At 35.3% G+C, this 72,089-nt stretch overlaps 1 long non-coding RNA gene across 1 annotated transcript; it reads left to right on the top strand.

Moving 5' to 3' along the window:
- Positions 1–22,479: 22,479 nt before the first annotated feature.
- Positions 22,480–49,028, top strand: LOC141370209 (uncharacterized). Its single transcript, XR_012374076.1, has 3 exons — positions 22,480–22,585; positions 34,500–34,571; positions 48,896–49,028. It is a non-coding gene; the product is annotated as an uncharacterized lncRNA (long non-coding RNA).
- The last annotated feature ends 23,061 nt before the right edge of the window (positions 49,029–72,089 follow it).

The raw sequence follows: 72,089 nt of genomic DNA, 5'->3' as shown, positions 1-72,089 counted from the left end.
CAGTAGTGTTTCAATACAATAACAACAAAGCTTCTTGAAAAAGAATGATCCCATTTATAATAACAGCAAAAACAATAAAATATACAGGAATAAATTTAACTAAGGAGGTAAATGATCTCTATGCTAAAAACTATAAGACATCAATGAAATAAAAGAAGACACAAGTAAATGAAAAGCTATCCTGTGTTCATGTATTGAAAGAATACTGTTAAAATGTCAGTATTATTGAAAGCCATCTAAGATTCAATGTAATAACAGATTCCAATGGCCTTTTTAACAGAAGTAAAAAAACAAACAAAAACACTCCTAAAATATATATGGAGCACCAAAAGTCCCCAAATAGCCAAAGAAATCCTCAGAAAGAAGAACAAAGCAGGAGGTATCATACTTCCTGGTTTCAAGCTATACTGTAAAGATAGAGTCATCAAAACAGTAAGGTAGTGGTATAAAAACAGATAAATAGACCAACAGAACAGAATCAAGAGCCCAGAGATAAACCCAGGCATATACAGTCAACTACTATTTGAGAAAAGATCCAAGAATACTCAAGAGAAGAAAGTGCCTTCAATAAATGGTGATGGGAAAATTGGATATTCCCATGCAAAAGAATGAAACTGGACCCACAGCTTAGGACACCCACAAAAAATCAACTCAAAATGGTTTAAAGACTTAAATGTAAGATCTGAAACCTTGAATTTTAAAAAAAAGGAAAGAAACAAGATTAGACTTGTGGTTACCAGAGGCAGGGAGTGGGGAGAGAGGGAATTGGAGGAAAGTGGTCAAAAGATCCAAACTTCCAAATACAAGATAAATCAAGTACGAGGAATATGATCTATGACATGATGATTACAGATAACACTGCTGTATAATACATAGGAAAGCTGTCAAGAGAGTAAATTTTCAGAGTTCTCCACCACAAGGAGAAAAATACTTTTTTTCCTTTTTCATTTTTTGGTATCTCTATCAGAAAATGGATGCTAGCTGAATCTACTGTGGTAATCCTTTCACAACATATGTAAATCGAAGTATTATGCTGTATGCCTTAAACTTATACAGTAATGTTTGTCAATTATTCCTTAATAAAACTGGAAAAAAGGTTCTTTTTTTTTTTTAAAGATCTTTTATTTTTTATTTGACAGAGAGAGAGAGCACAAGCAGGGGGAAGGGCAGAGGGAGAGGGAGAAGCAGGCTCCCCACTCAGCAGGGAGCCCGATGTGGGGCTCGATCCCAGGACCCCAGAATCATGATCTGAGCTGAAGGCAGACGCTCAACCGTCTGAGCCACCCAGGCACCCCATAAAAATGTTCTCTGTCATTATCAAAGCAGCTTAAGAGCCACAATTTTCGTGATTCTCTAATTTGATGAAATTAGTAGTGAACAATGTTGTGATTCCATTTCTGCTGTTTGCAAGTCTTGCGACGTTAGTCTGGGTCTCGGGCTGGTTAGCCAGAAAATTACAGGGATGAATTAGATGATGTGGTAAACAGTCCCAGTGCTGGCAAATATTTCTGCCTTTGGCCCCGTTCTGAAATACAATCATGTCTCCCTTGAAGTCGAGAGTGACCTGAGGACCTCTCTGAGTAGTGATCCAAGAGATAAAGTGACATGTATCAATTCTGGTCCATGCCAAAGAGACATTTATCAAATTTGGTCCATTTCCCTCCCACAAGGATGTGGAAGCACATATTGAGGGAGAGGTGTCACAAGATTGAAGGTACCTGCAATGCTAAACCACCTCATGGGGGCAGTGTGCTGGGGAATTACCTAGGCTTCCCTTCAATGATGAACTTTCACTGTGTTAAGCAATGAGGTTCTTTTGTAATTTGTTACAATAGCATTACCTAAATATTCTGATTACTATAGATGATTTCTAGATTGTCTTTCAGTTCGATGAATTTGTGAGCCACGATAAAATATGCTTGTCTGGGGGCGCCTGAGTGGCTCAGTTGGTTAAGCGGCTGCCTTCGGCTCAGGTCATGATCCTGGAGTCCGAGGATCCAGTCCCGCATTGGGCTTCCTGCTCAGCAGGGAGTCTGCTTCTCCCTCTGACCCTCTTCCCTCTCGTGCTCTCTATCTCTCATTCTCTCTCTCTCTCAAATAAATAAATAAAATCTTTAAAAAAAATATGCTTGTCTGAAAGTGCAACAAAATAAATAAGGAAAACCACTGACTCGTGAGTCTGGGAATTTGTTTTTGTACTTTTCAGAGATTTATTTATGTATTTGAGAGAGAGAGCAGGGGTGAGGGACAGAGATAGCAGGAGGGAGTCTTAAGCAGACTCCGAGCTGAGTGCAGAGCCAGTCAGGGCTTGACCTCATGACCCTTAGATCATGACCTGAGCTGAAACCAAGAGTCCGTCACTTAACCTATTGCACCACCCAGGCACCCCAAGGCCGATAATTTGAAACAAATGTCATTAGATACACAATTTGGGATACTTCAGAAATAGCAGTTACATCTACTATAAGTCTTCTAATGATACATCTTAGAAGTCTGCCAATAGATTTTATATCTTGCAATTATTTTACAATATTTTTTTCTCTAGTAAAGTTACTTGATTTAGAACAAACTTAAAATGGATAAACAGTGTTCAACAAATTTAGTGTGGATGATCGGATTCAGTCAAGCTTGAATAATTCTTGACACATAATGACAGTATTCATTTGCAGCAATGGATTTGGTTTTGGCCTTATGAAAGATGGATATGATATAGGATGGAGAAGGTTGTTAGCTTCATGGTGGAAATGAAATGTCAGCTATCTGTTTTGTTGTCCATCAACAGTTCAGGGATGCCAGCCATTTTAGGCCAGGTCATATTTCATTCAAAATCAAGTTGGATGAAAATAATCTAGTTCAGGTTATTATTAAGTTAATAAATTAGTCTTTGAAGCTATCTGACTACTTATTAGGGTTTTAATCTTATATTTATATAAGTACTGCACCTTGATCCATAGATTTTTTTAATATGACACACCTTCTACTTTTGCAATAAATTCTTCATTTTTAGAGTTTTTGAGCTGAAACTTTTTGCCAATAAATGAAAAATACCAGTGTTTAAATATATTGATCTATTTAGTATTTATTGCACTCTGAGAATTTCCTTTTCTTTCTTGAGATGCTAGTGGACTATATATCTCATTATGTCTTTCCAACGAACACATTCATATGAATTCAGAATATATATGAAAACTCCAAAAGTAAAAATCTTTCATAATAAAATCTTTTATTTTTTGCTCAAGTGCTATTTCACTTCAATGGAAATGAAATTAACCATCAACAATATAAAGAAATAGAAGTAATCTTAATGCTCTATCAGTCTCTCTGCTGTCTTATACTTCCTTCATAGTAATTCCTTGGATAATTGTTAATGCCAAATTACTAATCATTTTTTATGTATAAAAATCATGACAGCAAGCTTCAAATATTTACTGAATGTTTATTCGGCTTCAAAAATATCTACCTTATTATTATCCTAATTATTATTGTCTTTCTCTTATCAAATGCCAATTATGTCAATTCAATTTATTTAATAAGCCCTTCTTTCCCTGCTAATTGCTAAATGTTTCCTCTATCATACATAAAGTTCTCCTTTAAGTTTGGGTTTATAGCTGCGTTTTAAAATTTTTATTTCCCAGTATGATCAGTTTATTGATGAAAAAACTGAGTTAGAGATGACTGAATACTTTTTCCACATTCATACAGTTTATAAGTAGACCAAGGGCTATTAGAAAACACAGCTGGAACACAAATTATCCTTGAGTGTCTCCATTCAAACATCCATGCAAAAGCAAGAAACTGTCAGAGTTGAAGCTACCTTGTTGGACATAAATGAAAGGGTCAGCTAATTGCTGAAGGAAAAATACGTTTAGTCCTTTTAAGTCAGAGCAGGTAGTTACAACTCTTCCAGCAACAAAGACTGGGGTTGAGGAGGGAGACAGACTCAGGACAGATTGTTCCTATTTTGTCCATCTCAGTGAACGAGTAAGGAGAAAACGACAGTCATCTTTGGCCTTAGTCAAAGAGTACAGACAGACTTTCTCGTGAAAAATGTTAAATATTTAATGAAAAGAGGATTGAACATAAGCCATGGGTTAAAGGTTGATAGTCTCAAAATCAGTTTTATTTGCTAGGCATGTTTCCCAGTCCCCTTGTGCTCAGAAAGCTGGTTGTCAATGTACAATGTGTGCAGCAGTGTATCACACACTGAGCTAAAGGTACTGGCAGGACTAGAAGTAATTGGCCTGTTATAAATTACAGGACAAACATATGATTTGTCATCCCAGAAGGAGAGGCCTGAGAGAATCATGCCAGGTGCATAGCATAGATCAGTGTCAATATTCATGATTATACCTGTGAGTAAACCTATTTCATTTTTCTGTACATCCAATAAATTGTATATCTAGACAGAAGATTTATCCGCCATTAGGTAATGATGGCTGGTACAGAAGTAATTTTTCTCTGTATTTTTTCAGTGATGCTTGCTACCTTTCCAGTAACAAAGATCAAGGAAAAAAAATGTTGGAAGCCTACATTTAACATGCTGGGTGTAGCTTTATTCAAATTTCATCATATTTTAGATTAGTAGACAAAATGAATAGGATGATATTATGAGATGAAAAGGCACATGAGACTTATTCCTATCTTTTTCTTTGTCATCTTTAAGGGATTTATGCCCCACTAGTTCGGGATATTTTTCTCTCTATATCTGGAACCATCTGCTGCCACTTTTTCATTTCAGGTTGCTGCTTCATTTTATATTTTGAGAGGCAATAAACTCAGTCATCTACTTTTTTCAGCCTTCACAATCCGTACCGTAGAATAACTATCTTCTAGAGGGTTTCAAACAATTTTTGGGCCTAAAAAACATTTTCTCTATTTTCTCTCCATAATTTCCATTTTTTAGGCCATATTTATTGTCCAATGAATCGTCCCTCCTTCAACTAATTGTTGTATGTGCTCTATTATTGTATATATCTGGAAACAAGTAAGACATGTTATTTTACTATTACATATAGTTCAGATGGCCCTATTATACAATAATTAAGTGGACGACCTTGTTGTCATTGTTCACAGCTCTTTAATTTAAAGCTCCCTAAAAAATTTAAGACAAGGCATGAATTTTCTAAATGCTGCCCACGGGGGCTCCATGATTCTATGTACATAACCATCCACGGGCACATTTATAATATGGTTATGTAGTATGAAGTTTGATCATGATTTTGTTAATTGTTTAAATCTGATCACTAATTTTTTAATCAGTCAAGTGATTTTTTTTTTTAAATGTGAGTGCTGTCTCAGGAGTTGATCTCCTCAAGATAAATTCCTAGGTCAATCTACTCAAGAGTTAGAGAAAAGGAAAACAGATTCCTATAGGGCATATTGAAATTTTTCTTTAGGTGTCAGATAGGGACTTGTGTAGACAAGAACAGTCATTGTTGCTGTCTATTGGCGTGATTTGTAGAGTCTGTCCTGTCTGACTTCTATAGACTTGAATGTTTGTGTCCCCCCAAAGTTCATATGTTGAAACCTAATCCCTGATGTGATAGTATTTGGTGAACAGATCATGGGAGCAGAGCTCTTATGAATGGGATTAGTGCCCTTATAAGAGTGAGCCTCCTTGAGCCGTCTGCTATGTAAGGACACTGAGGAGATGGCTGTCCGTGAGCCAAGGAGGAGGCCCCACTGGATGCAGAATCTGCCAACACCTCGATCTTAGATGTCCCATCCTCCAGAACTGTGAGAAATAAACTTCTGTTGTTTACGTGCTACCCAATCTACAGTATCCTATTATAAGAGGACAACCTAAGGCACTGACCATGCAAAAAGAGCTGTTTTATTTTATTTTTAAATTGTAATAATGAAGCTGGTTTGTAGGTACAGGGATAGAACAAGAAGTCATAGAAGATCCTAAGGGTGATACTACCATAATATTAGTTCTTCAGAATTGAAACATTAAAGTCCTTTGATTTCTACCTTTCATGCCTCCTGTTCTCATCCCTACAGCTAATGGACTAGGTTCTACCGAGCCTTCAATATTTCCATTGCTCTCATCACGGAGCGGAAGTGTTTATTTCATTCCTAGATACTCCTTTCGATAGTCTCCTAGCTGGGCTCTTTCTGTTCAGCTCGTCCTGGTGACAACGTCACTCCTATCAGGTCACTCCTCTCCTTAAAATCCTTCATTGCCGTCCCAGACTCTACTATAGAAAGCCCAGACTCTTCATCCTTCTATGCATTCCCAGTCATCTTTCACTGTTACTTTTACTTTTTTTCCCTGCTCTTTCTTACCTTTAGGCCTCTGCTCATGTCTTTCCCCCTATTTGGAATGTGCTAGCTCTATATCTGATCATTTAAGGCATACTTCCTCCAAAGGCCAGCTGACAAACCAGCTCTTCTGAAAACTTTCTGATCATCCCAGCGAGAAAATATCTTCCTTCTCTGAACTCCTGAACCTTTTGTACAACTCGATGCTTTTAACATCTGCTGATGAATTCTAAGTGCCTTGAGTTCTTGGACTATGGACGCTATACATTTTTTATTCCTTATGTTGTCTAAAAGATAGTTTGATACATGTGTGCATTTAATAGATATTGTTACATATATGAATTAATGTTCCTATGGTTTAAGATCAGCTCTGTGCTTTGCTGAATAATTTCATTTCTTTTTTTTTTTAAAGATTTTATTTATTGTTTTGAGAGAGAGAGAGAGAGAGCATGAGAGGGGGGAGGGTCAGAGGGAGAAGCAGACTCCCTGCTGAGCAGGGAGCCGGATGCGGGACTGATCATGACCTGAGCCGAAGGCAGTCGCTTAACCAACTGAGCCACCCAGGTGCCCTTGCTGAATAATTTCTAATAGGTTTTTTTTTTTCATAGTTACTTCCCCTAAGGAATCTTTCTAGACATGATTTTCCTAATTATCCTTCCATGAAATAATAATACCACAGATATACCGTATATCTATCTATGCAGGTATAGTTATAGCTTATGCATTAAAAAAAAAGCGCAAGATTTTTGTTACTTGTCAAGAACCAAATTTTGCTCTTTGGAGGGTAATACTGCTTCCTTTGAGAATACATGATTTAGTTTTTTTTTCTTGAAAGCTGTTATCATTTGCACATAGAAAATCTTGCATGCATTATGATATTGCAGAGGAATATGCTCAGGAAAAAAGGAGAGAAGGACGGATTATTTACTAAGCATCCAACAATTTGCCAAACACCATGCTAGATATTTTGCATATATTATTTTATTAAATCTCCTAAAAAAGCCTACAAGGTAAGTTGCACTGTTCCGCTCAACTTGCCACAAAGAATCCATTTTCTCCTATAATTTCTCGCTCTGTTGATATTAACTATATATGATTTTCCTTTCAAGATTTCTTAGTATCTTCTTGAGTAGTGAGTTTTAGTATGATAGTGTACTGTACGGCCCATGCAGCATCTACAACAAATCCTTCTTCCTTCAAACTACTGACACTTGTATATATGAACTATATTTGTAGGATGCATATTATTGTTTTGTGGAAATGAGTCTTACTTCTTTAACAAAATTTGAAAACTGCTGTTTTGGTATAATTCCCCTTTACTTGATTTGATAGATGAAAATCTGAGTCTGAGAGGTTAGATCGCCTCTGGTTACAAATTAACTTAGTTGCACAATGGAGGTAGATTCCAACTTCTTACCCAGGGGACAAATTAATTACCTAAAGAGAGTTTACATTTGCTCTAAGGTATTTTGTTAACTCCAGTTAGATCTTATGGTAATTGTTTATTTAACAGATAATGTCTTTGCATTCTGATGACAAAAAATCATTTGACTAATCTTCTATAGTCTTTTGATTAGTAAGATAACAGTATTTACTCCAAACTGAAATATACTACTCGATTCATTGTGGTAAGAATTGTTTTTCCTTAGCATGAGAAAGTCACCCAGCTAATGACGATGTTTTAAGTGGAACATAATCTAAATAAACTACTATTTTGATATCTTTATGACACACTTGTATTTGTCAAAACACTATTGCTAAAATTAAGTGATGCTGAATGAAATTATTTTTAATTATATTTCATATACGTTTGTGTTAGATATAGGGTCTTAAAGATTATTTTATATTTGTTAGAATCTGGTTTCTATGGGAACTGCTTCCCCCCCCCCCTTTTTAGAAGATCAGGTAAAATGATAGTGTGAATCAATGATACTTACATTTTTATTTTTTAAAGTCCGTCATTAACAATGTGAGGTATACTTTTAAAATAGCACATCAAATGCAGTGCTATCCTATTTTTCAAGAACTAATAAGTTGAATGAATTGCTGGTTTACAAGAAGGGTGAATAAAGATGGATTTTCTTTTTTTTATGATTCAGGTTAGACTTTTTTTTTAAATTTTATTTTATTATGTTATGTTAATCCCCATACATTACATCATTAGTTTTTGATGCAGTGTTCCATGATTCATTATTTGCATATAACACCCAGTGCTCCATGTAGTACGTGCCCTCTTTAATACCCACGCTTTACTTCTCTATCTGCCTAAGTCCCACTATTGCACCACTCACAAACCTGAGTCATCACTCCCTCCTCTGAATGCTGGGAAGAGCATTTTACTTATTGTCTTTCATGGCACACATATCTTTCTCCCTTGTTCTCCAGTTGTCTGTGTACCTGTTTGATCTCCGCCATAGATTACCAGCCCTCCAAAAACCGGAGCCTGCAACTGCTTCATTTTTCTGGGCCTTCTTTCTCTCCTGACTACGGCATGTAGCCCAAGATTTGATAAATTCATGACTGGATGCAGGCACAGTGACGTGGTTTTCTTCATTTTGTGGCCTTCTATTGCTCTCAGAATGCAAAATGGCACTTTTCAATTTCCTCATTTTTCTCCAACTGGTTAGGCTGAGAGAATGAAAGGATGTCATTTTGACCCAAAATTCTGCCAATGCTGCTAAGACGGTACCGATTAATTCTAATTGCAGTGGCAGGTTTTAGGGTGTTGGCTTTTCTTTATTAAGATTATAACCAGCAACTTAATTCACCATCGGTCACAATGTAGCTGTCAAATGGCAGCAACTTTTAATCAATATCCACCTCGACTGGATTCAACCTGGTGACCTAGAGGTAAGTATTAATCCCTTGAGTTATCACTTCCTTAAGAAAAGAACATTTATTTTCTTCCTTACTCAGGCATTTATGATTGCTCTTAAAACCCCCTCAGTGCCAACATGTTTGAGAAGTGAAATTTCATATACAAATGTTCAGTTTCACTTTACAAAGGTTTATTGATATGTTTAGAGGCATATAATGTGTATTTTCTTTCACAGAGCATATCTTAGTAGTAGAAATATTCTTCGTTATTGTATATGCTGATCTAAATGCAAACTTTCAAGACAGAATTAAAAGATGTGTCAGTGTCAGTTGGAATATTTTAAAGTGCTAAAGAAATAGAATCAAACTTTTTCACAATGAAATATAATCTCTTCAGTAGGTCTCCTTCAGTAATTGTTTTAAATCAGGAAAGTTTGACTAGAATACATGGATCATGTTGAGCAAAAATGAATAATCATGGTAGCTATTCTATGTTTGACTTTACTGAAAATAGGATGGAGCACAAAGTTACAGTTTTAACTGTTAATGGGATTACACTTTATTACAGAAATGAAACTATTTTTCTAATTTTGCACAATACACATTGAGAAAAAAATATTCCTAATATTTGTTAGGTGCACTCATAAATATGTTAAGGGGTTTTCCTAAAGCATGGCTTTTCTATTCAGCTACATATATGCCTGGCTACAGGAAATTCATTCAAAGTATGAATAAGTGCCAGATCTTTCCACTGTAATAACATTTGTCATGCTAGTATCCAACTGCCTCTACTACGACTTGTAACTATCATCAGTCTAACCAGATTCTAAATTCCAGCCACATGGGAGACTAGCAGGACATGGGGCAGGGAAGCCTGTAATGGGAAGTCTGAGGAGGCAGCCTCACTGAGTTCTAGGACAGATGTACTCCTTTAAGGAGACCCAAAACTTTCGGGATAAATTCGCTGGACTCATAGACACAAACTCAGTAGATCTAGAAAATAAGGATAATGTCTTGATATTTAAAAGAACAGTTTTTTCTTAAAACAAACATTTTTAAGAAGGAATTAGTACTATATTTGTGATAAATCTTTGCTGTTTTCAAACAACAAGGCCTGATTGAATTCACACCCTTCCAAAGCACTGATTTCTCTTGGAGCTATGGTGCCTTAATCGGGATTGAAGTAAAAATATAAACTGATTTAGAAAACATTAAGTATCCAGAGTTTAAAGATATGGATGTGTCTTAGGTTATTTGATGTGTTTACTGGAATTGAGCTAGGGAAGCTGAAGGACTCCATTTTAGAAAGATTCCACCTCTGCTGTTTTTCTGGTAGGCCCCATTTACTCATGTTCTATATTTTGTTTCTGAGTAAGCCAAAGAAGCTATGTTCCCACTTCAACAGAGAAGCAAGAAAGTTAATCATTCTCTGAGTTTTGTCCTAGGCCCAAACACTTCATAACACCCAAGAAGAGCCAGATCCCAAAAATCAGCTTCAAAAAACCTCAGCCAAGGCTGGCTTCAACATCCCCTACTTTGGTAATTTACGGAATAACATCTATTGTTCACCTGACACTCACCTTTGATTGGACCCCACCCTGGATTCCTGAAGGAACACATATCCTAGACCCCCTTCCAATATAAACCCCTAACCCCGAGCAATGATGAGACCCATTCTCCATTCCTTTCTGACTCTCCCAGACACTCTCTCTGCTATTCTGTTTCTGTCACTCATGCTATTCAATAAACTCTGCTTTCATTTTCTCTGGCTCACATTTGATTTCTATCCTATGTGAAGCCAAAAACTCTTGTGGCTGGTCCTATGGCAGCCTCCCCTGGGTCCTCTGACCCAGCCTGCCTGCATCAGAATCATTATTAGGGCACAAATAGTTTGCTGTTGTTACTGTTGTTTGCTTATTTGTTTTTAATAGAGAACTTGAGAAAATGACACAACATTTCAGGTAGAAGAATACATAGAGAATCTTGAGAAAAAAACATATAAGTCCTAGTTGTCCTATTAGATATTTTACGTAATTCAAAGATATGAGAATTAAAAGAACATGATACTAGTACAGAGATAGATTATAGGAATAGAAGAGAGTGAAGAGACCCAAGGATATTTGTGAATTTAGTATATAATAGATGTTGACAATTCAAATCAATGGGGAAAATGATTTATTCACTAAATATTGTTAAAACAAATGTCCCTACACCACTGAAGAAAAACAACAACAACAACCGCCATTAACTAATGCGCGGTAAAGGATTCAGTTCTTTTTACCTCTATTTTAATTATTTTTTTTTTAAAGTAATCTCTACACCCAACATAGGGCTCAAACTCACCACCATGAGATCAAGAGTTGCACGCTCAGGGTGCCTGGGCAGTGCAGTGGGTTGAATGCCTGACTCTTGGTTTCAGCTCATGTGCGGTCTCAGGGTCATGGGATCGATCCCTGCGTTGGGCTCCGTGCTCAGTGCAGAGTCTAAGACTCTCTCCCTCTCCCCTGTGCACGTTCTCTCTCTCTCTTTCAAATAAATAAATAAAATCTTAAAAAAAAAAAAGAGTTGCAAGCCTACCAACTGAGCTACCCAGGCACCCCTACTTCTTTACTTTAAAGATTCCCAGATTAAATAAAGATTAACTCCAAAAATGAAATAAAAGATGCAAGAGGAGAACATGAAAGGTATGTTATTAATCCTGAGTCCAGGATGAGATAATTGCAGTACAAAATTCAGAATCCAGAGTTTAAAAAAAAATATTTGACTACATATAAATTAAAACATCAATTGAATAATGAAGAAAGAAAAAATTCAAGAACAAACTGGGAAATATATTCACAAAGTAGAAGATTAGAAAGCTAATGTTTCCTATATTAACAGCTCTTAGCCATCAGTAAGAAAAGACCCCACAGAACTGAGTAAAAACATCATGAAGCAATTCAGAAAAGAAAAAAAAAATCAACACAAATAGTCATACAATAGTATGTGTCATCCCATATAAAATCAGTAAACTAAATTGTTTTACCTACCAATTATTTCAAGGACAACAAAGTTTTATGTGGAATTTCTTAATTTTGAAATATTACTCAATTTATAAAAAACTGTGTTGGCCAAACAAAACAAATTTGGCCTCTGGCCATGGGTTTGAGAGTACTACCTACCAGGCATAATTTAAGAATTACGAGATTCCTTTTTCAGACATCTAAGGATGTCTGCTCCACAGCATTGAGCAATGTCTGCAGAACTTGGGAGGGAATGATTCACGAGGATGGCAGTCACCATCTACTATCTACTTTATTTACACTGACATTAAAGAACACCACCTATCTGTGGCATTATTCCACAATTAATGGTAACACAGAATTTTCTGGGAAGCTTGAGATTAGAACAATTTACATACTGAACAGAGTGGAATTCTGGGTAACTACTAAAGGTAGCTAAATTTCTTACTATTCCCATGCCTATCCAGCTTAAGTTATTTTTCAGAAGAAAAGTATGAAGAGTTCAAGAATTGTTTGTTTTTTATCAGCTTTACTAAGGTCTGATTTGCAAATGTTAAAATGAACTATTTAATAAGTTTTGAAAAATCTATATGCTTATACATCACAAAAAGTATCGTAACATTTTCATCATTCTAAAAAGTTTCCTTCTGTACCTCTTTGGTCAGGCTTTTCTTGCACCCCTATCCTCTGACAACCACTGACCTGTACTCTGTCACTATCATTTTGCCTTTTTTGAATTTCATATAAATGGAATCATATATTATGTGCTCCTCTGTCTTCATTATTTCATTTAAGATAATGATTTTGAGCATCATACATGTTTGTAATGTGTTTTATTCTTTTTATTAAAGACTAGCATTCCACTGTACGCTTATACCTAGAATACCATTGTATGGTATTCCATTATATGTTTATTCATCAAATGATGGGCATTGGGTTGTTTCTAGTGTTTACCTATTATGAATAAAATAGCTATAAAACAACAACAACAACAACAACACACAAGTCTTTGTGTGGCCATATGTTTCCATTTCTCTTGGGAAAATACCTAAGAGTGGAATTTCTGGGCTGTATGCTGTATGTGAATTTTTAACTTTATAAAAAAACTGCTGAACAGTTACCAAAGTAACCATACATTTTTGCATTCCTGTCAGAAATGCATGAGACTTTGAATTGCTCTACATCCTCACCATCATTTGGTTTGGTCAATCTTTTAAATTTTAGCCATTTTAGTTGTGTGTATATTATATTCAGCCAAGTACCAGCCCCCCCAAATATAACAACTGTCATTTTATATTTAATATTCTCATAAGTTATGCTATTGTGAACATTTTCTTAATTGTGATAAAACCTTATATTTGCTTAAAAACTTGTTTTGTGAAGATATTAACTTAAGAGGAACCCCTTCTAAAAATTGGGCACCTGGGTGGCACAGTCGGTTAAAGTGTCTGACTCTTGGTTTCAGCTCAGGTTGTGATCTCAGGGTCCTGAAATTGAGCCCCACATGGGGCTCTGCACTCAAAGTGGAGTCTGCTTGAGATTCTCTCTCCCTCTTCGCCTTCCCCTCCCTCTCGTGTGCGCTCTTTCAAAGAAATAAATAAATAAATCTGAAAAAAAAAATACCGGACACCACACTATTTCTCCAGAAGAAATATATAGATGGTTAATAAACACATCAGAAAATGTTCAACATCACTAATCGTTAGGGAAATGCAAGTCCAGTTTACTATTTTATACCAATTAATATTATCAAAATAACAACAGAACACTGAAAATAACAAGTATTGCTGAGAATGTAGAGAAACTGGAATCTTTGTGCATTGCTGGTGGTATAAAATGATGCAGCTGCTGTGGATACAGAATGGTGGTTCCTCAAAAAATTAAATACAGAATTAACCTATGATCCAGCGATGCCACTTCTGAGTATACACTCAAAAGAACTGAAAGCAGGATCTTGAGCAGATATTTGTACACTTGTGTTCACAGAAGCATTACTTCCCAAAATCAAAGGTGGAAAGAACCAAGTGCCCATCAACAGATGAATGGAGAAACAAATGTGTTACATAGAAACTTTTAAAATTTATATAATTTCTGACATAACAGTTGTATTTTTAGGGGTCTGTACTATAGAAATAATCACACAGGAATGCAAATATATAGGTATATATTCAGATAGATAAACAGACACAAAGAATTCTTATAATACTAAAAACATAAATAGTCTAAAGTTAATAAAGAGAAGACTGTTAAATCTTGGCATATTTGTATGGTAAAGAGACACTGATTAGCTTTCAACTTACATTTTAATATATGCTTTCAAAAAACTTTTTAGAAAACCACTAAAAAAAAAAAAGGGCAAACAAATGTATAAATTCCAAACCAATAGAAAAAAAAGAAAGAGAATTTTAAAGATAATAATTTCACAAAAGGCAGGACAAAGAAAACTGTCAGTTGCAAACACAAAATAATATTCTAAAAATACATCCAAATATATTAGTAATTTTAATAATTTAACAATTGAACTAAAAATGAACAATGTACAAATATTCTTGGATTTTAAGACCAATAAAAATATTATGCAACAATATGAGTGTAACTATGTTGGAGGAGAAATATCTGGAATTACTTAAAGGCTAGCTATGCCATTTACCATCAAACTATGTGTCCTTACGTATATCTCTTTGCCTTTCAGAGACTGCTTTTCTTACCCCAAGTGTATATATACTTTACAGGTGTCTGTGATGATTATTTATAGTGAACAAAATGTGGCTAGCAAAAACCCAATCCACAGAGACTAGGAATACTTTTTAAAAATTACTACTGAAATTTATTCTTGGCATATGAATATGTCCTAAATTAATGAGTTGATGATTAGGGTTGTCCAATTTTTAGATGGTACTCTTAGTTCTTTTTAAAAGTATATCATGCATTAAAAAAAAATAAAAGTGTATCATGCATTTTCAAATACTGTCTTCATTTTTGTAATAAGAGAAAAGGTTAGTACTACTTGGGTGAATATGAGATGTATTATCTTTAGCAATTAAACTCACAGGATTCTTTGCTACTGGTGTCATTTCTTGGAAATAATTAAGGTGATAAAACACCCAATTGGATGTACTAGTAATAAGTTGGGAGAATTAGATATATAGCTGAGCTGGGGTTAGGGGGTTTTATCTCATTTTGTGTATATTATAGTACCTAGCATATTTTTGATACTGAATGAATATTAATAATGAGAGCAGTAATAATTTCAATTTAGTTTTCTATGTAGAATACAGATGTAGCAGAAATTTCTGCTGAACTTTTTCTCCTAATGCAAATTCTCAGTATTACTCCGAATTTATACCTGCTATTGACTAAATCTATGTTCTCCTGCAAATTATTTAATATCTTTGTATCTATGATTCCATCTATAAAATGGGGATAATAATACAGATCTATTTAATTATTTAGTTCTTCAGAATGCTGAGATGCTTTATTCAAGTTAATTATACGAAAGGTACTTCAAGTTCAGACTATTATTAAACATATTTATATGATTTAGTACAATATGACCTATCAATTACACATGGCACTACATGGAATGTGGAGGATTAAAATAAAAACAAAAACAAAATATCAGAATTACTTTAGCAGGTTAGCAATAGGTGTAAGTTATTTAATATAATAGAGAGATTTTTCAAAGCTGTTTGATGTGATCTTTTAAATGTGAAAGAATTATCTCAAAACTATTACTCTCCCCTTGTTATATAGTTTAAAACTAGCTGAGATAAAAATGAAATGCTCTGTTTTAAAATTTATGTGCTTTACAAGTATATCGATATTTATGATTTTTAATATATAAGAATATTTATTAGAATTAATGTCAATAATTTATGATGATGCACTGATGTTTATATTTATGTTTCACCTAAAAATACTAAAGTGTCTACCATGAATTAAAAAACACATTATAAAAACAATAAAGTGGTTTTTGTTTTTAAAATAGAAATTAATTAAAATGACAACTGAATTAATATTGAATATATATCAGACAGTTTGGGCAGCTTAGACACATTATTGATAATCCTTAGAAGAAATGCTATGAAGTAGGAATTAGTAATTTAAATAAATAATTTGCCTAAGTCACATAGACAATGATGGAATCCATGTTTTTGGATATTTGTGAATCCATAGTCTAGGCTCCTTTTTAGTAATTCTCTTAAATTAATAAATATCATTTTTACCTCTATTATTTTAGCTAATGGATATATTTACTGATAGATTCTCTCTCTCTCCTTCTTTCTCTTATTGATAGACATTCATTTCCTAATGGGAACATCTTTTACAGTATGCCCAGTATCATTCCACATTGCTGTTTGCGATTCTTCACAGTCTCTCTCTCTTTTTCTAGTATGTGTGGTACCTACAGCTAGTTTTGTCCCAATATCCATTCTTCTCTTTTTCTTTGATAATAGAACCTCTAAACTGAGCTGAACACATGGTCACCAAAGACTTTTATTTCTCAGTTTCCTTTGCAGTGGTTGTGCTTTTAGGACTACATTCTGATTTACAAAAGAAAGCAGGAGAATCATGGGGCATCTTTCTTGAGCTCACCCAAAGAGAAAGCATTATGTGCTCTTTGCCTTCATCTGTTTTGCCATTTTGTGTCCTGCAAAATGGATGCTGTGTCCTGGACCATCACAGTTGAGGCCATAAGTGATGGAGCAACGGGATAGAAGGAATCTGGGTGCTAACACTGCCAAGTACCATGTCCATGCTGGCAGGGCTGGCTACATAATTTGTGGGGTTCTATGAAAAATGAAAATGTGGGACCCTAGCTTTAAAAAGTAAGAAAAATGCCATTAAAATACCAAAATATAATGTTTTTTTCCCCTTTTCGTCACTCTGTCTCTAGACTTGTCATGATGTCTTTATTTGGTATTAATATTATTCTAAGTAAGAAAAAAATGTTAAATTATTACCATGAATTTTAACATTCATCTTTCTATTGTTTATAATGAGAGGTTTTTTTTTTTTTAAAGATTTGTATTTATTTATTTGACAGAGAGAGAGACAGCGAGAGAGGGTACACAGGCAGGGGGAGTGGGAAAGGGAGAAGCAGACTTCCTGCCGAGCAGGGAGCCCTATGCGGGGCTTGATCCCAGGACCCTGAGACCAGGACCTGAGCTGAAGGCAGTCGTTTAACCAATGGAGCCACCTATAGGTGGCTATATATTATTATAGGTGCCCCTATAATGAGAGTTTTAAATGAAAATATAAGAGCATTTAACTTGTATGCATAATTAATGAAATAATACAGTATGCATTTTGTATCTCATATATGTTCATATCACAATTGTGGAAATGCTGAACAAAACTAACTCAACTATTTTTATTTCATTTCATGAAAAATGTGCATTCTATTGATGCTATCTACCTTTGGTTTGCTGATGAGTAAGAAAGGAAAAGGAAATATGGTTGCCCCATCTTTCCCTTTTCTTCCGTATCACTGCAGGACATGGGCAAATACCAGCAAGTAGAACGAGTGAAAACCGATACAATAGGGTTCCTCGATGATTTGCATTTCTTAAAGTGCCACTGTTTTTTTTTTCCCCCTGCATTTGCAGCAAGTTCTAATTTAACCAGAAGGCATGGGCTCTCTTGGGCTGATCAGTGCTCCCACTTATTTAGTCTCAGAGATAACATACTTATATTGCACTCTGAGTCTCACTAATCTCAAATACATTCTAGATTCACTTGGATTCTGTACTTACTGGGCATCACAAAAGTTCTATAGGAATGGGGTGGGAAGGGGTGGCAGCGTGTATTTTTCTGCTCAGACATATGCTCCATTTTCCCATTGACTTTCACTAACCAAACATCAGTTTAAAGATAAAATTATTCAGTTTCAGCATGGCTCCTGAAGAGCATTCAATCTAGGAGGCGTAGAGTGCCTGCATGGGTTGCATGCCTGTTAAGCTGGTCCTGACCCTGGTCTACTTCCAGAGCCTTGTAAATTTCAGATTCTTATTTAAGGCTCTGCTGTTTGGGGTCTTCTGTCAAACCCAGCTAAAAGTCTTTAGTTAGATAAAGCACCTACGTTAAAGTCTGGCATACAATAAAAACTTAATAATAGTCATAGTTATTATTAGTAGTATTCTGTCATGAATATCATTGTCTATAGCTATTCTAGTATTGTCAGTTATTTCAACTACATACCCAGCTCACACACCAAAGTTTCATATGTATAACCCTACTTCTTGAACATGGGTAGGCTGACTCTAACAAAATCCAGCCCAAGACAAATGCATTTTCTTTGTGATATTTAGCCTAAAACTTAAACACAAAATCCTATGTTCTGAATCCTTGTGATAGGAAAAAAAGGAAAAAAAACAACAACAAATTTTTGTAGTTTTTGTGTTCATCAGTCTGAATTATCTCTGCCAGACTGAGATTGGGAAAAAGGGATATAGCTATTTACTGATGATATTAAATTTGGTTTAAAAAAATGGTAGCTTCTTAGCTCAGGATTAAGTTACAAAGCCTCAATGGATTTGCTTCGTTAGAATACTGGCTACAAGACAGGGAGCCAAGTTTTCCAGAGGCCTGGTAAGAGGAGGATAGAGGTTAAAAGGAGTCACAAGGTCTCATTCACCCTAAGATAAAAGTAGTGAATGTATAACTATAGAATTAAGTCACTGGTACTGAATAGACTAGCAGAAATTCAGAAAGGAGAAGAGAGTTAATCCAAACTGTAGAGGTCACTTTCTTAGACTTTAAAATAAATGCTAATAAATTATACCCCTCTCCCATTGTTTGAGTCCTTCAAGAGCGGGAAACAAGTCTTATGATTATCGTCCCCCAGTGCTTAGCACGGTGACTTGCACCCAGTTGACACTCCTTAGATGTTTGTTTTATTCTTTCCACAGCAACACACAAGACAAGCTCAGACAAAAAAACGAAATGAATTGAGAACATACTGACACCTTCAAATAGCTGTCAAGAATTTAGAGGCCATGTCTTAAATGGTTTGGACATCTGGTGAAGTAACACAAAAATAGAAACCCCAGTAGGATTTTTCAAAACTGAAGTAGGAAGAAAGAGATCTAGAAGCAGCCCTTGAAATCCCTATAGGAACATAATAAAGAAAAGACTTTAAATAGAAGCCTTGAACAGAAAACTTCATATGCTACAGGGGTTTAAAAAGGTGGAAGGAGTTCGTGTCTCTGATAATACGATGAAGGTCTTTATTCTATGCAGATATAAAGAATGTTGATATTACAAGACTCACTAGAATAAGGACTCACTTGCAAATATATAGTCAAATCCTAACCATTTAGAAATTATTTCCTGTATTTCCCCGACAATATATTTTTCATCTGTCTATGGATGAAACTATCTGCTAGGGTAATACCTAGAATATTCGTATCTTTACGCATTTCAGAAATTAAGAACTTATTGGAAAAAATACCTACTTAAAATATAAATAATATACATTAACTTGCAATCTGTATTGCATAGATACAAATTAATTCACAAAAATATAATTATAGCAATATCTGAGTCAAGTTCTCTAACTGACAACTTTGTCTAGGAACATAACATGGTGATAAGATTTATTAAGTCTTGGTCCTAATCTACCTGTCTGCATTACATTCATCAGTTTGGCAGTTCTTCAAGATTCTGAAAGATATAGTTGGCTATATTTTAATGCACCAAGGTCACAGAATTTAAATGCCATCTCCAGCCACTTAAAACATGATGTGATTTCAGTGATGAGAATTAGCAAACGTGTTTTGTTTGCCTTCCTTACCCTGTGTAGAGGAATGCAAATCATAATAGTAAGCAAGCAAATAAGCAAAACAAACCTGAACTGTCAACAAATAAAATAAATGCAGAGAAAGTCTGAAATTCACTGACCCATCCAGAACACACCTACTAATTCTGTTGTCTTTCTATTTTAGAAGTCTTTCTTGTTTGTGTTTTCAGTCACATTTTTTGTATCTTTGAGCTTCCAATACCTCTCAGGCAGTGAGATGGGAATCTTGGAAGAGTATTGAACATGGACCACTGAACCGAAAAAAGACAAGTTTTACTGTTTTCTCCTGTGATGACATCCTCTTGTTTCAGTGACTTTTGTGGTGTCTCTACATAGTTTCCCTACCCCTAACCCCTGGCTTAAGTATAATTGACAAATAAAATTATAATCTATCTAAAGTATACATCACGATAATTTGATACACATATACATTGTGAAAGATTCCTCCCATTTAGTTAATTAACACATCCATGGATGTGTTAATTATATATATATATGTGTGTATATATATAATACATATTGTGTGTGTATATATATATATAGTGTGTGTGTGTGTGTGTGTGTGTGTGTGTGTGTGTGTCTGAGAGAGAGAGAGAGACAGAGAGAACATGTAAGTTCTATTCTCTTAGCAGATTTCAATTCTACAATATAGTCTTCTCAATTGTGGTCACCATGTCACATGTTGGATCCTCTAATCTGCTTCTTAAGGCTGAAAGCTTGTACCTTTTACCAACCTCTCCTATTTGCCCTACCACCTAGGCCCTGGCCATCACCTTTCTACTCTGTTTCTATGGGTTTGACTTTTTTTTAAGATTCAACATGTAAGTGATACCATACAATACTGTCTTTCTCTGACTTTCTTACTTCACTCACGTAGGGTTTTGAGCAATGTACCTTTTGAGTACATGGACTCCATGTACTTTATCAGCCATCTAACCACCCAGGAGTGTGTACATATAAAGCAGGGCTGGCTTATGAGTTTGTGATCAAGCTCCCTGAGCTGGAGAGTGACTGTAAGAGTTTTTTGTTTTACATTCATTTATTCATCTTTGTCAATTCTGTAAATTTGTGGGAAATGTGAGAGGAAAAGTGCCCAGCTACAGAAGAAGAGGGACCATACATCTTTTTTTTTTTTAATAAAAAAGGCTTATTTTAATACCTCAGATATTGGAGCTAGAAAGTAATTAATATATTATCTGGTTTTTAGGATAGTACTTTTATTTTTGATCACGTGGTCATGCTCAGAAAAAAGGGAAAAAAGAATCCATTTTACTTTATTTTTTTTTATTTTAGAGAGTGAGAGAGAGCGAGCAGGGGGAGGAGCAGAAGGAGAGGGTCAAGGAGACTCCACACTGAGCTCAGAGCCCAACGCGGGGCTTGATCCCATGACCCTGAGATCATGACCTGAGCCAAAATCAAGAGTCAGATGCTCAACCAACTGAACCACTTCCCTTATTTTTTATATTTTTGGATATTCCTAAAATAACCATTCAAATATTTAAATCTCTATTTTGGGAAATAAATTAAGGGAAAATGTCATTTAATTTTTTCAGAATGAATATATACAACACATACTTACTATATATTTATTATGTGCAAGGGTTGTTGCTGGGTACTCTGAGGGAAGACAGATCAATTAATGCTAATTCTCTTAAGGAGTTTATGATCAATTGGAAAAAAGAAGGAGCCATAAAAATTTAATATACAGTATAAAAGTTCATTAAAATATACAGTATAATGTTCCATACAATTGGAACAACATTTCAGGAGAAGAGGAAATTCTTGGAAATTTTAATTTTACAACTTCAAATACTTCACTTAAAAAAGGAACATGGCTTTCATTTGACTGGATGGGTAGGTAAGCATGTCAGATTCCCAGAGAGATGAGTAGTGAGAGATAAGAATTCTGGGATGGGAAGGATATTTACTAGAACACAATAACAATGTGACACTGATTATTGTACAAGAAAATAAACTGTTCTCCTTTTATTATGCTTCATTATGTGAAAGCACTGTACTAGAAAATACTTGTGTTACCAATGCATGCAAGATTCAGTTCCTGCCCTCAAACTGCACCTTTTATGGTATAAAAATCTTGGATTTTTGGCATAAATTATTTGGCATTAAAATCTTAGGACTCTCTGAGGATGTTACCAAATTAAAAACAGAAAGGATTACAGGATAGATGGTAAGCCCCATGTGGTAATATGAAGTTCAGTCATCCAAGACCTCCTCAAAAAGTAGTATTGGTTTAGGCTCACAGTCCCAAAGGCATACAAGTCTCAAGCAAGTGGAGAGTAGCAAAGATCCAGCCTTAAGAAGCAACACTATGTTTTTCTTAAGTTTTTTCCCCCCAATTTCACTACGGAAGGCTGTATAATGTTCCTGTCTTGATAGCCCTGCATTATTAAAGCTCAGGCTTCTTTTTTTTTTTTTTTTTTTTGAGAGGGAGAGGGAGAAAGAGAATCTTAAGCAGGCTCCAAGCCCAGTGCGGAGCCTGATGCGGGGTTTGATCTCACAATCCTAAGATTATGACCTGAGCTGAAATTAAGAGTCAGACACTTAACTGACTGAGCTACCCAGGTGCCCAAAGCTCAGATTTTCTATCAAGAATTGGTTGGTGAGGAAATTAGAAACAGAGGTGGAATTAAAGTCCTTTCCCTTAGAGATCATACTGATGGCATTTATCAGGAATTATGGGGTAAGTACAAAGTAGCTTGGGATAACGCAAAATACAACAAAAATGTGTTCCCTTGGGAGAAAAAAATGGCATTTTTTTTTTTAAAAGAACAAATGCTACTGGATTGTCAGTTTCTCCGTATATTTTCCCCTCTGGTAACTGTCCCAATACTATTCTGTAAAATTACTTCCATCTTTGAAATTACTAAGATGTGATATAAACAGAGATAAATAGGCATTTAAATTTTTACTGATTCCTTTAAAATAATTATATATTCATTTATAAAAAGAAATTCAACTGATTTTTATTATAGAAATCTATCCTTCATATAAATTGAAATTATCTAAAATTGTTCTATGTTTTACTTAACCCTGACATTTGCTGAATTTGAAGTAGGTGAGGATTTATTTGCGACAATTATACAAAATCTACTCATTTCCCTCAGGTTCTTAGAAGAAAAATGAAATAAAAGTTCAAAGGCGGTAAATTAGCCTGACATCCTGGCATTCAGAGTGGACTCCATTCCTCATACCTGGAAAGAAATACTGCTGGTACTCTCTCAGAGAGGAGTTAAGACCTGTGGATTCTTTAAAGTATGTATTCATTCACCCTCTTCTTTCAATCACTGAAATAAGCAAGAAACTGAACATGAAACCTGGCTAACCTTTTGAATTATAGTAGTTCCCTCCAGGTTTCAGTAAATCATTTCTCCTCTTACTAATTAGTGATAGTAAGAAAAGTATCATGGATGTCAGGACCCTCCGATTACTACGTCTTTAACCAGGATCCTATCCTAAACCAAGGCCAGAAAGAATTCTAAGTAAAATTGAAGGAAATCTTTCCTTCAGAGCTGTAAAATGGTGTTGGCAGGACTGATGAGATATGGACCAATCCCATTCTCTTAGTGAGCATACAAGTTAACCACATTTTTTTTAGTTCTTTTGCATCTAGTAGGGCCAATGTGACTAGTTCTCACTGACAGATAAAGGGCAGAAGTGAAGTGTTACTTCTGAGCCTAACTCGGGGATCTGCCCAAGGCCTATCAAATACATGTGTATATATGTGTGTGTATACATGTACACAGACACATACAATAGAAATTGTATGTGACTCACAAAACCTAACTTATTAATTACTTACTATCTGTATATACACACATAAAAAACTGTAAGTTTATACTAATACCTTGATTCCAAACTGAGAACATAAGATTTGTTTTATCTCCTGAATTTTCTTTGATGTGTAAGTTCTTTCTCTAACATTGAGCATCCTAGCTCCTTGGCTGGCCTCTCTCCTCCTTCTTTTCATCCACCTCACTTCACCCCAAAATTCCCAGTGGGACAAGATGATGGAAGGACCAGGGCTCATAGTTACAGGGAGGTCGGGGGAGTCTCTGAGGTCAAGGGATGTTTAGGATGTGGCTTTGCAAAGAATTTCCAAGTTATTTCTTATCATTTGGAGAAGGGATTTGGGAGATCACTTATTCTACACCCCACATCCACAACTGCCTTCAACTACTCCACAATTTCTTTTCACCAATAATTCAATAGGAGAAAGGAGCAAAATTATAAAGGAAGTATTCACATAAAAAGTATATATGGATTTTTAAACTGGTTAAACTGTGATAAACCACATCCATGATAAAATCATTACTAATTAAGTTAGAGATACAATTTTTCATGTATTATGTTGACAAACATTAACAAGGTTGGTATCAAATATTAACAAGATGTGGGAAATGCTCTCATGCTTCAGGTGAGAGTGTAAATTATTAAAATCTCTTTGGATGATGCCTTAGCAGTGTCTTTGAAATTTAAAAGCTACCACCTTTTGACATAATAATGCCAGATAAAAAATTTTTGTTTTTAGGTTTACTTGCATGTATGTTCAAAGCCACAAAAGTAAGTTTATTGCAGCATAGCAAAAGTGAGGGAATAGAGGCAAGTTTAACAAAATGAACTAATGCAGGGGTGCTTGGGTAGCTCAGTTGTTAAGCGTCTGCCTTCGGCTCGGGTTGTGGTCCCAGGGTCCTGGGATCGAGCCCCACGTCAGGCTCCCTGCTCTGCGGGAGGCCTACTTCTCCCTCTCCCACTCCCCCTGCTTGTGTTCCCTCTCTCGTTGTCTTTCTCTGTCAAATAAATAAAATCTTAAAAAAAAAAAAAGTGAACTAATGCAGTTTGTATTTTACAAGTGGAAGCCACCTTAGGCATTTAGAAATACCATTTCAACATTTCACTTAGTATTATTGTTCACAGAAATATTTATGAAAGAAATGTAGCAGCAAAAATCTCTCATCTCCTAAGAATGGGAAAGGTTTTGGTATAATTAGATTTTAGATATTGTTTAAGTTAAAAAAAAACTTTTAAATTATAAAAACAATATATTATTTATTTTTGTAAATATGAAGTACATATTTAATATTTAGAAGAAAATATAAAGAGCAACTGCTCATATGTTCATAATTTGATAATTTTCCTAGCATTCCTCTTTTTTCTATTTTATACATATATGTATTTCTCACAACATTGAATCATCATGAACTTTTTTTTTAAGATTTTATTTATTTATCTGACAGAGAGATAGAGAGCACAAGTTGGCAGAGCAGCAGGCATAGGGAGAGGGAGAAGCAGGCTCTCTACTGAGCAAGGAGCCCGACATGGGGCTTGATCCCAGAACCCTGGGATCATGACCTGAGCCAAGCAGCCCCTTAACTGACTGAGCCACCCAGGTGCCCCGAACATTTTTTTCAAAACATCATTAAATCTTTTATAAAAAGAATGCTTTCAAAAGTTGCCTATTGGTAATCTTGGCAAAGTTTCAGGACACAAAATCAATGTACAGAGATCTGTTGCATTTCTGTATACTAATAATGAAGTAGCAACAAGAGAGATTAAGAAAACAATCCCATTTATGATTGTATCCAAAAGAATAAAACACCTAGGAATAAATTTAATTAAGGAAGTAAAAGATCTGAACTCCACAAACCATGAAAGATAGATGAAAGAAACTGAAGATGACACAAACAAATGGAAAGATATTCCACGCTCATGGACTGCAAGAATCAATGTCCATAATACCCAAATCTACAGATTTAATACAATCTCTCCCAAAATACCAACTTTTTTTTTTTACAGAACTAGAATAAATAACACTAAAATTTGTATGAAAACAGAAAGGACCCCAAAGAGCCAAAGCAATCTTGAGAAAGAAGAACAAAACTGGAGGTATCACAATCTCAGATTTCAAGTTATACTATAAAGCTACAGTAACCAAAACAGTATAGGACTGGCATTAAAATAGACACATAGATCAGTGGAATAAAATAGATCCCAGAGAGAAACCCATACTTATATGGTCAATTAATCTATACTAGGAGGCAAGAACATGCAATGGGAAAAAGACAGTCTCTTCTATAAACGGTGCTGGGAAAACTGGACAGCTACATGTAAAAGAATAAAACTGGATCACTTTCTTATACCATACACGAGAATAAAATGGATTAAAGATCTAAATGTGAGACTGAAACCTTAAGTCTCCTAGAAGAAAACATAGGCAGTAATTTGACATCAGCCATAGGAACATTTTTCTAGATATGTCTCCTGAGGCAAGGCAAACAAAAGCAAAAATAAACTATTGGTACTACATCAAAATAAAAAGTTTCTACACGGGGGCGCCTGGAACAAACAATTATGACTTTTTTCTATCTTGTTCACAATTCTTATTTATACATACAAACATATCAAGACTGCTAGTAACAGGGATTTGTTAGGTTAAGTGAGATAAAGATGGGTTTGTGACTACTAGTCTCTAAGGTTATCAACAGGGGGAGGGCTTTCCTAATAATGCATGCATAAACACAAAACAGGAAGAAGTCAGAATTTTTAAATAGGAGGAATAAGTTTCTGATTTTACTATAGGTGAGTTTTTAAATTTTTTGGAGGTCAGATGCTTCTTAAAGAAACCAAATGTTTAGAGGGGAGGAGGGTGGGAGGATGGGTTAGCCTGGTGATGGGTATTAAAGAGGGCACGCTCTGCATGGAGCACTGGGTGTTATGCACAAACACTGAATCATGGAACACTACATCAAAAACTAATGATGTAATGTATGGTGATTAACATAACAATAAAAAATTAAAAAAAAAGAAACCAAATGTTTATATGCTCATACATATAAAATTTAGCATATAATACTATGGAGTCCATGAATCTCTTAGAGCCCATTTGGAGAACACAAATTATGAACTTCAAGGGGTGCCTGGGTGGCTCAGTCGTTAGGCGTCTGCCTTTGGCTTGGGTCGTGATCCTGGGGTCCTGGAATCTAGCCCTGCATCGGGCTCCCTGCTCCGCGGGAGGCCTGCTCCTCCCTCTCCCACTCCCGCTGCTTGTGTTCCCTCTCTCGCTGTGTCTCTCTCTGTCAAATGAATAAATAAAATCTTAAAATAAAAAGTTTCTACACAGTGACAGAAATGATCAACGAAATTAAAAGAAAACCTGCTGAATGAGAGAAGATTATTTTCAAAGGATATGTCTGATAAGGGGTTAATATCCAAAATACATAAAGAACTTATACACCTTAACACCAAAAAACAAAATAATCCAATTAAAAATGGGCAGAGTACTTGAATAGACATTTTTCCAAAGAAGACATATAAGCAGCCTACACGTAAAGACGTTCAACATCACAGATGAGCAGGGAAATGCAAATTAAAACCACAATGAGATATCACCTCACACCTGCAGAATGGCTAGAACCAAAGAGACAAGAAATAACAATTGTTGGCCAGGATGTGGAGAGAAAGAAACTCTCATTCACTGTTGGTGGGAATGCAAATTGGTGTAGCTACTGTGGAAAACAGTATGGAGGTTCCTCCAAACATTAAAAATAGAATTACTGTATGATCCAGTAATTCCACTACCCAAAGACAATGAAAATACTAATTTGAAAAGATATATCCACCCCATGCTTATTGCAGCATTATTTATAATAGCCAAGATATGGAATCAACCTAAGTGTCCATTCAGAGATGAATGGATAAAGAAGTGGTATATATACACAGTGGAATATTGCTCAGCCATAATAATGAGATCTTGCCATTTGCAACAACATGGATGGACTTAGAGGGTATAAGGCTAAGTGAAATAACTCAGACAAAGACAAATACCATATTTCACTCATATGCAGAATTTAGGAAAGAAAACACATGAGCAAACAAAGAAAAAAAAAAGACAACAAAATTACTCTTAAATACAGAGAACAAACTGGTGGTTGCCAGAGGGGAGGTGGGGGGGCAGATAGGTGAAAAAAAAAATCTGACTATCATTCCATACATACTTCCACACCAAAATGTATTATGCATTTAGATGTTTGTGCTAGATGCATGAGTTGCTTTGGCTTTTGCTCTTTATACATGTTACTATATATGATGTTGCAATGAGCATCTCTGAGTATAAAGTCATGTCCCCATCTTTGAATGTTTGGTATGAACCGGTGGTAAATTCGTAAGTCTGCTCACAGAGTATAGATAACATTCCTAGAAAAGACTACCAAACTGATCTCCATAAACGTGGTACCAGTTTATAGTCTCAATGAAAATAGATCAGCGTCCTTAAACATTATAGTTGGTGGCACTGCTTAACAGATAACGGGAGTTGGAGATAATTGATTTGGGTTGAAAATTGGTTTGAGCTAATACAGTGCCTTCTAGTTTAGGATGGGAAAAGATCAGCCTTTAGATTTAGACAGATCTGAGTCATAATCAGACTTCAGTTAATTAACATCATAAGCCTGATTTTCTTTACCATACAACGATACTACTAATGATCATCTGAAAACGTGATCTGAGAAATAAGGAACAAATATTAACATCATTAAGTTTCTGGACCATGCTTTGTATTTAGTAAATAACAACTTTTATAACCATCATTATTGGTAGGTAAGCAGAAAATTTATGAGGAGGGAGTTTATTACAACACCACGTTTCTATTAACTACATCCTAAAAATTATCTCTCCTCATTTATGCACCTGTCACTAAAATGTGCAATTTTGTATTAAGCATTTACTATTGTGATCATGGTTTTTCTTATTACTCAAATGTTAATGGAATACCTCCCAGTGAAAAATACCAAGTAAGAACAAATGTAAAACTCTTGGGATAGAGTCAGATTCAATTAATGAGAGATCTAAAAGTGAACATGATTTTTATCACAAAGTTTTATACCTGTATAGTAGCCTGCAAGATTCATAGGACCTTCCATGTGTTGTTTTATTTCCATTACAACATTGAGTACTAAATGAAAGGTGGGGTAGGGGGAGCTATCTGTTAAAAATCTAATGTTCTGGAGTTTCTTTCCATTATACCATACTAGATCATGGGCGTGCCACCAGTTTTCAATAATCATGAATTGAGCTGCATTTAGAATGTTCAGATGATCAGATAAGCCTTCTTTTTCTTTTAAGATTTTATTTATTTATTTGCCAGAAAGAGAGAGAGAGTACAAGCAGGGGGGAGCGGCAGACAGAGGGAGAAGCGGGCTCCCCAATGAGCAAGGAGCCTGACATGGGACTCAATCCCAGGACCCTGAGATCCTGACCTGAGCTGAAGGCAGACACTCAACCATCTGAGCTACCCAGGAACCCCAATAAGCCTTCTTTTTAATGTGTATTTCTAATACACAATATATGAAAAGGCAAAGAAAGTTAAAGACAGATGGAAAGAATTGAAATAAAAAATCTCAGCTCACCTATAACTGATGTTTCCTGTATCTACTTCCCAAAGGTAACTGAATAGTTTCTTATGTATCTTTTTAGGTTCTTCTAATTCATAGGCCAGACTATAGATGTAAGTCAATATCCACAGGATTATATCTAATATGTGGCATACTATATATTCTATTCTGCTCCTTTGGTGTATTTCTATTTTATTTAAAATAAAAGAAGATATTTTAAGAGAAAATATAGCACAGTTTTTTATTTGTAAAAAAGGTATTTTATTCTATTTTATTAAGAGAAAATATAGAACCCTATTTTCATAAGGCATAGTTTTTTATGTATAAATATAACAGTTTATTGACCCAGTTCACTGTAGATGGATATTTAGGTTGTTTCTAGGTTTTTCCCCCAAGTTCTTTTTACTGTGTGCTACTGAATAAAGGAAATTTGATAGAGAAATTCTTCTTAATGAGTTATAAAATTATCTATGTGTGTAATTTTAGGGTATGTGTAAGAGATAGGGAGAAAAGGAAAGCTAGAATTTTGCAAAAAAAATGTAGGGTTTCAGCAATACAGTTTTGCTCAAAACCCTCTATTTTGATCTTTCAATACTTGTGCACCAAATAAGCAGAAAACATTTTCAATGGGCTAAAGCCTGTATTCTCACAGGCTCTCCACTCCATCAATTGTTAGAGGAGGAATGATTTCTACAGTTGAGAACAGAAACCCAAAGGCAACGCTGTTGGCTGACACAGCAACATCTTCTGTGACATCAAAAACAACCTGGAGAAGGAAGCAGTGATGGAGATTGTGTCAGGAAAGGAAAGGTCAGGGTGAAAACCTTCTCAGAGTTGCTCCTCAGAGATGTTAATGTGTACAGATTTGGGCTGTTTAGATGGATGCATCTGGAAAAAAATATAGTGTTATATGGGAAAAGCTGCAATGGGAGTAAAGTGGCAATGCTTGGATCACTGAATGAAGCAAAATTAAGTGTTGTTCAGTGAGAGGAGAAAGGTCTCTTCTAATGCATCCAAGAGCTCCTATTTTTACAGTTCCTTGTGTGGAAGCGAAAGCATTAGGGAACTAAAAACCTTGCCTGGGTTTCCTGCAATTTGACCACACCAGGCTGTTTGTGGAGCAGCACTCTGATGGGTTTTTAGCTTCCATGTGAGGTTCATGATGGCTTGTTTAAAAAAATTGTTGTAGTGTTAGTTTGTCAGTCCAGGTAACTCAAGGGTCTTCTTTTAAGGCCTAAAGTTCTAGAAATGCGACACCCTTTCACAGCCATCAAACATCACCCAACAACATTAATGTGCTTAAGAACAGGAAAATTTTGCTTTCCATTTTTTTTTCTTTTTTGAAATGGCGTGGCTCTCATTTATGAATATTTAGCATGTTTTCTTGCGAGATATCATTCAGGGACTTGGGTTATCAAAGATTTTCTAAGTTTAATGATTCAGATGTGATTAAATGTCAAGAAAAACTTGATTAGGGCCCAGAAATTCAAAGTAAAGTTATTTTGTATTTTGGACCTGTCATTTACTTTGTATTGTGAACTATTATAACTCCTGAATTTTTTCAAAGAACAATTATTGTTGATTATTGAGTTCTCTTTGGGGACTGAAGGGTGAGTTGTTTTATAAATTGGGAAATTTCTGTTGTTTTAAATTGCAATGTTTGTTCAAATGAGAAATAGTCCCTATTTTTATTTACTTATGTTTATTTAAAAATAGTCTTTCTGTGAATGAAACTTTAAAAATAATAAAGTTTTTCTCATTTTATGTTCATCCTATTAGAAACCTTGTTCCGACTGTACTGCTTTTGAAATTCCAAGAGCTGCTCAATCCTGTATTTTAGGACTGGCCCCGATCCATTTCCACTCAGCATGCATTATAAAAAGAAACAAAGAAAATAGGTCAGAACTGTTTAAAAATACAGAACCCAACAGATTCAGGTTAGATCTACCTATTGCCAAACAACTTTTATTTAAAATGGAAAAAAAATCAAGTTTATTTTGAAATAAAGATCCATTAAGCAAGGGTGTACTACTCTATGAATTATCAAAAGACTATATGAGACTTTTCTCATTTCTGCTCCTTGTGGTGGTGACACATAGAAGGTGCTCTAATGAAGTCAAGATTGACACTGTGATATAGGTCGAGAAAGAATGAAACCATCTCTATATTTCTCCAATTGAAAACACTAGGAAAATACAAAAGGTCTGGTCCCGAAGGCGAGGGGCTGGGGAAAAGGAAAAGGAAGGCCATTAGGTGAATGGACTGGTTCAACCTGGCTGGCTGCCCAGAGAGGGCAATGAACTTTCTGTTAGCATCTGATCCTCCTCAGCCCCTTGAGGGACCAAGCAAGGCCTCCTGTCAAAGGGCTCCCTTGGAAAAGGCTCAAAAATCTCAAAATCCGTTCTCCTCTGCCTTGCTTTCATGGCCTTGTGCTTCTTTCTTTTTCCTGGGCTCCTCATTGATGATTCCTCCCTGTCTTTGGTGCAGTCTGGCCTCCCATGTGGGTCATTTGGACATGACTATCCTACTAACTCTTGAACTGTGCTCTTATTCCTTTGCTATTTTTACCAACTCTTGGTAAAGTGACAGCTGCAGCAGACCAGGTTGAAAAAAAAAAACAAAACAAAACGGCTTTTCTTTCCCAGTCTTTGAAACCTCTTACCCTTATACATTGTCCTGAAAGGTATCATCCACCCATGTAAGGTTAACAGTTAACACTTTCTTTTCCACCCACTTTATTGTAGTGCAACACTTTGAAGGTGGTAAAAAAAATCGACTTTCAAATTCACCCTTTATCCTGTTAATACATACAATTTAAAGGAAATTATTTTTTCTTTTTTCTTTTATCTTTTTAGAAAAATTGTTGGCATTACGATGTGCTACATTAATGTAATTGTTTCAACTTACAGTTTATCAAATCAGCAAAAGCAATCTTTAAATCAGTGTCATTTTTTTAGCCTTAAAATAAACTGTTCTCTGAATTTGGACAGCTTATTTCTGGCAGTTTGCAGATGGACAGCCTCATGGCATTGCTGAATGTATGCATTAGAACATAATTAGCTACATATAAAGATAGGTTCAGCTCTTTCTAAATGGGTTAATCAGTTCTCACTGAATTCAGGAAACTCAATGCTCAATGTCTTTAGACTTGTTGGCCTAGACTTTAGGTAAGTCAGACATAAATAAACATACACCCTAATGGTAACTAGTTTTGTCCTCTTCAGCCTATCAAATTATCAAAGCATGACTATTACCCAGTCACATTCCAAGAGACTTCTTTATTTTGATTTTTTTTTTTTCATTTGTAACCAAGAGCTTTACATGTGCATCATTACATAGATATTTGTGTACTGCGCTGCCTTTGCATGCTGGTTTTGCGGGAGCGGAGCTCATTTGCTTATTAGTGAGTTCAGTTATTAGAATACCATCTATAAATTAGTTGTAAAATATAACTCAACTAAAACAAGAAAACTGGGCTGCATCTCTGGCTTTCATCCTGTACCCCACCTGTTCCTTAGATCTTTTGTTTCTTCTGCGCTACATGGCATCTAGGGTCTCTGTACCTTCAGGGCTCTCTACCTGGCTTTGCTTCTTTATTTCTGTTCTGTCCAAGGATGTTCTTATCTAGTCCTATGCCTTTAAACATTATATGTTGATGGTTCTTTAATGTGTATCCCAAGGACTGATCTCTCCCCTTGTGTTCTATCGTCATCTGGATGTGCGATAGATGTCTCAGACTTACTATGCGCCAAATAGAACTCTTGAGTACTTCCGACCTCGAATTTCCACGTGGCTATCCCCTACTTTCCAGTCTTCTCTATGTCAGTAAAAGACATCACCATCTACCCAGATTTCCAGCAGAAATCCTGGGAGGTATTCTCGATGGCTTCTTTCAACCTCCAATCTAATCAATTAGAAGTACTATTGACTACTTGTAAATATATCAGATCCTCTCGGTTCTCAATCTTTACTGCCACTGTTTAGTATAAATCACCATCATTTCTTTCCTACCTGAAAGTTACCTATAGTAACCTCCTAACTGGTCTCCATGCTTTTACCTATGCCCCATTTTCTAAATGTAAGTGAGACCTTCACATGTTTGTTAGTTTTTTCTTTTAAATGAAAGTATGAAAATTCTGAAACAAATTCAAAGTAGAGAGAATAGTACAATGAATCCCCATGTGTTCATGATCCAGATTCAATAATTATCAATTACCAATTGTTTTCAACATAGTTTTACATGACTCTCCTCCCTAAACTGAAATACTCTGAGGCAAATTGCAGACATTGTAACATTTTATCTGTGAATATCTCAGTATATATTGCTGAAAGATAAGGACTCCTTTTTTAAAACAATCCTATAATATCAAATATCCATTCAATGTTCACATTTCTATGACTATCTTAAAATATTAGTTAATGATTCCAAGTAAGTTTTGCATATGCATTTGACTATTTCTTGTCTCTTTAATTTATATATTCTTTCTCCTCCTTTCAACATACATATCAAAGTGAACTGTCGTTTGAGCTGGAGAGGGCCCCTTATTTTGCGTTTTTGTAATTGCATGTCCTGTTACATGGTATTTTCTAACATTTTTCTCTGATTTCATGTGTTTTCTAAAACCTGGTAGTTAGCTCAGGGACCAGGTTGAATTTAGGTTCACATTGTGGCAAGAAGAGTTCATAGTCGATCTTTACATTTCCTAGTGCGATTCATCAAAAGTCACACAATATCTGGCTGTCTTTCTGAGATGTTACAGTGATCAGCAGATTAGGTTTCATTAGCCTGATGCGTTCTTAAAAATGTTCTCCACCCATACTTCACTTGGTTTTAGCTATTGCTGATGACTGTAGCCTAAATCCATTTTTTTTTTTGTTAAGGGTTCCAAATGGTTATATCTTAATTTTACATTAACTTTTCATTTATTTGCTGGAATATGTCTAAAAGAAAAACTTTCTCTCATTATGTAGATGTTAGTACCAAGGTGAGTTTGTATAGGAAATGCAGAATGAATGGGAAATCTTTCTCCTTATTTACAGATTTTTAGAAGAACAGATTGTTTCTAGCATCCTTCAAGATAATGGATTTTTTTTCTTATTGGGTACTATTATGAAATCATGGATTTTAATATAGTTATATGATTTTAAATATGTATCTATCGTGATTATTATTATTGCTATTGTTCAAATTGTCCCTTTTTTGGCCAGTTGAACTACTTCAAATTGGTTCCTGAGCTTTGATGACAGGACCCAATGCTTCTACTCTTTTGTGATGATAAGGTAGGTCTTCTATGCTCTTCTTGTATGTATCCTGCCCCAAATCTGGAAGGCCCCAATTTTCCAAAAATAAATGGAAAAATTGGTTTTCCAAAAAATTTTAAATTTTTTTCAACCAAAAATAGGTTGAAAATAAAATATGCCATGAATTTATATTCAATTTCCAATTCCAATATTAATTTAACTTCACTAGTCTTATATTTGCATATCTTTTCTCTTATGGTGAAAGTCTTGGATCCTAACAATAGTAATGTAAGTACTTTTTGCTCTTCCTAGTGTGTGTGTGTGTGTGTGTGTGTATCTGTATAAGTGAGTTTGTCAAATACAGACATATGTACACATAGTTACAGAATAAGAATATGATTACTAGAAGTGGCTTAAGATCTTTACAATGTTTTTGTCCTTAGTCTATATACCACTGGAGATGTGCAAATTACTATGTTTTAAAATCACTTAACATAAACGCTTCTCAGCCTTTAGGCTAGGATCAAGTGTGAAATCACTTGATATAATGCCTGCTGGTGTGGTTTAGCCCGCTGATACGCAGTTCACTTTATATGTTTTATTTTACTTTCAATTCTTAGGGTTTATTTCTGCTTACATTTGTTATGTTGTATTATTATGAAAACATTTACATGATTCCAAAATCAAAACTACAAAATAAGGTAGTCAGAGAAGTCTCACTTCCAACCCAAACTATTTCATGCTAGTCTTCTGCCCCCCTTCCATGTAACCTATTCTTTTAAATTAATTTTTGGTTTATCTCACTTTTTCAATAAAGGGTATTTGTGTGCATGTGTATTCATCTGTGTTTTTCACCCTTCTTGAAGATGACTAATAGCATACTGCACATACTTTTTTTTATTTTATGGTATATGCTAGATACCACTCTACAGTCAGTGTAGAGATGTTTCTCATTCCTTTTCAGAGTTAACTAGTATTCTGTTGTGTGGCTATACCATAAGTTATTCAACCAGTCATCTATTTATGGACCTTTAGATTGTTCCAGGCTTTTGCTTTATAAATACTGTCTTCCTCTCATGTAAAACTTTTTAATGGCTTCCCACTGTTTTTAGATAAAAATTCAAACTACTTTGCATAGCCTACATGGCCCTGTATACTGGGTCTTTATCTTAATTTTCCAACCTCAACCCATACCATTTCCACCCTGCCTAGTTATAGTCTCACCTCACAGGACTTCTACTCTGATAAGAATGCTCTCTTGACACATATCTTCATGGCTGATGTATTTTCATCCTTCGGATTAGGGAAATTCAAATATTACTGGCCCAGAATTATCTCCCTGAATTGTCCTATCTATGGTATCACTAATAGTTACTCACTAGCTAATTACTTTGCTTATTTTCTTCTAATATGTAATACAATCTGCAGTGGGATATGGTATATCATATTATGTCATTATTATACATCATATTGCATTATATTATTTGTTCATTTGCTGCTTGTTCTCCCACCTACATATCCTTCTGACCAGTGATTTTTTTCACAACTTAGATAGTATCTGACACACAGTATGGTCTCAAAAAGCATTTCTTGTCCTAACGATGGAGGGAATCAATATCAAACAAAATATGCTACTGTGGAAAAATACCTATAAAGAGCTTAGCAGCTTAAAACTTCAAATGAGTACTAACTTGAATCTTGTTGTACATAACCATGATATATCCAAAAGTGTATGTCTTACACAATCTGTCAAGTGTCAGGGGGTTAATGGGCTTGTGGCCTTACTTGAGCATTATCTCATCAGATTATAATATCTAATTTTTTGTACTTCAGGAACCAATGCAGTAATATTTGTCTGTGATGTGTATCTCCATTAAACTATGAGGTCTTTACATTTAGAGATTCTAGCTAAAGGTTTTACCATATCCTTAGATTGTTGTCCACAAGTGTGAGAAGGTATCAGACATACGGTTGTCCTAACAAGAGAAATACTGTTATTTCCATTTTAGAGATGAGGAGACTATCAGAAATGTTAAGTGATCTGAAAAATGGCACATATTAGATGACTTTGCTGGGACTCACTATCCCGTCTCCTTAGCTCTAATCTCATGTTTTGTGTCTGGATATAATGAATCTGGAAACCTAACAAACTGGACTTCTCATGACTTCTGGCCAATAAATTTATGGTTTAACAAGAAATGTTAAGAACTTTCCTAAGAACTTACATTTGTATAGAGAAAAGTCTGTCTGTGTTGGTGTGTTTTCATTCACTTCTATCTCTTCAGTCAGAAATTTCCTCAGACTCCATGACTCAAACACCCAAGATTTAACCATGGGATAAATCTTTGACAGTCTCTACACTGTTAAAAAGTATTCACAAATACTCATAAGTTTTTGACCTAGTTAAAGTCTCATAACTAACTTAACTAGTTTTGAAATGTTCTCTTTTTTCTGTTACAAAACAGCCCATTCAGCATTACGCCATTCCTCACACTCGCCACGTCTGTCAATTTTCTTTCAGTTTCCTGTCAGACTGCCATTTCCCTCCAGCCTCGATCAGGCTGCCCCTGTGCTGTACAGAAACGGCCTAAAATTCTTAGCTGACAGCACCTTTAAATGGCCAGGTACATATATTTTTCCTCATTGTAGCCACAGCAAAAATATCCAAAGCATATAAAACTTATCTTAACAAAAAAATGTGAAATTTATATCAAATCATTTTTGTCACAATACTCAATTTCTGTGTAAAATAAAAATATATATATGTGTGTGTGTGTGTGTGTGTGTGTGTGTGTGTGTGTGTGTGTATCTACCATTATTATGACTTTCATGACAGCCCTTCTTTCTTTGCCAGGTTATGACTTTTAGTAGAGGCAAAATGTTGAAAAATTGAAAAACTGAGTCCTTATTTTACTTTATTTCCCAAACTTCTCTAATTTTTAGAACAATTTGGAACATATAATAAATAAACATACAGATGCCCAAGGTTTATGCTTCATGCTTAGAGTTGTTCATGGACCAAGGTTAGACTGGAGCCTAGGAATCTACATTTTTTTTTTTTTTAAAGACCACTTGATTCTGACATTAGGCCTAATTTGGGATTATCACAGGTCTAAATGCTCTACCATTTACATTCTGAATTCCTTGAAGGCAATAAATATACCTTTGTCAACTAAAGAATGTTCTAAAACTTAAATATGCATATGAGTCATCTGAGGATAGTGTTACAATACAGATTCTGATTCAGTAGTTTTGGGGCAGGGCCTGAGATTCTGCATTTTGGAAAGGCTCCCAGTTGATGTTAGTTTTATTGTTCCATGGAACACAATCTGAGTAGCTCTCAAGCTCTATGTAATTTTTAGAATCACCTGGAAATTAAAGTATAAATAGATAGATATAAAATCTATCTATCTATACATATATATAGATTTATATCTCCCATACCTGAAGGTCACTCCAGTTCAATGAAATCAGAAGCTCTAAAAAGGAGAGGTCAGGATATAAGTATATTTTAAAAGATCTACAGGTGATTCTAATGTGTAGCCAGGGTTCAAATGCTTCCTCCGTACCCTTCCCCAATCTACATACGAAGCAATAGATAATTGCATTATCTATATTCTTGAAAGCACCAAAAGAAGGGGAGAGAGAAAGTGATAACAAAGAGGACATCATTTACAGTGAAAACAAACTAATGCTATCATTTCTTCCCATCCGCAGAGCATTTCATTATTTGGAAATTTGTAGTGACACAAGTAATACTGAACATTGTCACTGTACATTTTATTTTTCATAAGTTCATTCATAAAGCTGTATTAACTGATATTTCTGTAGCTGCTATTATTTACCACTGGTATCAAAAATTGGTTTTACTTTTTAAAAAATTTCTGTTCAAAAATAAGTAATTAAAAAGCAATTCTGAATTCTGTTCCTCGTTGCGAGAGTTAACTGGTCCTGGACATCCCCTCCTACCACAAACGAGTAGAAAACTACATAAAATATAGGAAAGGGCTGTTTTCAGACATTGGAAACAGGCAGCCCAGGGCTGTTATCCATGACAAAAGAAAGCGAATAAGATGGGCACCATGATTTCCCTGGCTTTCTGCCTAGAGGCATATTCTGGATCATGACCCAAGAAGGGGCTCTCAAGAGAACACTAGTCTTGCTAAAATGAGATGACAGAAGTCAGAGCTTAGGGAGGCTAAGGTGGCTGGAATTTGTGGGACAGACTAGTAAAAGGGAAGAGAGATACACAGAGAAGTAGCATCAGTAATCTACATAGGATTCACAATGAGTCTAATGCTGAATATTAATCTGCACAGCCACGGAATGAAAATCGATCTGGCTGGCAAAGGATCACCAAGTATGTATAAGCTAAACAATTAGCAGAACCTATATAAGACTTGGGGATACGCAAGCTACAACAAGGCAGATTGGAGGGATCTTGTTGAATACTCAAGAGGATTTAGTATAGATTCCTCAAGAGTAATGTTTTAGCAGCAGGATTAAAGAAGCCCTACATTGGAACAACCACCACACAGCAAAAACAGGGTCTCAAACAACAAAATAGTGCCATCATTTCTTCCTCAAAAATATCAAGTGGATCCAAAATTATTTAAGTATCTGCTAAATAAATGTCAATGTTCTTTGAAAGAAAGCAACACACTCTAGACATGCAATAATGTAATATTACACTGTCTAGCATCCAATACAATATTAACAAGAAGGCAAAGGGGCAAAAAGAACAGGACCCATTATCAGGAGAAAAAAACGAAAAACTAAAAATAAATGCATGAATGACAGAGATATGGATTTATCATGATCATAAATGAAGATCTAGCTCACATATTTAAACTCACATTTTAGAATTTAAAAGCAAGGGGTGGGCACACAAAGTATGTGCTAGGGTGTGATACCTGAAATAACAAATTTGATGCTAATTCGCTTTTATCTGAATTATGTGTAACATTGCCAACCTATTTATGGTTAATAAGTATCACTGTATAACTTGCTAGAGAATAAATTTAGGTAAGATACACGTTACTAAGAAGTAGAGAGGAGCATCTGTGACAGAAGATAAACACAACTTGTATTTATTTCTTACTGGCTGAGATCAATCTTCTACCATGATATTTATTATTTCAAGATACGTTAATTCAAGATATGTTGTCATATCCTTAATTACTTCCTGACTAAAGTAATTGGAAAATTAATTTTGGGTCAGGGTTACAGAAGAGTATTTGAATATTCTCCAAGACTTTATATCTTTTCTGCAATCATTTATGGAGATTTCTCTTAAAAAGAGTAATTTAGCATTCCTAAAAACAGGGGCTTAAAAAATACGTTAAAATCTAACATTCAATTATGAAACTTTATCAAGTCTTGTATTACAAGTTATAATTAATCAAACAATTGTTAGTGCCAGCTAGAAGTTGTTGCTGAAGTTTTTGTAGCAAGTGTTTTCATTTACCAAAGGATGTTCATATTCATTTCTATTGAATATCTATCATCTATCTATCTATCTATCTATCTATCTATCTATCTATCATCTATCTATCTATCTTTTTTTAAATGCCCATCTAATAGCAATTTGACATCCCTCTGTTTTCCCTCTTCACATAAAGAGAATTCCTGTGTGGTTAATAATTATTAAGAATACAAGAACTTAGGGAGGCCATAGATGCTCAAAGCTCGGGCTTTTGATGGCTAGCAGAGATGTACTAACAGAATACGTTCTCCCTCCTCATCTCCAAACATGACTTCTCAATCTCTAACCATGCCTGCTCATTTGCCTTCCCTCAACATTATTTATCTTTCCATTCCCACACCTTTTCTCTTTGGCATCTTATCTCTTCTCGTAATTCCAAGTGTTATCTGTTGATATCCTCCTCATCTGTCTCTTCAAAATAGGCTTCTATTCTCATTTTCAGACTTGTACAACTTAACGTGAAGCAGATAAAATGTCTCCATCACCTGCGATTCAATGTCCTGTTCACAACCTATCATTTTCTACTAAAATACCTTCTTTCCATACTCAGTTCCTACTTTTTCAAGTACCACTGACCCAAACAATCTTCCAATATCCATGCCTAATACCACTATAAGATCACATAGTTTCTCTCACTGGCCACATTCTCTCACTGATCACTTCTTGAGTTTGATTGACTATATATCCTAAAAATATTTGTTCCTACTTTTTACCTCTTTGGGTCAGCCCCTCATTATCATTTGCATGGACTAATGGATTTCTCAACTTGACACTTGACAAGTTGAGCTGAGTAATTCCTTGTCGTGGCAGGCTGTACTATGCATTGTAGTATTTTTAGAAACATCCTTGGCCTCTACCCAATAGATACTGTTAGAAGTGCCCCTCTTTCCCCAGTCGTGAAAAACAAAAATATCTCTAGATGTGGATAATCATCTCCAGTAGGGGAAAACTGCTTCCCACTGAGATCTACCACACTAATACGACTATATCCTAACTTGTTCTCATGTTTTTTAGCCTCAGGTTTTCATCGTCTATGGAAGTAGATTTTCCAAAATTAACTTATGACCAAAATTCCCTGTTTGAAATCCTTCAGTGATTCCACATGGCCTAAAGAAAAAGTAAAAATTATTTCAAGACTTTTACTGCCTCACTGATCCATTTCCTTTTGGCCTATGAATATTGCTGAAGGAGACAAGGATTAACCCCAAGAAGCTTTGTATTTCATATTACATGACGTAGACAGGCACATTCTAACATTCTCCATGCTAAGCTTTAACCACAACTGTTAGGTATTTTTGACTAATTTGGAAGGCTATTTAATTTCCCCAATTCTATCTGTTCTCGATGTCTTATATTAAAGTTCCATATAGTTGGACCAAACAGAAATCCTTGGTCCAATAAGAAGGCAGCACATTCATTTTAATTATTGTTAATGAAGAAGCTTACTTAGAAGAAGGAAGTCAAAACATAAGCTGCAAGCTGTTAATTTTAATTCCTATTCTTCTTCCCAAAGAATGTTGAGAAAACAGAGGAACAAAAACAACTGCCCTACAGAAAGAACAGCGTATATTCCAATGCACAACTGAGAAGCATCTGCATTAGTCAGAAAGGCCATAGCAATAATCTGACCTATTGTTAGAAAGTACATTTTTTTCATTGTTTCCCAGTGGGACTTTATGCCAACCAGTATTGATTGTGAGAGTTCCAAACTTCTATTGGACTCTTCTTGTCTCTTAGTTGACAATTATTTCAGCCCAACAATAAGACAATTTGGAATTGTGAAAATAAATTGATGCAGGCTGGGTCAAACCGTCTGATACCTGGACAAACCTCATTTGAGTTGTGCTCTCATTTGATGTCAGAGCATAAAATCCTTTCAAAACAGATATTTATGCAAGATTTTTTATATTATTCATTTCTACCTCATTTTGGAAAGCACTGTTTTACTTTTTAAAGAAATATGATATATCCAGTTTACCCTAAGGACTTAAAATGACTAACTGAATGATAGCTAGAGTTTACACGAATGTACACATAATGTGGTGTGAGCTGGATTCAAGGTAGGTGGAAAGAAGGAACACATAGTGGCAAAGGGAGTATGGAGAGGAACAAAAATGGGATGCTACTAGGCCTTGGTGGAATTTTACTTCTTTGAGAGAGAAACTAGTATAGATTGTTTTGTTTCATCTAATGCAGCATCTGCAAAAAGCTCCCAGGAAACCAGCTATGGTTCCTCAATTCCTGGCAACTTCATTTAAAACTTTTATCAGTATAGCATAGTGCTTAAAAAGTTGGGCCCTGAAGTCAGACTCTTTAGACTCAAATTCCAGCTGCACAACCTGCTGGCCATGTGTTGTGTGGTAAGTCCCTGAACTTTGTGGCGTGTTGGTTTTCTCATCTGAAAAGTTGGGTGGATAATAATGCCACTTACTTCATAAGGGTGTGATAGTGAATTAATAATCCATGCAAAGTGCTTAGAAAAATGCTTCCCATGGAGCAGCCATCCAATTAAGTGTTGTCTATGATTATCCAGGACAGTCTCATAAATCTGAAAATCAAGACAGAGACAAAAGCAGGTAGCACCTCAGTAGTCAATCTCAGATGTCCAAGGCGAACACTACCTAACACAAGCTGGAACGACTTCTTTAAAGAACTGTTCCCTTTCCATCTGTTTTATCTTTTTTTAAACCTCTGTTTCATCTTCATGTGAAAAGTTCTAGTGCTCAGTTCCTTCCCAGTTTACCTTATGGTTATGGTGTATTTAACACTTGGCCTAAGTTTAGAGTTTAGAGGAAGTAAAACTGGTTACAGCTTTTAATTTTTAAAAGTCTTATGTGATGGCTTTCAAATATGACTGCTCATTAACATGTCCAAGTTGTTCCAGAACAGCTTGGCCAAAAAGAGCGTGAATTTGTCTCCTAACCTGAGCCGAAGGCTGACGCTTAACGACTGAGCCACCCAGGCGCCCCTCTTGCCTGATATTGTAAAGACTTGAGGAGAAAGGTACTATGGAAAATATTACTGTTGTTATTATTAACAATAGCAGTAACAGAACACTGTAGCTGTGACAGAATCGAAAGGAAATGCATCCAAGTGCTTTTGCAGACATTTTGAGGTTCACACAGGAAAAGCTTAAAAATATGTCTCCTCATGTATTTTGGCCAAACCAAACCTGTCTCTTGATTTATGTTAATTATGTCTGAAAACCCAATCCCCGAGGCCTTGGTCTTTTCATCCATTTAGAATTCATTCTTTTGTACTGGCTAGTAATTACTAGCCAATGTCCTGACCACCCAGCTGTGCTCCGACAGTGTTACCTAGCTTTTGCGTTCCCATCTTCCGCTGAGGTGAGCACTCCTTCCTGCTGCTTAGTGACCGTTAAATCACCCAGCAAAGACACAAATACCCTGCTTCTTAATGCAGAAAGAGCTGGTGGTGTAAGGCTTTTTTTTTTTTTTTTTTATGATGCAAGTAAACCATATATGAATAGGAAATTAGTTAAACTTCTCTGGATGTTCATTTTTTTAGACTGAATTTAAAGGTCCAGATCAGATGGCCAGGTAAGGCATCTACAAATTCTTCCACATAATGCTCCAAATGAGTGCTAAATGGCTAAAGGTGGGGGATTCATCTTCCTTAAAAACAAGTCTGAGGGTTAAAAAGCCAAATACGTGTCACTGTAAGAATCACTTATTGTAGAGTCTGAAGTTCTGTCTTTGAATTAACACCATCCCTTTATTCCACCATCTACAACTTGTACACAAAGGGATGGTCACTACTTGGGAGACAACAAATGGTTAATGTTCAGCATGACCGACGGACAGCAGAAATAGTTACAGAGTAGTGCTAAAAGTGTGATTTTAAAGGCCTGATTTCCTCACTTAATTTGTAATTCCTTACCATCTTTGAACTCTCCTCATAGAAAAAAATTAGGTTCTCAGATAGCCATAAGATTGGGAATTTAAATGAATTATTAAGTTCATACAGAGCAAGATACGAATGTCTAAAATAAAGCTTAGGTATCCACATTTTGGGTCGGGTCAAGAGAGCCAACTCCCTATCATGAAATAATGTCTTAGCACCAGTAGATATTGTCATTTCTGACATATCTGTTGAAGAGAAGTTTTGAGTGGGAAGAACTTTAGATTCTACTTTGTAAGAAAAATCATAAAGGGACCCAGATACTTCCTATAGCTAAAGAATTTATCTGCCCTATGACTCTGGAAGCCTTGAATTTAACATATTAATGTTTATTACAAACATCTAAAGCAATAGTGTAAGAATGAGAAAATGGACTATCCATGTATCTGAATAATGAAAGTTATATTAAGTGATATTCATTTATTGTTATTTTCCAAGAAATTGCTGAGCTATTTCAATTTGCATATACTGTTGATGGGGAAATTAAATTGTTTTAGCATCAACTTAGGTGGAATGGGATTCCTGGCTCTTTAGAGATGCACTGTCCAATACAGGACCATTAGCTATGTATGGCTATTGAGTACTTAAAATGTGGCTAGTCTAAATTGAGAGCTGTGTTGTAAGTATAAAATAGACATAGGATCTCAAAGGTTTAGTATAAACATGTAAACTTTATCATTATTAATTTTTCATTTTTGTACTTTAGATGTTAAAATAATACTTGGAAGAGAATGGGTTAAAGAAAATGTATTATATTTAAATTCATCTATGTCTCCTTAAATTTTTAGGGAAAAGTTAACAGTTTAAAAAAACAAAGTTTTAAACTGTTCCTATAACCATATTCCATTTCTGTTGGATTGTGCTGCTTCAGAGAACTAAGTATTATTAAGCGGATAGGGTGCCAGAGGAAAGATGAGGGCAGCCTGCAGCCTATATCCAAATCCATCCCCTTATTCTGGTATCTGAGCAATCTGGAGAGAGAACTACAGGTAGGAGCAGAAAGAGAAGTTTTCATGCGACACTTTGAAGACATGGTCATCCCTGCTTGGGAACCAAACTCAACAAAAGGCAAACTGGGAGCGAAGAGCATTTTCTCACGTCGCTTTAGGGCAATGGAGCATGACTTCTTTCAGGTCTTGTTCTGTGCGGCAACTGGGAGAGTCCTTAGGATATGGCACTGGCCCCCAGAGGCCTGGGGAAAGATGGCCGGTGCCAGCCAGACACAATGGAATCCAGGAGACAGCTGGCAAAGCAGGAGCACTACCAGGGGTAGCTGACTTTCTGCAAACATATGAGAGCCTGCAGAGGGACATCAAACTGTGCTGGGCTGCAGAAGTGATTTGGGAAGATGTTACCAAGAGCCGTATTCCTATTGCCATTTTCTCTTTCCAGTCGTATCTGTAAACTAGTGAAGACTGGAGAACACTGTATTCCTCAGACTTATTCTTAGTGTCAAAAGTTAGGGGGGAATAATCAGATTTAAACTTTTATCACCACCTGCTTATAGTTGTTTTTAAACGATATATATATTTTTCAATTATCATTGTTTTTAGGGCTACCAGGATCAACTTTTACTTCTGGAATACATTCTTTTTTTTTTTTTTTTTTCAACTACTGAAGTTTTATATTTGTATAAGTGTTTGGATAAATCCATTTCTCCCTGTGGATTCATTCTACGTCATTTTGTTTTTCAATGCTAGGGCTGGTGAGTGGACTTTTCTTTGATTTTTGTTTGCGTAAGACCCAATTTTTGTAATAAATTCCTTATTCTAGAATACTCATGGTGGTTCTGCTTCCATGTTTGGAGCCTAACTGATGCAAGTAGCTAGGTGAAAACCACTCTGGGCACCTCCTCCAAATGCTGCCTTTCTGAATGGAAAGGAGACAATAGCTGGAGGTGCTTTCTCTGTGGGTATAGTGGGGAGGACTTGGAAAGTGGGGCTGGGGCCTTATTTTGGTAGTCCTCTAAATCTAGAGATGGGTGGTTGAGTTTGTTTCTGTGAGAACATTTAAAACCTTCAGCTATGGATAGCTATTTAGAAGCCACCGAAGGAGGCTATTCATCCAAGAACAAGTAAGGATTCCACTGAACCAAACCGCAAAGGTAAGTCAACAAATTCACTGAAGAATATAGGTTGTCTAGTGTGTTTTTCTCACTTTTTCTGTTGTTTACTTCATCATGTTTATTTGAAAATTGACTCTATATGACAATCCATTCTGTCAAGTTTATTGTTAAAAGAGTAGGAATGGTTAATGACTCTGTGAAATTATGGATTCCTATTGTTACTAGGCTGATACAATAAGCCCCAACTAAATCTTGTAATGTATGACACATACATATGTGGCATTCACTGGGGTATAAATGATTGTATAAATGCTGATGCTGTGAAGTTTGCTTTCTAGACAAAATGAACATCAGCTCAAAAAACAATAAGGTAAATAGTTTGAATTTAGCTAAGGGCTTTCTCCCAACAAAAAACAAACAAACAAAAATAACTATTTCTTTTCTATAAAACTATAAGATGGACCAATTTGTATGAATTGGGGACCACAACCTGATTTAAGGCAAAATCACTTATCTTTTTTAAATGAATGTAATTCTATCACCTTGATTTATCTTCTATTGACAAGAAATAGTTATCCCACAATCTTCTAAACTTTTGAATAGGTACTTTGTGAGGAAAACATTAAAAATAGTGCCTATTATTAATATTTCAACATTAATAATAACTAACAAATATAAATCCTACTGTGTACCTGATACTGGGCTAAGTTTGAACCCTAAGTGGTGGATAATATTACTCTGATTTCACAAATGAGTAAATTAAAGGACAAATAAGTTAAATAGCTTATCCAAGGTGACATGACTCATACAAGCAGAAGCCAGAATTTGAATGCAAGCAGGTTAGCTCTTAACTCCTATACCATACTAGCAGGTTCCATTGAGCTATTTGAAGATTGGTAGCTCTGGCTGACTTTGGTTGTTTGGGATGAGCTTCTCCCTGTTTCCAGTCATTTGGTAAGAGTTCCCAGCAACTGACTCTTCAACTGTATGCAATCAAGGTAGGACTGTCAATCCAGGTAATCTTCTGCCTTCTCTAAGAAACAATGATGGCCAAATGCTCTCTCTTCCAGGAATACAACTCTTAAGCAGAGTGCCACAAGTTAGGGAAGGGACTGAATCTGAGCTATGTCCATGGTAATTCCTTCAAAGAAACCCTCCATTAGTTCCCAGGACACATAATTCCTTGAAAGAAACCCTCCATTAGTTCCCAGGACACACATTCCTGGTTCATCGTTCATGGGGACTAATCTTTCAGCTTCTCCTTTAGTATTATTTGCTCTTTATTATATTTATCCTTTTATTTGCTTGTTTTGCCGTATTTAGTTACAGTTGCTTTTAGTCAATAAAGAATTCTAAGAGATGTGCACGCGTAATTTTGGATATTCCAGAATAATTGCAGTCTCAACATTCTGTTCTGCTGGTTTCCCAAGTTCTTGAATCTAGATATTCTAATTTCAATAGCTGGATATCCAAATTGTATTTCTAATATCATGCTGTACATAAAGAACCAGGGTGATCATTGCACTTCGTCAGACTGTTTTTTTGCTGTTGTTTTGGAAAATGTGGCCATTCTGAATAGATTGCCCTTGAATCATGAGTAACCACAGATTAACTGTATTCTTCCAATTTACTGAGCTTCATGGACTTTTTGTGTGTGTGTGTGTGGTTAAGTTTCCTTTATCGATTCCAGCTCCAAAATTCTATTCCTGTGACCTGTCTTACCTTTCACATCTGAGGTTTCTACAATAATTGACTTTTTTGGCATTATTTAAAAGTTAAGATATAATTCACAAACCTTTACATAGTATTTACCCTTCTGAAGTGTACAATTCAGTGGGTTTTTTTTTTTTTTTAGGTATTCACAAGGTTGTGCAACCATCACCATTAATTATTTAATTCCAGAACATTTTCATCACTCCAAAAAGAAATCCTATTCCCATTAGCAGTCACTTCCCAGGATCCTTTCCCCTTAGCTCCAGGAAATTACTAATTTACATTCAGTTAATGTATACTGTTTAAATATCCTAAAAGTATTCGTTTACAAGATAACTTTTATTCACTCAACCTATAATCAATGTTTAACTTTTTCTACTTTTATACACTGACTTTAAAGTAAAAACAAAACAAAATGTATCTGTGTCCTAATAGCTACTGAGAGAAAATAGCTACAAGACATTTAACTCTGTAAGTTTTTCAGAATCCCTTAATTCTCTTTTTTAAACTATTACTTGATTTCTGAGTCTGAGAACTTATATAATACTATGCTTACATTTTATCTGGATCTAGGCAAATAAAAAAAGGCAATAGATTGAAAGATTATGCAAAGTCAGATTCCATAATCTTCCCCAGAATCATTTGTCCTTCTAGAGCTTCCAATCACACAATTCCTTGACCTAAAATAAGTAAGAAAAATTTCATCTTTAATTAAACAATTTGAAGAAAATTTAAATTCTTTTGAACATATACTTTTTCTCAAGGTCTTCCTAAAGTCCTATCTGAAAAAAGAAACAGTTTTTCCTATCATGTGTTTTGCACTGAAGATGCACTTAAGAACTACAACTTAGGGGCACCTGGGCGGCACAGTCAGTTAAGTGTCTGACTGCTGGCTTGATCTCAGGGTCCTCAGATGGAGCCCCACGAGGTCTCCATGCTCAGTGGGGAGTCTGCTTGAGATCCTCTCTCCCTCTGCCCCTCCCCCTGTTCCTGCTCTCTCTCTCTCTCAAATAAATAATAAATCTTTAAAGAACTATAACTTAATGATGTGTATTTACCCAAGTATAGATATTAAGTAATAATGTCTTTATCTGTTTTATCTGTTTTATTCTAAAAAAGATTTTAAGTAGCTATATTTTTCAAGTTAGTAATTTTGACTTCAGGATGTATTGTTCTTAGGCAATATATCAACTCAGCTTCTGGAGGACCTCCACCTTTTTGGGAAGTGGAAAGGCTCCTGGTGAAGAACTCAAGGCTCTGGAGTCAGATAGCCTGGACTCAAATCTTACCTCTGTTCTTACTAGTCACATGAACACAGGGGAGTCACTTAACCTCTTTGTGTCTGTTTCCTTATATCTAACATGGGAATAACATAACCTACCTCAAAAAGTTTTTATCAGCAGATGAGACAATAAAAATAAAGTGTTTAAAATAGTGAGTGATGTATTCCATGGGCTCATTTAAGGCTGGCAGTTGATATGAATTGAAACTATCCTTCCTCACCTCACCAAATGCGTTACTGAGACAGCTCCAGTTTAGAATACATCCAAGCTGAACACCCCCCCCCATGAAAGGTTAAGAAGGCTATATAATCAAAATTGTAATCATGGTAATAACAGTTAGAAATTGCTGAACAGGTCTGTGCCGACATGTTGATATAGCCCTTACTTGTTTTTGTTTGTTTCTAGTTTCTCAGCAACCCTGTAAATTAAGTGGTATTTTCATTTTACACACGAATAAACCACATTTCAAACTGGCTAATTAATCTGCTCATGGTTTGCAAATTCTTTACATTTTCTTTCCAAAAATTTGCCTCTTAAAGTGATACCCAGTGACTATGTGAGAATTCCAGAAGCCCAAATAAATATGTTTTCTGGAGCTTCTGGAATGTTACTCTTCAGGTATCTCAGATTTCAACTTTGTTATTTGGCTTTGTAATATCTTCTTTTCAGGGAAGCTTAATTAAAGCACTAAAGAAATATGTGTAGCAAACAAACAAAGAATGGAGAATAATCATGGGCAGAATTCATTTGAGTAAAGCAGAGCTGATGTTTTCAGGAATTTGTCATGAGGGTAGTGGTAGGGTTGTTAAGATCTGAATGAAAGATCTCTCCCTCAAAATTTTAACTCTATTTCCACAGATGGAGAAGATAGGCTCCATGAAGAACCAAAACATGTCCTGGAGGTTGCTTCTACTAGATGAAGGTAGTCTTTGAGGCACCTGGGTGGTGCAGTGGGTTAAGCATCTGACTCTTGATTTCACCTCAGGTCGTGAGATGGAGCCCCAAGTCAGGGAGCTTAAGATTCTCTCTTTCCCCCTCCCTCTGCCTCATCTCCTAGCCACCACCCCCAACTCATTCTCTCTCTCTCTCTCAAAGAAATGGAGGTAGTCTTTGAAGCTCCCCTGGGAGAACCACATAAATTCATCTCACTTGGGTCCACCTGTGGAATCTGACAGCTAGGGGAATGGTGAATCCGCTGAGGTCCACATATGTCTACAGGGGGATAAACTCTCCAGGAGAAGCATCACAGAGCATCCTAAAGCGGGGATTTTACCAAATATAAGCTACTGAGAACAATATTTTATATATAAAATATGTTCAAGTTTTTAAGGGGCACTTTTATATTAAACCATAAATACCATCAGAGTCCTACCATGGAACAGACATCATAATCTAAAGTATTTAAACAATTAACGAAGGGACGGTTTACAGAGATATACGCAGAACAGTAAAGAATGTTAAAGCACTCAGGAACTAGCAACAATCAGCAACCATCGGCGAATTCAGAGGACTGATTTATTCTTCATTCATCTCCAAATCTCTAGTGTCTAGCACAGTAACGGTCACATAGTGTGGTGACCATCATCATGACGGCTCTGATTTAATGGCAGCTTTTCTTGTGCTGTCCACTAAGCTGGACTGTACACACCACTGAATACACTCTCAGCCACTCTGTGATGTGGTGACAACTGACTACATTTTATAAGATATGAGAGAATGAAATTCAAGACTCAAAGAATCGGTAGAAAATTTACACAGCTTAAGATGTGCAGAATTAAAAATCATGTTGGACTGACTCAAAATAACATGCCATCCTAGTTATAGTAAGTGAAGGCCCATTTTAGAGATTAAATAAAATATTTCTATTGTGTTAACTATTAAATTTCCCCTACTCCAAAAAAATAGCCAATAGTTTTCCATCTAAACTCCAGGGAGTAGTTAATAATAACAGAACTCCCATTTTCCCGGCAGGAAACTGTTCACGTTTTGTCTCCCACCCAGATCTCGAACTCCTCAAAGGCAGATCCCTTGTATTGAACAGCTTTATATCTCTCAGAGACTCTCCTACTTTCTAAATACTATACATACATTCTTCCTATGCTTTTTTCTGCAGTATCTGGCATGGCTACAAGCCTACCTCTCACAGAGTTTCTATTATAATTAGGTTCCAGAGCAGCCACTGTTATATTCTGAATGTATAATGCAACTTATATTTACTTTTCAAATCAAAATTAATTTTGTTTTCCCATTGTCTCTACCTCTTTTGAAAAATTTGGAGATGCCCAACACGAGCCTCGCGAAATTACAATTAGCAATTGTTTCTAAAGAGGGCAAATACTGGACCTGTCTGACTCATGTCTCTTTTATAATCCATCAGATGGATTCCTAAGAAGCGTTTCTGACCTTGGCAGATAAAAGTGAGAGAAGGAATCCTCAGTTTGCTGACCAGTTCACCTGACCTTGAAATCAATGAGACAGATTCGTTCAAGACAATCTTGCAAACCGCTTGGCAAAGCATTGAAACTCCTCTGCAACTTGGACCAAATCTAATGCAAAGTTTTCCAGTCTCTCTTCCTATCACTCCAGACACCCATGCACCATAGACTCCAGCTGCAGAGAATGGCCAAGGACTATGCTGTATGCTGTGCTGTTATCAGTCTCCCTACTCTTCACTGCTGACTTCCCTCTTGCTGGATGCTGTGCCTCATGTGGGACTCTGACACAGAATACAGCTATATTTGGCCATCGAGCCTACTGGTAAAGAGTGTATGTTCTGGAGGCAACTCTGTTATTCTAGTTCTGGCATGTCTTTGACTAGCTATGTGACCTTGAGCTTGGCATATAACCACTTTGAGTATTAGTTTCTGCATCTGTAACACAAGAAAAATACCATTCACCTCAACACAGCTGTTGTAAGGATCAAAATGAGAATAAAATGCTAAGCATAATGTCCAACACACAATAAATGCCCAGCAAGTAGTAGCTACTATATTTTTTATCCAGATTAAATATTTTCTTTTGATGAAGTCTTACACTTCCCCAGATGAGATTACTCACTTTCTTTTTCCTCTCTTAGCACATTTTGACACCATCACGATGGCACTTTTTTCTCTGTATTATAATTATTTATGTGTCTGTATTCCACTATCAGAACATGGGTTTTTAGCTTCTTTGTATCTACAGCATAGTTGCTTCATGTGTACTTATAAAGTATTGGAATGAAATAAATGAATAAATGGTGAATGGATGCTAAGATACAAAATACTCTCATATGAAGCCATTGATTATTCTAAGGTGACCAAATTACTTCGAAGTGAGTAATTTAGGTAATAAGAGACTCTGTCTTAGGATATATATCTTAGGATATACCCAATAAGACCTATTCAATAAAAAGGCTTGGCAATATGATCTTTATGATTCATTTAATCAATCATTTGTCTCTTTCTGAAGTTGAGAAGTGGAGAATCCTTCTCTCATTTCTATATTTCAACAATAATGAGAAAACAAACCAGTCCCCGGGATTGATGCCCAATACCGTTAAAGTGATATACATTTTGCAATTCTTAATTAATTTGTGGCAAACACAAAGCAGTCTCCATGGCCAGCTTCATCTGCATACAGCAGCATAATCATTTTTCCTCTTATAGTAAAGATTTTTTATGAGTCATAAGTCTTCTCCAGAGGGTGTGGTTATCATCTGATAATCACACCCTTGGGAGATTAAAAACACTTATCTTTGGATCATGACTTGCAATGCCCCAGGGGTGTGATTATCTCAGGAAACTCACACTCTCTGTCATGCCTAATTGCTTAATTATTATAGCGGCGAGTTCACACCGCCATACAGGAGCTAAAAGTTGTGTCAGCATTTCCAGTATAAATTCCTTTTCCAAGAGTATAACTCAGCCATTTAAAAAAAAAAATCTATGTTCCGTTGAAGCACTGCACTAAAGGTCTTATTCAAAGAAATATATTTCTTCAATACATTACTTTTATCTCAAAAATTGGGTCCCTGTCCCCCTAGTGAGTTGACCAAAGAAATAAATGTTAATTAAATGTCTTTAAATCATATATTTTTCTGGGCATTTGGGAAAATAATACACATTCTAAAAGCATAAATATGATTTCATCTATCTAAATAGCATGAACGGCTCATGCAATTTCCAGTTTCCTTGGAAATACACTTTTTAGAATCATTCATAAAAGACTTTTTCCCTTTGTAAGTAGGACAAAATAAACTGTAGTTGAAAAAGGCCATATATAAGTTCCAAACCTCAGGCAAATATTTTCTTAGGTCATATATTGTTAACTTTCTAAAGAGGACGGAGGAAAGGGCAATTTCGTAGAAGATGGGAAACAAGGAGCGGTGGCCAAAATACTGCCTAGTTGCTTTTAACAAGTCCCCTCAGTCTTACTGGTGTCTCAACGGTGACAAATGTCTTAAGGCCTGGAAGAGGCTATTCATGTGGATCAAATTCCTGAGACCAAAAATTATAAGCCACTCTGCTAACTCTGCTAATGCGTTAATGTACAGGATGTGTATTAAAACCATTAGCCATAATTCATGTGAAGGAACACCTTCTCAATAACAGCATTCCTAAAATACTAATAAATTTTTTTCCCCATAAGCACAGAATTGGATAAAGGAGGACAGTGTTCAGTGGTATTTCATATAGAATGTGCTGTGGGCTAAACACTTGTTCCTTGCATCAGAAGACACCCTTCTGTTACTGACAGTTACTGAAACTCTGGATGCAAGATCATTTCTAGGAGCAGTATATTAAAATTTGACCTTTTATTTTCTATGTCCTAGGCCAGTATGCCTCAAAGCATACATTTGGAAATCTTAAAGTTTTGGACTAACCCTCCTTCCAAAACAGAAAGAAAACCTTATTAATTCCTTAATTCCTCCACCCAGCCTTTCAGTTTATTTGGTGAAGTGCTTTAGCATTTTTTCTTCAAAAGATGCTGCAATCTCTCCATTAAACGTCACAGAGATGGACACCTGACCCTCCAGGGGAAACCACCTTTGCCAGGGCATTTCTTCTGATATCAGTCCTGTCTTAAACTATTTGTTCTTCTAATAATCAATCAATCAGTCAATCTTCATGGAATTTAGAATGAAATATAAAATGTCATATTTCTTTAAAAATAGCAACAAAAATGTCTCCCGATAATGAAAGCGTGTGTCCATTTCCCCCGCCACACAAAATAAAAGTGGTTCTCCTCATTTATAATTGGAATGTGCTATGCTGTTAGATAGGAGGTCCATAAATGCAAGTGCATTTCCTGATATTTCTTGAAAATTTGAAATGCTGAATAGTATCTTAACTTCATAGAATGTAAGCATGTGTGCCAATAATGAGGGCATTAAATAATCTATCAGGAAAAGAGGCAGAAAAATAGATAAAAGCCAAAAGAGAAACTAAAAGATTTTATCATTTTCATCATTTCACATATAAATTTTACTGTGACTCCCATGTGGAAAGTTTATAATCATTTTATGGACACGTGTGTTAAAGTGCCCACTACACAGTTACCAGTAATGAGGTAACCATAGATGATACATCTGGTGTTTTGTGAATCCGGAGATCAAGATGGTTCATTAAAAGAAGAAAGAGTAACAGTTGCTAAGTAGAATGATACTCAATATAGGAGCCAATTATGTATATTCTATTCTGTGAATGTTTTACCTTACATGTTATTAAAGTGAAAAAGGGAAGAGAGATTCACAGGTCTTTGAAGATGATTTAGAGATAGACAAATGAGGAAATGAGGTCCTGAGAGGAAAAACGCATTGCAGCATATTACACCACTATTCTGGAACAAACAATTATGACTTGTTTCTATCTTGTTCACAACTCTTATTTATACATACAAACATATCAAGACTGCTAGTAACAGGCATTTGTTAGGTTAAGTGAGATAAAGATGGGTTTGTGACTACTAGTCTCTAACGTATCAACAGGGGGAGGGCTTTCCTAATAATGCATGCATAAGCACAAAACAGGAAGAAGCCAGAATTTTTAAATAGGAGGAATAAGTTTCTGATTTTACTATAGGTGAGTTTTTAAATTTTTTGGAGGTCAGATGCTTCTTAAAGAAACCAAATGTTTAGAGGGGAGGGGGGTGGGAGGATGGGTTTGCCTGGTGATGGGTATTAAAGAGGGCACGCTCTGCATGGAGCACTGGGTGTTATGCACAAACAATGAATCATGGAACACTACATCAAAAACTAATGATGTAATGTATGGTGATTAACATAATAAAGAATTTAAAAAAAAAGAAACCAAATGTTTATATGCTCATACAGATAAAATTTAGCATATAATACTATGGAGTCCATGAATCTCTTAGAGCCCATTTGGAGAACACAAATTAAGAACCTCAAGGGGTGCCTGAGTGGCTCAGTCGTTAAGCGTCTGCCTTCGGCTCAGGTCATGATCCCAGGGTCCTGGGATCGAGCCCCGCATCGAGCTCCCTGTTCCGTGGGAAGCCTGATTCTCCCTCTCCCACTCTCCCTGCTTGTGTTCCTGCTCTTGCCAACTCTCTGTCAAATAAATAAATAAAATCTTTAAAAAAAAAAAAACCTCAAATGCACAGAGAAGGCATATAATAGATAATTATTACTGATGACAAATGTAGGTAAAATGTCCCCCAAAACTGCTTTGGGAAGACAACACCTATTTGAGTTTTGACAAATTTATGTAGCTATTCAATTGCCACCACAAACATGATATCAAACATCACCCCAAAATATTTCCTTCTTCACCGGTGCAGGCAATCCTTACCCCATCATTGGCCCCAGACAACCCAAGACCTACCTCCTGTCATTGTGAATTAATTTGCTAGAGTTTCATATAAGTGGATTTGTACAGTGCATACTCTTTTCTGCCAGCTTATTTTGCTTAGCATAATGTTGAGATTCATCCATGTTGCTGGATATAATAGTAGTTTGGTCCTTTTTGCCAATACTGGTCCAGTATATGGATGCACTATTGGTAGATAATTGTATTACTTTCAATTTTTGGCTACAATGAACAGAGCTGCTATGAACATTTGTGTGTGTTTGTGTGAACAGATGTTTTCATTTTTCTTGGATATTCACAATCACAATTATTAGGTCATATGGAAGTGTAGATTTAACCTCAAGACACACTGCCAAAATGTCTTCCATAGTCCATGTGCCATTTTACATTCCCACCAGCAATATGATCCTTTCAGTCCACATCCATGACAATTCTTCCTAAGGTCAGTCTTTAAAATTCTAATAACCCAAATTAAAAAGTGAAGTGGGTGTGTACTTAACTTTGAGTTCCCTTGATGACTAATGACGTTGAGCATCTTGGGCTTAGTGGCCACATGTATATTATTTTACGTAAAGTACCTTTTCAAATATTTCACTCATTTTAAAAGTTGGATTGTATGTTTTATTTTTGAGATTGTAGAGTTCTTTATATATTCTGGGAAAACATTCTGGGAGATTTCTGTTTCTATATCATCTATATACAACTTTTTTTTGGCTCATCTGGGACTTGCCTTTCCATATTGTTAATGGAAAATTTTGAAGAGTACTTTTTAATTTTGTCTTATTAATTGATAAAATCAATTACATATTATCTTTTTTCCCCTTTATCTTATATACCTTTTATATCCCTCCAGGAAATTTTAGCCTAACTCATTGTCCAACACATTTCCCCCTATAGGGGGTGTGTGTGTCCATGTATTTTTGTGATGTAAGGTAAGGGGTGAGGCTCGTTTTCCTCCTTATGAAAATGTAATTACGTCAATTCAATTCGCAGAAAAAAAAACTTTTCTTCTTGAGTTGCCTTGCTTCCTTTTGTAAAAATCAGTCAGCAAAACATACACGAATCCATATCTGAACTCTCTAACCTCTGCCACTGACCTATTATGTCTGACTTTTGCAAATATTATACTTGTTTAGTTTAGTCTAGGTTTATAATATATCATAAAGTCAGATGGTTTGTTCTGGAACTATTTCCTTTTTCAAAATTGTTTTAAATTTCCATATGAATTTAACCAAGGAGGTGAAAGATCTGTACACAGAAAACTACAAGACTCTGATGAAAGAAATTAGAGAAGACACAAATGGAAAGATATTCCATGTTCATGAATCAGAAGAACCAACACTGTTAAAATGTCCACACTACCCAAAGCAATCTACAGATGCGATGCAATCTCTATCAAAAGTCCAATGGCATTTTTCACAGATACAGAAAAAAAAATCCTAAAATTTTATGGAAACACAAAAGACCCTAAGTAGCTAAAGAAATACTGAGAAAGAAGAAAGCTGGAGGTATCACACTTCCTTATGTCAAACTATACTACAAAGCTATAGTAATCAAAACAGTACAGTACTGGCATAAACACAGATACACAAACTAACAGAACAGAAAAAGTCTAGAAATAATCTCTCATATACATGATCAATTAATATTTGACAAAGGGTGCAAGAATACTCAATGGGGAAAGGACAATCTCTTCTTATAAATGCTGTGAAAACTGGATAATTGGATAACTACATGCAGAATGTAACTGTACCCATATCTTACACCATACACAAAAATTAACAAAAAATAGATTAAAGACATAAAACCTAAAACCATGAAGCTCTTAGAAGAAAACATGGTGGGGTCGCCTGGGTGGCTCAGTCGGTTGAGTGCCTGTTTGACTCTTGATTTCAGCTGGGGTCACCCCCTCAGGGTCATGGGATCAAGCTCTGCATCAGTTTCCATGCTTGGCATGGAGTTTGCTTGGAGTTTGCTCTCTCTCCCTCTCCCTATGCCCTTCCCCCTGCTCACACACTCTCTCTCTAAATAAATAAATATAATCTTTTAAAAAAGAAGAGGGGCACCTGGGTGGCTCAGACAGTTGAGTCTGCCTTTGGCTCAGGTCATGATCCCGGGGTCCTGGGATGAGCCCCACATTGGGCTCCTGCTGAGCGGGAAGCCTGCTTCTCCCTCTCCCTCTGCCTGCTGCTCCCCCTGCTTGTGCTAATAAAAAATCTTAAAAAAGAGAAAAAAAAGGAGGAGGAGGAGGAGGAAGGAGGAGAAGGAGAAGGAGGTAAAGAAAGAAGAAGAAGAAAGAAAAAAGAAGAAGAGTAAGAAGAAGAAGAAAACATAGGAGGAAAGCTCCTTGACATTGGTCTTGGCAACAATTTTTTGGATATGCCACCCAAATCAAATGCAAATCCAAAAGCAAAAATCAACTAGTGGGACTCCATCAAACAAAAAAGCTTCTGCTCAGCAAAAGAAATAATCAACATGAAAAGGCAACCTACAGAATGGGAGAAAATATTTGCAAATTGTATATCTAATAACGAGTTAATGCCCAAAATATCTAAAGAATTCAAACAACTGAATAGTAAAAAGCAAACAAGCAGGAAAAAACCCAAGTAATTAAAAAACAGGCAAAGGACCTGAATAGACATTTTTCCAAAGACATACAAGTAGTCAACAGGTACACAAAAAGGTAATCAACATCATTAATCAGCAGGGAAATGCAAATCAAAACCATAATGCAATATTACCTCATACCTGTTAAAATGACAATCATTAAAAAAACAATATTATAAGTATTGGTGAAAAGGTGAAGAAAAACCTGTATGCTTTTGGTGGGAATGTAAATTGGTGGAGCCACTATGAAAAACAGTATGGAGGTTCCTCGAGAAAATAAAGTAGAATTACCATATGATCCACAATCCCACTTCTGGGTATATACCCAGTGAAAATGAAAACAGGATCTTGAATAGTTACCTACATTCCCATGTTCATAATAGCCAAGATATGTACAGAATGTAAGTGTCCATCAATGGATGAATGGAGAAAATAGAAGTATGGATGATAACATATTAATATATGTGATAATATATATTGTATAAGTGATAATATATATATTATTATCAATATTAATATATCAATATTATTCAGCCATGAAAAAAAATGCCAGTTGCCATTTGCAACATGGATGGAACTTGAGGGTATTATGCTAAGTGAAATAAGTCAGGCAGGGAAAGACAAATACTGTATGATACCACTTACATGTGGAATCTACAAAAAAAACTTAACTCATAGTAACAGAGAGTGGAATGTGGTTACCAGGGGCTAGATGTGAAGGAAACAGGGAGATGTTTGTGGAAGGGTATAAACTTCCAGTTCTAAGACAAATAAGTTCTGGGGACCTAATGTACAGCATGGTGATTATAATTAATAATACAGTGTTATGTTCTTGAAAGTGGAGAAGAGTAGATCTTAAATGTTCTCACCACCAAAAAAAAAAAAAAAAAAAAAGGAACAAAACAGTAATTATGTGATTTGAAGGAGGTCTGTGGTGGTTACCACTTTACAATACTTTGTGTATCAAATCAACACCTTAAACTTATACAATGTTATGTATTAATTATATTTCAATAAAACTGGAAAAAACCCTAATTTTCATATAAATTTCAGAATCAGCTCATGACTTTCCAAAAGAAAAATGCTTACTGGAATTTTGATTAAAATTTCATTGAGTCTATAGACAAATTGTGAATAAAATTGACATCTTAATATTATTGAATCTTCCAATTCACCATTGAAGCTAGTCCTCATTTGTCTTCTGTTTGGAGATTTTTTTTTTTATTGCTGATTTATCTCTTTATGTGTTATATTTGTGTTCAGATCTTCTATTTCATCCTGTGTTAGTTTAGGTAATTTGTGTGTTTCTAGAAAATTGTTCATTTCATCTATGTCATCTAATTTGTTGGTGTACAACTGTTCACAGTATTCTCCTATACACATTTATTTCTGTAAGGTCTATATTAATGTCATAACTTTCATTTCTGATTTTAGTAATTTAAGCCTTCTCTTTTTTCTTGGTCAGCCTAGATAAAAGTTTGTGAATTTTATTGATGTTAAAAAATGTGAGATAAAATTGAGGAATGCTTAATGAGAATGAGAAAAAAGAGAGAAGACTCAAATAAGTAAAATCAGAAATCAGAAGAAGAAATAAAACAGGAAAATAAATTAAATCAGAACTGGTGCTGCATAAACTATTTGTCTTTACACCAGTAGTATAATGTTTTGTATACTATGGTTTTGTAATACATTTTGAAATCAGAAACTGTGATGCCTCCAGCTTTGTTTTTTCTCAGGATTGATTTGGCCTTGTATGGTCTTTTGTGGTTCCATAAAAATGATAGAATTTTTTTTTTATTTCTGTTAAAAAATAAAAAAGGCAATTGGGGTGTTGATACGGATTGTGTTAAATATGTAGATCACTTTGGGTATTGCAATAATATTAAGCCTTTTAATCCATGAACACAGTATATCTTTCCATTTGTTTAGGTCTTATTTCTTTGAACAATGTTTTGCAATTTTCAGCATACAAATCTTTTACCTCCCTAGTTAAGTTTACTCATAAATACTTTATCCTTTTTAATGCTATTGTACATGGGATTGTTTTCCTCTTTTTCAGATATTTCATTGTCAGTGTATAGAAACACAACTGCTTTTTGCATGTTGATTTTGAATCCTACAACTTGTTGTAATTTTTTATTAGATTCCAGAATTCCAAAGAAGTTGAACTTGTAATTTTTTGTCAACTTAATGGTTGTTTCAGTGAGGAAATTCTTAGAGCATCCTGTTCCACAATTTCCATGATAAAATCCTTCTTAAATCATACAATTTGGTATCATACTTTCCATTTTATCCAATTCAAAATATTTTCTAATTTTCCCTGTAATTTTTTTTGACTCATGGTTTATTTAAAATTATGCTATTTACAGTTCAAAAACTTTTCCATATATTTTCCTATTACTAATTCCTAGTTTCTGTTTCAGTCAAGGAAAATACTCTCAGCCATTTTTTAAAATTTTTTTAAAAGGTTTATTTATTTTAGAGAGAGCACATGAGTGAGTGGGGGAAATGGGGCAGGGGAGAGACAGAGTCCTAAGTGGACTCCACACTCAGCACAGAGCTCGACTCGGGGCTCAATCTCAAGACCCGATCACGACCTGAGCCAAAACCAAAAGCTGGACACATAACTGACCGTGCCACCCAGGTGGCCCTAAGCCGTTTTCAGAAAATTTATTGAGACTTGTTTTATGGTCTTGAATGTGGTTTATCTCAATGAGTATTTCCTGTGCACTTGTGTGTTCTGCATTTATTGGGCATTGTGTTCAACAAGTGCCAAGTAGGTCAAGTAGGTTGAATGGATTTTAAGGTCTATTTACTTCCCGTTTTTCTATCTGTTTGTTCTATTAATTATTGACAGATGAGTGCTGAATTCTCCAAATTTAATTGTGGATTTGTGAATTTCTTTTTTCAGTATGTTTTTGCTTCATGTATTTTGAAGCTTTCTAATCAGATGCAGACACCTTTATGATTGCCATGTCTTTATAAATTGATCCTTTTGTTATTATGAATTGTCTTCTTTCTCTCTGTTAATTATACTTGTTATCTTTATACTGTCTATCGTCAATACATATTAAATTCAGCCTTTTATGATTAGTATGTGTATGGTATAGCCTTTTTTATACTTTTTCTTTTAACAAAATCTATATTATCACCTGCATCCCTATATTTAAAGTTTATTTCTCACTGACATATTTAGATCTTTTATTTAAATAGAATATTAATAGTTTATTTTTAAGGTAATTATTGAAATATTTGAGTTTAAGCCTACTACCTTGCTAGTTGTATTCTATTTTTCCCATCTGTTCCTTCTTTCCTAATTTTAACTGCCTTCCTTTAGATTAATTGAGTAATTTATAGGATGCTATTTATTTCTATTATTGGCTGTGGCATGGGCAGTGACATATTAGTAGATAATTCTGACTCTTTCTAGAATTGTTTTTTTACTTGTTTAGGGAATTTGTAGAGTAACCTTTATTTTAGTGATAATTTCATCCCACTACTAATTCATGACCCTTATTGGGTCTCTACTGAATATTCTGACGTCAAAAAGAACTCTTCACGCTGGCTGGTTGTAACTCAAATGACTTCTAGCCTTGTATGAGTCTTGGGAACCATCTGGTTCAGTTCCAGTTATTCTTTGTTAGACCCTGTGACATTCTATCTTATACACACACTGCTTAATATTTAGCAAGGACTCAAGAGGACTCCAGTGCGTATTTCTGGAGCTTCTTTTCTACATGACTTCCTTCTTTCTGGAACCCATGACCTTTTCATCACTCCAGCCTTCCTGAACGCCAGTCTCTATTTCCTCAAACCAGTGAGACTCCCATTTTTTCCTTGAAATCTCCTCCATACTCCCACCATCCAGAACTCCTCCAGGTGAAAAGCTGAGTTAACCCTAGGGCTCAGTTTGTTTGTTTGCTTGTTTTCCTTTTCTCAAGGTTCACAAACGTGTGTTGCCTTTCAATGTTTTAAAGAGTCTGATATATTTTTTTCCAATTCCCCATGTGCTTATGGTTGGTGTCTTTTCCTCTAACAAGGTTTGTATTCATTTTCTAGGGCTGCTATAACAAGATACCACAAACCTAGTGGCTTAAACAACAGAAATCTATAGTCTCACAGTTCTGGAGTTTAGAAGTCTGAACTCAGGGTGTTCGTAGGGCCATGTTCCTTTTGAAGGTACTAGGGAAGGATCTATTCCAGGCCTCTCTCCCAGATTCAAGTATTTCCCTGGCTTTGGGCAGCGTAGCTCCAATCTTCACATGGCATTCTCCCCAGTGCATATCTGTGTATCCCAAATTTCCCTTTTTATAAGGACACAAGTCATATTCAATTAGGGGCCCACCCTACTCAAATATGACCTTATTCTTAGCTAGTTACCTCTGCAATGACCCTTATTCCAAATAAAGTCCCACTCCAAGGTGCTGGGGATTAGGACTGGGATATAGTTATGTATGTATTATAAAATTTTTTTTGTTAATAAAATATTTTTGTTTGTTTAGAATCTCAGTCTTCCCTCCTTTCGGTACAAGGTTACTAGCATGCTTTCAGTGCCTACTGAACAATTCTCCCACTTCTATCCCGTAAGTCTCCATGAAGGTTATTGGTATCTAAAGTTGTATGCCATCTTTTAAAAACAGTTCACATCTTTTTAGAGTAAACCGTTTCTTTCGGTATTTAATTATCTATTTCTGTGCTGATTAAGGTTACTTTTATCCTACTCCTTCCTTCTGAATTTCTTTCTTTTTGTTAAAGTACATTCTCTAGTGTTTTAGAATAGGATCTATCAAAGCTAAATGGTTATTCTTTGTATGTCTGAAAACATGTTTAATTTTTTTTTCATTTGGAATGTACTTTAAGTTACCATAAGTTTTGAGGCTGACAGTAGCCTTTATCAGCATTTTGAAGATATAAAAGAAAAAAATAATTTTAAAAAGGGATATAAAAAGTGATGAAATAGACAAAAATTGCAATAGATAAAAATTTAGCAGTTCAGTAATTTCATGAAATGTAAATGGGTTAAATACTCTAATTAAAAGATTATATTTGTTAAACTGCGTAAATATACATACACACATGATATACTGCTTACAAGAGAAACATAATAAGCTCACCTATGCAGAAATAAAATTTTGTAAAATTGAACACTTAAAATTGAACACCTAATCTACAAACCTAGAAGTGGACGTCCTAGCCAGTGTAATAAGTTATGGAGGAAAAAATTAAAGCTATAACAACTGGATAAAATAAGTAAAATTTGTATAGAAAGATAATCTAAAAGAATGTACAAAGTACTAAAATCAGTAAGTGAATTAATGAAGGTCATAGGATATAAGTTAAAAATTATGAAAAATTCAATGGAATTCTGTGAAATACTAACAAAGTTGGAAAATAATATTTATGACAGCAACAAAACTAGGAATTAATCTATTGAAAGACTTTATACCATCTCTACACAGAAAGTCTCCACACAGGAAACTGTAAAATATTACTGAGGGGAATTTATGACCTAAATAAATAGAATGTTAAATATGTTAATATGTTAAATATGTTAACATAACATGTTCATAGATTTGGAAATCAGTATTGTAAAGCTTCAATTTTCCAACTTGATTTAGAGAGCAATCCCAGTTTAACCTCTAGCAAGTGTGTGTGTACATTTCTAAGCCAATTCTTATATTTATATGGAAACGTAAAGGACCAGTAATTACCCAGGAAATCTGAAGAATAAAGTTAGAGCAAGAGTGAGGGGGAAAGAGAGAGAGAGGAGAATATAATGGGACCTGATTTATTACAAAAAGACCATTGAAATGACCAGAGAAAACAAAAAAACAAGGGCAGACTTTTACGAAGCAGTGCTAGGTTAGCTGAATACCCACACGGAACAAAATAGCACAAAAGTCAATTCCAGACTGATGTAGACGAAATATGAAAGATAACATCACAAATTTTCTAGAAGATAAAATAAGAGAATATTTTTATGATCTGGGGGAGGTGGCAAAGATTAGTTGAGCAAGACACCAAAAACATTAAGCATAAGAAGAAAGATTGATAAGCTGTACTCTACTCATTAAAAGGAAACAAAAAAATTCTGCCCACCAAATGATAAGATTAAAACCATGAAAGGCGATATCTATACCAACTAAGTAACTGTATGCAATAATATCTAAGATAACTATGAATCAATAAGCGAAAGGTAGGTAACTTAAAAACAATGAAAATACTTGAACAGAAATATCCCAAAGAGAATGAACATCAGCCAATAAGCACATGAAAAGATTCATAACATCCTTAGTGATCATGGAAGAGCAAATTAAAACCTGGTGTGTTAGTGTTAACACACAAGATAGACAAAAAATAAAAATGTTGATTAATAAAACTTATTTAATAGATAATGTAGTAATCACTGATTACTCAAGTAGATAACATACAATTTAAATATATGCATCGTGGTTTAAAAAATGTAATAATATCCCTGTATTACAAAGTCAAACTTAATTTAAAACTTATTTTAAAGGCCAAATTTTCTGAGTATTTTGCAATGAAATATAAATAAATAACTGTAGGTTGACCAAAATATTAACTAGTTGGAAATTAAGAAATGCACAGCAGGAAAAGCCTGTGTCTAAGATGACAATAACAATGAATACTTTATGCCTACTAACTCATTTATAGTAACCATAAACAGGGAGGCAGATACTATAATTATTCCTTGGAAAGTGAGGCTACAGGTATGTTAAGTGACCTGCCTGACGTGCTTCCCCTGTTTATCGGAGTCTGATGACTACTCTGGAGACCAGATTTGTTCCCCTGACCTGAAGCCCCTGAGGGTTCAAACAGACAGGTTCATTCTGAAGACCTGAATGGCATCATCAAATGTTACAGTGTGTAGTCATCTTTCATATTTTCTTTAGCTCTATTCTGTTTTCTATCAGTTCAAACCTATTATTACCTATATGCAGCATTTCCTTAAACATTATATTCCAGGCCTTGCTCCCTTTTTCCTTTACGGGACTAATAAGGTTTTGTTCTTTCAATATGGGGAGGCATATTTTCTGTAATTCAAAAAGAATTGGTGGAAGATTAGGAAGAATATGCTCACTCTTACATTGTGCATCCTGAGGTAGAAAACACCAGAAGTATTTAAAACAGAGATGCATGGGGTACTAATGAGCAATAAGAATATTTAGTTTAGTTGTTGTTTTTTTAAAATTTTATTTATTTATTAGAGAGAGAGAGATCACAAGCAGGGGAGAAAGGTAGAGGGAGAAGCAGACTTTCCACTGAGCAGGGAGCCCAACGCAGGGCTCGATCCCAGGACCCTGGGGTCATGACCTGAGCGGAAGGCAGACGCTTAACTGACTGAGCCACCCAGGTGCCCCTAGTTGTTGTTTTACTTAATCCAGAGTCGAGGCAGCCATTTTTTTTTAAAGATTTTTATTTATTTATTTATTTGAGACATAGAGAATGAGAGAGAGAGAGCACATGAGAGGGGGGAGGGTCAGAGGGAGAAGCAGACTCTCCGCCGAGCAGGGAGCCCGATGCGGGATTCGATCCAGGGACTCCTGGATCATGACCTGAGCCGAAGGCAGTCACTTAACCAACTGAGCCACCCAGGTGCCCTCAAGGCAGCCATTTTTAATTATGTACTTGAGAAAATGGTTGTGTCTATAACTGATAGATTTTCTCAATTGTAGGTGAAAACAAACAAAAAAATACACAATTTTTCTTGGTGACTACTCCAATCTCCACCTCATCCAAAGCACATTTAAAAAACAACTTTATCAGAAACCCATGTTCACACTTATTAAATGAAATATCATTTATAGGACCTCAAATGTGAAAATATCTACATGGCATGAAACAGCCAATAACTGCTTGTTTTTTAAGAAATGCCACCTCACATGCTGAAAAATGGTTATTTCAACCTCTATTTTGTTGTTGTTGTTGTTTGTTTAGTATAAAATCTGTTTCTTTAATCTTATAGATCCTTCTTGAGTTCATGGTTCATTCCTGGTTTAATTAATAGAATTTTGGTGTCCTCCAAATATTCTTGGGGTCCTTTAAAATAATATGATCACAGCAAAAAGTAAAGTACCATCTTATGGTCACTGGCAAGTTTAGAGGATACTGATACACTTTTTAATATCATATATAAAGGAGAGGGACTAAAATTTTGGGATTACCAGGTAATGGGGTTGTGAACAGAATTGTTCATTGAGTGACTGCTATCCACACTAACATTTAATAACTTTTTTGAAAATGTATTATATGGTAGATACTATGATGTGTGTTACATTTATTACTAGCTCATTTGCTTTTTACAATAATCCTAAAATGAGTCTCCTCATTTTAAAAGTGATGAGATCACAGCTCATAAGATGAGAAGCTAAAGGGCCTAAAAAGACTGTCTAATAATTAATTATATATGTTAGAGAGTAAATTATTCACACAGCTAGAAATGGTAAAATCAGACAAAATATCATGTCTCTCAATCTACTGTTTTTCCCCACAACAGGGTTTTCTTACAATGCCAATGTCAAACTATTGACCATGTAAACTTTTTTCCCCCAGTTTTATCATTTTGATAATTCTTCTGGAAAAAGGCAAACTGCATATAGGATTTGCAACTTTGTTAAGACACTAAAGTAGAATTGGAATACGTGGTTCCTGATTCTCAGGGGACTGTCTCATCATTTGACCGCATATGTTCATGATCCAATTTTAGAAACTTGGCCAATTCAAATTAAAACATTCCAGTTTGCTAATCACCCTCCAGGAATGACTGCCCAGGAGATGGGAGAACATATGTTGGTAACTGATTCAGCCTTATCTTGCTCCAACTACATTTTATTATAAACAAAATAATTTATGTGTCATAATTACAAGGATTCCAACCATTATTTTCAGAACAGCTTTTCTTCCACTAAGTATGAGGAATTTAATCACTTACTTTATCAAAATTACATGTCACTGTTACGGAGCTAATCTCACTTTGTAAACTCATTGTCAGACAGTTTGCAGGTTCGAGGTGTTCTGAGTGTACACTGTGCAATCAAATAAACTAATTTGCATTTTTAAATGCACTTTATGTTTATTTTGATTTTCTTCATGTTAATAATATTTTAGTTCCTTATGGCTGATGTACCACAGGCAGTACAGAAATTACTGGATTTTATGAATATTTAACACAAGAAAAGCTCTTTTTGGATGATGTGTCTTTTCAATATAATAAGGGATTAAATTTGTAGAAAGCTTTTTTTTTAATTTGTAGAAGTTTTAAATAGATGTTTTATACTGATTATAAGCATCTTAATATTTCAAGAGATCTTAAGAGAATTCTATTCCTTTTTGGATACAAAACATGATATTTCCCCCTCATTTTTTAACACAATTGCTAAGTGTGTAAAAGGTCAGATGAGTTGTCCAAAGTCATACAAGAAGTGTTAGTCATAGAAGGGAGATGAGAATACAGGTTTTCTGTTTTCTTGTATATTTATTTGTTATTTTTAAAAAATCTGATGAAGTATTGTCCTAGTAATCTGCAACTAGTATGATTATTTTGGATTAAATGGTAAGGAGGGGGCAACTCGGGCTATTTCCATATCATTCTTAACTAGGAGTATATAGCACATATTACATAAATAATTTTGACGATGAATTGCTGAACACTGGATGATAAATATGAAAGAATATCAAGTTTTCATATACTGAACATTTGGAAGACATCATTTCTCTGGGCCACATAAAACCACTGGCTCCCCGTGTATCTCAGAATGTCATTCTAGGAACAAAAATGATCTTCACCAAAATTTATAATTCCATGCATCTCTAAAACACATTTAAAGTTTTTGTAGAATACTCATCAATAAATTCAATTTGAAATTCTCTATTCCAGGCATTTCACAGACATTTCATCCTTACATCACCCTTTTCATTACATAAAACACGTATTACCACTTTCCCATTTTATTATTTTATTTTACCATTTTTATTTCAATGATTAAAAAAAAAATCTGAGGGTAATTTAGTTTAAATCACTTCCCCAAAATTTCATGCATTTGAAGTGATAGATTTGGAACATCTCCCAGGTATTAATTCAGGTTATGGTTCTAATTCACCATATTCTTATGCTAATACTCTTGTTATACAATGTCTTGCTTCCAAGTCAGCTGTCCTTGACTAAATTTTGCTAACTGTGGCAGTAATAGAGGGAAATTAACTTGCTGTCAAAAACAGTGAAGTTGGAACTTCCTATCAGCGAGTTTTCAAAAATACTGTTATTCCAAATAGTGAGCCACTTGACTTCTAGCAGACATGATTTCCATGGATAGTTGGGGATGATTTAAACTCAGGCTGTGTTAATTTAAAAGAGAGAGAGAGAGACAATAAATTTAAAAAATAAGTAAATGAATAAAAACAGAAATAGTGTGATACAGTAAACTTAGTATTATTAAATAATGAATTGATTAACTACTATTTTAAATTCATAATCTTGGTGAAGAAACTGGTGGCTTTAAATGATACTTGAAAGCCTGTACAGAGTTCTGATTTATTTGTGGTGACTGAAATAGCATAGCTATTTGATATAATTTTAGAAGACAGTTATTTTTCAAGGGTGTAGTTTTCTTACATTTTATGAAAGTAAAAACACCAATTTTGCTTTGAAATTTCATTCATATGTAGTACCACTGTCCAATATTCAGTAGTTCCTCTAATTCTTTTTAACTTTTATTTTAGCTTTTTAGAAGTTAAGAGGTCATGGGGAGGCTAGAACAATATTTATCTAAAAAATAAATCATTACTATTTATACACTAGCTTACATTGTTTTTTTACTGCAATATCAATAAAGATTTAGTGTTTTGTATTTTCAGGAAACTTTTATTCTAAATTGAATATTTTATTCTAAATTAAAGGGAAATTGTTACTATAATCTCACTCAATTCCCTAGAATCTACTCTTCCTCCAAATATAAATTGAACGTCTGGATATGTAAGTGTTCTTATTTGTACTTGTTTGTTTTCAAAAAGTCAAAAAATGTATTGTGTGTCATTTTTTTTAAATGCCATTGAGTGACTGAGGCTGGTCTTTTCATTCACAAAAGATGGGTTTTCACAACTTTGGACACTGTATAAACTATTAATTTAATACTGGACTCTGGAGATCCATCATGCCTCTGCTTTGCTACTTCTGTCCAAAGCAGCAGAGGTGGCCATTTCAATGAGAGGCTGCCACTATCCGTTAGTGACATATCTTTCTTATTCTTGATTTTCTAATCTATGTTATTATGAACTGAATCCCTCCCGCACCCCCAAATTCAAAGGTTGAGGCCCTAAACCTACTGTGACTGTATTCTGAGATAAGGACTTCAAAGGTAATTAAGGTTGAATGAGGTCATAAGGGTGGGGCTCTAATCCAATAGAACTGGTATCCTTTTAAGAAGAGGAAGAGACATCAGAGAACTCACTCTGTCCTCAAGCACAGAAGAAAGGTCATGGAAGGACACAGAAGAAGGCAACTATCTGAAAATGAGTAAGAGACCTCCTCTACAACCAATCCTGAAAGTGCCTTGATTTTGAACTTCTACTTTCTAGAAGTATGACAAAATATGTTTCTGCTGTTTAAGGCTTGCAGCCTGTGATATTTTATTATGGCAGCCGGAGCACACTAATACATATATATGTCTACATATACATATATATCCACTTTTTCTTAACTTTTGTGACTTGTAATTAAGCTTTTTATTTTTTCTCTTTATGCTAACCTGTCTCAGAAGTGCTGCTTTTTGCTGCCTGGTAGCATCTTTAACATTCTACCTTCCACAGAGAGATAATATCCAAACTAATAAAATTAGAAATGACTCTAAACTCTAGGAACTATATTGGAGTAAGAATAGAACAACTATCCATCAAAAAGTAGACTTACGTGATCTCTATGAAAATCCCAATGCTATTTTTTTTTGCAGAAATAAAAATAGCTATCCTAAAATTCATATAGAATCTCAAGAGAGCCAGGTAGCCAAGACAACCTTGAAAAAGAATGAATTTGGAGTTCTCACACTTCCGGATTTCAAAACCTATCACAACAATAATCAAAACAATGCAGTACTGAAATAAAGACAGACATATAGAGCAATGGGAAAGAACAGAGAATCCAGTAATAAGCTCACATCTAAATGGTCAAATGAGTTTTGGCAAAGGTGCCAAGATCATTCATTGGGATTAGGGAGACTGCATATTCAGAAGCAACACAATAAAAGTGGCACACTTACTTTACACATACACACATACACAAATATATGTGTATACTTTACACATATATACACATATATACACATATACAAAACTTAACTCGAAATGAGTCAAGGACGTAAGTGTAAGAGCTAAAACTATACAACTTCTAGAAGAAAACAAGGGAAAGTCTTCATGATATAGGACTTGGAAATCATTTCTTTGATGTGACATGAAAAACACAGGCAGCAAAAATTAACATAAACTGAATTACATCAAAATAGAAAACTTTTGTGCATCAAAGGACAGAATCAAAAGTGAAAAGGCAGCCTACAGAATGAAAGAAAATATTTGCATATCATATATTTGATAAAGGTTTAATATCCAGAATACATAAAGAACACCTACAATTCAACAACAAAACAATCCAATTTTAAAAATGGGCAGGGAAGCCTGGGTGGCTCAGGCGGTTAAATGTCTGCCTTCAGCTCAGGTCATGATCCCAGGGTCCTGGGATCACGTCCTGCATCAGGCTCCTTGCTCAGCAGAGAGCCTGCTTCTCCCTCTGCCTGCCACTCCCCGCCACTCCCCCTGTTTGTGCTCATTTTCTTTTTCTCTCTGACAAAAAAATAAATAAAATTTAAAAAAAAATAAAATAAAAATAAAAAATGGACAAAGGACTCAAACATTTCTGTAATAAGATATAGAAATAGCCTATAAGCTCATGAAAAGACGTCCAATATTAGGAAAATGCAAATCAAAACCACAATGAGATATCACCACACACACTATGATGGCTACTACCAAAAAAATAAATAACAAGTGTTGTGAAGGATGTGGAGAAAAGAGAATCTTTATGCACTATTGCTGGATATATAAAAAGTAGTTACTATGAAAAACAGTATGGGGTTTCCTCAAAGAATAAAAACAATTACCATATGATCTAGTAATTTCATTTTTGGTTTTATACCTATTACAAATAGAATTATGTCTCTCAAAATTGTTAACCCCTAGTACCTCAGAAAGTGATTGTATTTGGATATAGTCTTTAAAGAGATAATTAAATATAAATGAGTTTGGGCCTAACTTAATATGACTGGTGTTTTTATAAGAAAAGAAAATTAGGATACAGATTTACCTAGAAGAAAGACCATGTGCCAACACAGGAAGAAAATGGCCATTTATAGGATAAGAAAAAGAGCCTAAGGAGAAATCAAATGCTATGGTCTAAATTATTATGATCTCCCAATATTCAAATGTTAGAATTCTAATGCCCAATGTGATGTGTTAGGAGGTGAGGCCTCTGGCAGGTAAATAGGTTGAGGATAGAATTTTCATGAATGAGATTACTGCTCTTATAAAAAAAGATCCCACAGAGCTCCCCAGCCCCTTCTACCATGTGAGGACACAATGAGAAGTCTGCATCTTGTAAGATGCCTCCAT

Source organism: Callorhinus ursinus, unplaced genomic scaffold, assembly GCF_003265705.2.
Source record: "Callorhinus ursinus isolate GAN/ISIS: 27379988/994484 unplaced genomic scaffold, GSC_fseal_2.0 scaffold28, whole genome shotgun sequence".
Taxonomy (NCBI): Eukaryota; Metazoa; Chordata; class Mammalia; order Carnivora; family Otariidae; genus Callorhinus; species Callorhinus ursinus.
Note: the sequence above shows the minus strand (reverse complement) of the source record. Positions and strands in the feature narration are given on the sequence as shown.